Source organism: Lycium barbarum, chromosome 3 (genome assembly GCF_019175385.1).
Source record: "Lycium barbarum isolate Lr01 chromosome 3, ASM1917538v2, whole genome shotgun sequence".
NCBI classification, from domain to species: domain Eukaryota; kingdom Viridiplantae; phylum Streptophyta; class Magnoliopsida; order Solanales; family Solanaceae; genus Lycium; species Lycium barbarum.
In genome coordinates this window covers 123,700,424-123,772,512 of record NC_083339.1, presented here as the reverse complement: position 1 = coordinate 123,772,512, position 72,089 = coordinate 123,700,424, and the positions used below count along the sequence as shown (strand labels likewise).

General features: G+C 36.2%; 3 protein-coding genes across 3 annotated transcripts; all 3 read left to right on the top strand.

Annotated features, from left to right (window-relative positions):
- Positions 1–8,287: 8,287 nt before the first annotated feature.
- LOC132634103 (protein RESPONSE TO LOW SULFUR 2-like) lies at positions 8,288–8,889 on the top strand. The gene has a single exon (XM_060350405.1). The coding sequence runs from the start codon at positions 8,392–8,394 to the stop codon at positions 8,743–8,745; it is 354 nt and encodes a 117-aa protein (XP_060206388.1). The 5' UTR covers positions 8,288–8,391; the 3' UTR covers positions 8,746–8,889.
- A 46,028-nt stretch (positions 8,890–54,917) lies between these two features.
- Positions 54,918–55,709, top strand: LOC132634102 (protein RESPONSE TO LOW SULFUR 2-like). The gene has a single exon (XM_060350403.1). The coding sequence runs from the start codon at positions 55,037–55,039 to the stop codon at positions 55,388–55,390; it is 354 nt and encodes a 117-aa protein (XP_060206386.1). The 5' UTR covers positions 54,918–55,036; the 3' UTR covers positions 55,391–55,709.
- An 11,903-nt stretch (positions 55,710–67,612) lies between these two features.
- LOC132632215 (protein RESPONSE TO LOW SULFUR 3-like) lies at positions 67,613–68,291 on the top strand. Its single transcript, XM_060348060.1, has one exon. The coding sequence runs from the start codon at positions 67,716–67,718 to the stop codon at positions 68,067–68,069; it is 354 nt and encodes a 117-aa protein (XP_060204043.1). The 5' UTR covers positions 67,613–67,715; the 3' UTR covers positions 68,070–68,291.
- Positions 68,292–72,089: the final 3,798 nt, after the last annotated feature.

Genomic DNA, 72,089 nt, shown 5'->3' with positions numbered 1-72,089 from the left:
TAAACTGTTCTATACTACAAGAAAAAAGAAAGAATTACCTATAAATTGACACTAATTCGTTGTTAAATAGATTTTTAAAATAATTCATTACAAATTCATGCATATCCATCGATCAATCAAAAATAGCAATAATTTTTATTATTTGCAATGGAATGTGTCGGTTACTCATTTAATAGAAGTGGGTGAAACTGCAACATCAGGGACTAATTGGCCTATTATCTTCAATCGTGCTTATGATGTAATTGCCACTATTTTTTGGGATAAAGAATAAAACTTTTTTGTTGATGTCGAAATCAAACAACATTATCCCAAAACTTTGATGTGCCTTCTGCCACCCTAATGGTTCGACAGACCATGCATTATTAGGTTATTTATTTACCAGCTGAATACGTAAAAGAATAATGCTTTTTACAAAGTGACAAATATAACCAAAAGTTGGAAGTTTAAAGCAAGTGAAGTACAGTTCAAATATTTGACTTGGAGTTGGAGCTGCTTTAACTCTGTGTGTAGAAAATATCAAGCTAGTGTTAGAGTAAGATATTTATCACAAAGGTAGTTTTTAAAGCACCGAGAGAGTGGTCTAGCAATGAAATGAGTGAAAATCTTGGAAAATATGATTTAAATTTCAGCAGAGATTTATCTAAACCTTGATAGTTGATGGATAGAATTACCTTTCACTGAGGGGGGTTCGAAAAATAAAATATAGTGACTGAGATTTAAATTTGGAATCACAAAGTAAATTTTGGACACCCTAAACCACTAAAACAATCTTTATCTTGTGTTCAAGGCATTCAAAACCTATATCTATACATAAATAATAAAAAAATATCTTATATATACGTGTAATTTTTGTCGAGGGTGAACACCCTCAACGGGCCCTGATCCCCCCCTGTTGTGCTAGTGGGAACAGTAGTCATTAATGGAATAATTGAGGGATGCACCGTTATTTTAAACACAGAATTAATTTTGCAGAATAAGCGAAGCCTTCCAAGAACAGTGGTATCGCCATGGTATATTCTGGTATGTACTGAAACCATCATTACATATTCCAAAAAATATATAGGCCCACAACAAAATAAAATGATACACCTCCTTTAATTACCTAACTTTTGGTTAAAGACGTAATCTTCCGCCAACGCCTCTTCTTCATTTAATAATTAAAGAGTTTGCCAAATTTTTTGGGGAATATATTCTTTGGCTGCAGGCACGTCTAGTACCGTCAAATATTAATTAATTATTTAATCAACTAATTAAATAATGCGCATAGGACAAACAAATTACTGTTGACCCAATAATGTGCAAAAGGCCATTGTCGACTACTACTTATTTTAATTACTTTTTTCAACTAATCTTTGTTTGTCATGCTTTTCCTAAGTTTTCAATAGGTATCATAAAAATTGTCTAATCCACCAATAAGAGCAGATATTTATCGATTTACGTTTAGAGAAAGGTTGTGGTACTTTTTCTATGTTACTTTGATCGTAAATTTCAAACAATTCATAAATTATTTAAACTATGAAAACTAAGTTTTATAATACTTTTACATAACATTTTGCTGTAACTTTGTTTCAAAAACTAAAATATTAGAACTCAAGAGTGAATATAGTATATATGTTTTATCCCCTAAAACCTAAGAAATTATTAGATAATAGATCTTTCGATTATCAACTTGGGCACAATCTCTTTTTTTTTTTTCTTTTTTCTTTTTTTTTGTCATTTGAGTGAATTTTAGCTACTGCCTTTTTGCAAACTGCTTCATCATGGCTTAGTCGCTTTCATTATTTTCATTTCCATATCATTTTGAATTTATTGGCCTTATCTGACCTTTATACTTTTTATGCTTTCTATTGAGCCGAGGGTCTTTCGGAAACAGCCGTCCTACCTTGGTAGGAGTAAGGTCTGCGTACACTCTACCCTCCCCAGACCCCACGTTGTGGGATTTCACTGGGTTATTGTTGTTGTTGTTGTTGTCGTCGTCGTCATTTGAGTGAATTTGAACTATTTTAACCTTAAAAAAATTAATTGCCAAAAAATAAAAAAACAATTCCTAGTTTGACAGGCACACATCTCTCTACAATTTCAACTTCCGGTAAAGAAGAGATTCTTTTAGTTTGATTCAGCATTTTATTAAAAAAAATTACAAACAAATAAGGGAAAAAAATATTTAAGTTGGACTAATTGAAATAGCTCATTTATTTAGAACAAATCAACCCAATCGACCTTGAGTCGAACAATATTGGACGGTTAAGCATAACTTATTTATTGATTTAATTCGTTTTAATCAAATTCAACTTTGAAATTGGATTAATCCGTCAATTTGACATCTCTATTTTTTATTATTATGTTACGTCTATGTGGACAAGGATTAATTGGGCGAGGTATCTTTTCGAAGATAGGTGGAAACCACAGTTAGGCTAAGTGAATCTGCAAAATGGAAACAGATATCAAGCCCTAAAGAACTCGAACTCTGCTTAAATTAAATACCTTGTCATAATGCAAGTAGAGGCTATGGGGTGAAATTAGGTTTTGAGTTTATGAGTTCTTAATTCTAAAAATAAAATATAGTTTATTAGATTCTGAATAAACTATTTATGTATATTAAGTGAACTTTTAGATATCAATACAAAATTTAAGTGAAAACTACTTTGTTCTGCCGAACCTATAAGGAGAACTATAACTCCCCCTGATTACAAGCTCCAAATTAAGTTATTTGATGTATATATTCTCAAAGAAGCATAACAATTTGAACTCTCCAAGCTTATGAAAAGAATTCAGTAGTCAGATGCAGCATAATATTGCAGGAAATGCAATTACGTCTGAAATTCTTGCACATTGAAACAAGATCAGGTAAAAAATGTGTAACTTTTGGTTTTGATGACAGGACTTGGACAAAAAAGAAAGCATGAAGTTTTCAACCCCACATAAATGATGAAAGTCGGGAATTTATAGAAGGAGATTAAAAAATGTCACACTTAAATTTGAACTTATAACCTAAAGTAATTTTTTAACTTTCTTTGTCCCTTTACAGTGTTGAAAAATATTCACAAAACTGAAGAGATGTTAATGGCAAATCAGATAAATATTACTTTCAGAGCGTGAATAATGTTGTCCCAAAGCTATAATGACGCGCATTGCCTATTGCTGCTAACATTTTGATGACTTGATTTTGAAGAGATGTGAATGATAACAATGCCCATTATTATATGTAGTTTTGTTCCCATTGATGCCAACAAAAGAATGGAGAAGATAATGGGAGGAGCAATTCTTGGCCCTTCACTTTGCTAATTACTTTAAAAAAGAGACTCATCCATCGGAGAAGCAAACCTATTGACATGATTTATTTAAGAAAACAAACAATTTGGTTTTAATTAAAATAATGAAGATAAAAATAGAAGGTAGTAAAAAAAAAACTACAGAAACTCAGAAAGGGAGGATTTAAAAAGGAAATCCCATCTGCTAGAAATTGGTATTTTGGTTGTTCTTATTACTATCTAGGAGTATTTATTTCTTATTTTGTATTTAATAAGACAAATTAGGGAAATGGGAAAATAAATATGCAAGGACAGGTCTTGTCGTTTTCCCCAAGTGGAAGAGATAGTTGAACGCAAAGAAGCTGTGCCGTCACCATTCATATACAGCGACCGCTTCTTAGCATCACAAATCAAACTGACACAATAATGTGTAGTCCCCGAATTTAGAGTGAGGTGGGTCAGCAGCACTATCTTACAAAATGTAGGGATGTACAAACTAAATCGCATCAAACTGCTAAATCAAATTAAATTGTAAAAAAAAAAATTGATTATTGATTTGATTTGGTGTTAGAAAAAAAAAATCTGATCATTATAGGGTTAGTTTGGTTTTAACTAAAAAAATCAAACCGACCTGATTATATGAATACTATTTTTAAATTATTTTATACATAAAAATATTTAATAGAATGTAATTATTAATATTTTCTTAAATTTTTTCATAATTTCTATAGTGCTACATTTAGATTTGGACTTAATTTTGTGAAATTTGGTCCCATATTTGAAGCTCATACAAAAGAATACACAGAAAGCCCAATAAGAAACTAAATAAGAAGGAAATGAAAACATATGTAATGTAACAAAAGAAACCCTACGGCTACAATACATTTTCTCCTAAAATCAGAAACCCTCTTCCCTTTCTCATTTTACATTTTTTCCCCTCCTCTTTCCTCCCAAATCAGCAACCTGCAAGGCTCCAGTTATTGTTGTTCCTCTTGGTGTTTTAAAATTGAATCAGATCAAATTTGAATCCAGATTACCTGTATGGAAAGAGACTCCCATCAATGAACTAGGTGTAGAGATTGAGAACAAGATTATTCTACAATTTGAGAAGGTGTTTTGGCCAAATATTGAGTTATTGGGGATAGTTGCAGAGAGCTCATATGAATGTAGTTACTTTTTGAATCTACACAAGGTCACTGACCAAGTTTTTTGCTTCAAGTTTATTATATAGCATGCTATTATATTAATCCAAATGACTTGGATGATTTAAAAAATATTTTGATATGAATATTCTGAATCTAAAGAAAGTAATTTTGAGGGGAAAGTTTGCAAATTATCAAGCAGATGTTGTTGTATGATGGTTTTCATTAAATACAATGAAAAAACCGAGAAGCCCGAAACCCGATGAAAACCGATATTGAAAAAGCTGACTTTTATTGGTTTGATTTGATTTATAGATTTAAAAACCCGAAACAAATGGTTTTGTTTGATATTTGAAAAATCCGAACCATCCTGGTCCTTGTACACCCCTAATCTTACTAGTACTATTGTTTTGTATGATACATATAATTTGATTCAACACCATATTTCAGAAATATAATATTCCTAATAAATACTTTTAACACTTCTGAGGAGAAAAGGATAAAAATGGTCCCTTAACTATGATAGTAGGTTCAAAATAGTCTCTTAACTATGCACTTAACGGTTTTAGTCCTTTAAGTTTGTTCAAGTTAACAAAAATGGTCTCTTAACTATGAGAGTAGGTTCAAAATAATCCCTTAACTATGCACTTAACGGTTTTGGTCCTTTAAATTTGCCATAAGTTGACAAAATGGTCTCTTAACTATGAGGGTTGGTTAAAAATAATCTCTTAAGTATGCACTTAACGGTTTGATAATGTCAGAAAATGATGTCTCGAAACACAAAGACCGACGGACTCTATCGATTAAAACTGAGGGAATCCATCGACTAAATAAAATACACTAGACTTTAGAAATAAATTAGAAATAGCAGAAACTAAAAAAGTTGTCACTACAAAAAATAAGCGAAAAAAACAATGGACGGAAACCGATGGATAAAATCGAGGGACACTATTTTTTATTTTTTATTTATTTTTTATTGTTTTTTACGAAAACCAACGGAAGTCCATCGGTTATTTTTGAGGAAAAATGCGCGGAAGTCCATCCTATAACCGACTAACGTCCGTCGGTTTTGTCCCGAGTTATTTGACCGATCTAGAGTTCTCACTAATTTTTCCCTTTTTTTCATAGTTCTCGTCAAATCTAACAAATAGAGTTCGATGAATATTTTGTCGAGACTAAAACTGTCAACTTATGGCAAACTTAAAGGACCAAAACCGTTAAGTGCATAGTTAAGGGACTATTTTGAACCTACTCTCATAGTTAAGAGACCGTTTTTGTTAACTTGAACAAACTTAAAGGACTAAAACCGTTAAATGCATAGTTAAGAGACTATTTTGAACCTACTATCATAGTTAAGGGACCAATTTTATCCTTTTCTCCACTTCTGAGTATGATTGAAACATATTATAACATTTATACAGTTATTAATTTTTTGAATCTTGTAATCTATTTGTGCGAGGGGCGTGCAAGCTGACCACACACCACAATCATGAAAAAAGAAATATATCCATAATATTTTGGCCAAAGTCATAGATAGACCCCTGAACTTATCATAATTTTTCATTTAGACCCCTTAACTGAAACATTGACCATCTGGATCCTCGAACATAAGATAAACTGTGCCATTTGAACACCTCATGCCAGCTGGGCACACGCATGCAGTACACTGCTTTAAACAGAGTGTGAGAGATCAAAGTTTTTATTTTTTAAAATTTTTAATCATTAAAAATTAATTTTAACAAAAGTTCTATTTTAAAATCTATTTAAATAGTTAAAAAAATTGAAAAACCCAACCCATCCTCTCCGATAGCCCACTTCGCCGCCGCCGCTGCTACTGTCGTCGCTGCCTCCGCCGCCGCTGCTCCACTTCAAAATCTATTTAAACAAATCTCCGACGAAAAACGACACCATTTTTTTAATTATTTAAATAGATTTTGAAGCGGTGGCAGTGAAGTGGGTTATCGGAGAGGATGGGTTGGGTTTTTCAGATCTTTTAAAATTAATTTTTCTTAAAATTAATTATTTTTGTTGACATGACTTATTTTTATTGGTCTATTTTTCCATGTCACAGCAAGTGTACTACACGCATGTGCCAAGCTGGCACGAGGTGTTCAAATGACACAGTTTATCTTATATTCGAGAGTTCAGATGATCAACATTTCAGTTGGAGAGTCTAAATGAAAAATCAGGACAAGTTCAGGGTTCACAACTATATAGATGCTTATTATGTCGGCTATCTTTAGAAGTGGAGAGTAGAGACAAAATAAAATGTTCATAACAAAGGCATTTACCGTTTGTTATTGACTTGAACATACTTTTACATAATTAGTACTCCCTCCGGATAAAAAAAAAGTCCACTTAACCATTTGCACACCCCTTAAGAAAATAATAATTCTTAAATAAAAATATGTAATTTGACTAAACTATCTCTAATTAAATAGACATTGAGATTTGATCATATAACACTTAATAGAAACAAATATGAAAAAATAAGATTAATTCTTTCTTAATTTGCTAAATAGACTCTTTTTTTGATAAAAAAAAAGGCTAAGTGAATTTTTTTTTTTATCCGGATGGAGTATGTGTGAAGCTGTCCGTAATTTGTGTACAATATATGTCTATCGGCTATGACAATATTTTTTGGCCGAGCCGCCAACACTAACTTCTCCTTTAAAATAAATAAATGCTCAAAGTTAATTATTTTTTAAACTAGGCTTAATACCCAGATGGACTCTTAAACTTAGCATGTTTTATAAGATAGACATATAAACTTATAAGGTGACCAGATAGACACTTAAACTTACTCAAAGTGTATTTTTCAAGTTTTTCAGTTGTTTTGAAAACAAAAACTATATTTTTCAAACACTCACAATTTTCATGGCCAAACAAGCCCTAAATATATCACAAAATATTTTTTTTAAAATGCAAAAATAAGGCAAACGCATATACATGAGACTATAAATGTGCACTTAAACCAATAAATACTCGCTAATCGCAATTTTGCAGCTTTCAATTAACTCGGTTTTTTTTTACACTTGAATAATTAAAAAACAATAACTTTAACCAATAAAAATCCTTAAAAAAAGAAATTTCAAATTAAGAAATTTCTTTTTTTTAAGGATTTTCTTCTCGGCTTTACAGTTTTCTTAATTTAAAATTTCTTTTACACTTGAAATACTGAACTTAGAAATTTCTTTTTTTAAGGATTTTTATTGGTTAAAGTTATTTTTTTAAATTATTCAAGTGTAAAAAAAAATCCGAGTTAATTGAAAGCTGCAAAATTGCGATTAGCGAGTATTTATTGGTTTAAGTGCACATTTATAGTCTCATGTATATGCGTTTGCTTTATTTTTGCAATTTAAAAAAAATATTTTGTGATATATTTAGGGCTTGTTTGGCCATGAAAATTGTGAGTGTTTAAAAAATATAGTTTTTGTTTTCAAAACAATTGAAAAACTTGAAAAATACACTTTGAGTAAGTTTAAGTGTCTATCTGGTCACCTTATAAGTTTATATGCCTATCTTACAAAACATGTCAAGTTTAAGGGTCCATTTAGGTATTAAACCTTTAAACTAAGACTAAGGAATCTTTTTATAATAAATTAATAAAAAATAATGTCAAGCTTGGTATCTAATGACGCAATACGTTGAAAAAATCATGTGACGCTGGGGCCTGGGAGATGATGGCCAGCGTGCACTAGTGCTTTATTTATAAAAAAAAAAAAAAAGGACAAAAACTCTCCACTATCTAATTGGAAGTACATAAACCCCTAAATTAAAAAAATAAAAATAAATTTCCCGGAATTAATAATTGCAGTGTAAAATATCAACTCAAACGAAACTAGATACATTGAACCTGGACATGTCCATTATGGGCCTATAAGAACTCGTCCAACTAAACCGTTTTCGTAGCAGCGTAAAGTCACAAATCAATTAATCTCCTAGCTTCTCTTTCTTTCACTCAATTATCTATTTTGCTCCCTCTATTTCTCTTCAACATGTTTACTACCATTTCTCTGCCTTCCGCCCATAAAAAGCCCCATAACCGTGAGGTCTCCACCGTGCCGGAAAGTGAGGTGCTAAAAAGAAGAAATGAGGAATTGGAAAAGGAATTAAAGAAAAGCATTGAGAGAGAAGAGAAAATGAGACAGGAATTGAATAAGATATGGGAGAGGCTAAGGGTTGCTGAGGAAGCTGAGGAGCGGCTTTGTTCTCAGCTTGGTGAATTTGAAGCCGAAGCTGTCGATCAGGCTCGGGCATACAGGACACGTGTTCTCAATTTGATGGAGCAACTTTCTTGGGCTCAAAAACTTCTCGAATCAGCTTCCATTTCTGTCCCAAATTTTCAATGATTGTAAGGGAAATTGAGATTGACAGTTGACATATCATCTCCATTTTAGAACTAGGTTACGTAGAGCATGCTTGTAAAACTATGTGTAATGTATAGTTTAATCAATCCAGAAATTACCAAAAGTACAAAACAGTGCATGAGCTAATACGTATATGGTCCTTCACGTTTTTTTTTTTGTGGGGTGGGGGGCGGCGGTGGGGGTTATATCTGTGTCTCTATTATTTTTGAAGTTAATTGGGCAATGGACCTTTTCGATGACATTTACCGGTCCGAAAAGAGCTTTTAGTGCTAATGGAAAGCGGAAACTGTCAAACTGCCCTTAGTATTAATTGGATCAAAATAACAAGAAGTCATGGGTGGTTTGGTTAATTAACATATATATGAAACAGTTAATATAAAAGAAAATATAAGAACGAAAGAAAGAATAATCTCACCTAAAGAAATTCTTTTAGCGACTACATTAATTGAATAATTGTAGACGCTATTGTGCTGTTGTATGAAGGGAAGATACTCAATTTATAAAAGTTCAAAGCCTTTTCTATCAAGAGAAAGTTTATTTATTTTCTTTTAAAAGTAAAATATAATTATGATGAAGAAATCTTAATAAAATAAGATTGGAAAACTCACACAAATACAACTTTTTAAAATGGTAATTAAAGAGATTACAACTACTTTATAAAAATTACATAAATACAACTTATTCAAAAATTTAACTTTTTAATTATAAAAATACAATTTCTTACATTCTTAAAATATCAATAATACTTAATTTTAAGAGTTACTACCATTAATGCATATATTCACTTTTTACTTTCTCTTTTTTTTCAAACCGTTTTAAAAATATATTTTTTTCATTCGTCTCCTCCTCTTTATTCTTCTTTTTTTTTTTTTTCACTTGATGAATGCTATTATTTTTTTGTGACTTAAAGAAACTTATTTAAATATATTAATATTAAGAAAAGTACATGAAATGATATGGTATATGGTATATGGTATAAGAAAGTATATGAAAATATAACTGATATGGTATAAGAAAGGCACATGAAAATATACCTGGATATGGTATATGGTATATGGAGATATGGTATATAGTATATCGATGCACTCATGCACATATATGCATAAATATAGATGTAGTATATTATTTTTAATATATGTTATATTAACACTATCTATGTTTGAAGGCTATGTTCAATGGGAAAGTGAAAAAACCTTCAAAAGACGACTTAAATGTACATGTTTAGTATATATGGTATATGCATATTGTTTATGTCAAGTATACTTAATATTATTGCTTTCATCATATCATTAATTATATTATTAATGGTAGGTAGGAAAAGAGAATTTGTAGAAACAAATAAAGGAAAAAATATAACCTGTATAAATTGGTCACCATATTTATACTAAATTGACCATATCTAAATATTTATGTATATTATTTATATCTATATTATTTATATCAATTATACTTAATATTATTGCCTTCATCATATTATTAATTGTATTATTAATGATAGGTAGGAAAGGAGAATTTATAGGGACAAATAAAGTAAAAAATATAACCTGTATAAATTGGTTACCATATTTATACTAAATTGACCATATCTAAAAATTTATGCATATTATTTATGTCACTTATACTTAATATTACTGCCTTCATCATATTATTAATTCTATTATAATAATAGGTAGGAAAGGAGAATTTGTAGAGACAAATTAAGGAAAAAATATAACCTGTATAAATTTGTTACCATGTTTATTCTTAATTGACCATATCTAAATATTTTTTCCTTTTATCATTTATAGGGTATATTCTGTAGATTTTGTAAATTAAAAAATAGTTGTAGGTATTGTAAATAGTTATATATTTACTAGTATTTTTGTAAGTTCCCCAATAAGATTATCAGGGCAAACCCCCTAACAGTTACCTCAGTGAATTTGCAAACTATAAACTGTGATCAAGCAACAAAGAACTAGATCTCATCTCAAAACTATGATAAGGTCCAATATATATTTGACATGTTTACCCAAAAAGCAGAGCATAGCAAACTCGCCAAGTCATATTGGTGGGACTAATTGAGAGCTATCCCAAGATTAGAAAAGAATCCAATTATATTGGATATGAAATTTCTGCACCCTGCATCAAGAAAAACCTAAAGAGGAGAGGTCTACCTGGATAATTTACCAATGATTAAATGATAAATTAACATAAATATATATATACTCCGTATTAATTAATCACTCTGATTAGTGATAACAATGTACAAAATTACACATGTCATGCATTTATTAAATTAGTACAAATATCGAGTGTGTGGGCGAATTTTTACTCCATTTTAACTGGAGTGTCAATTGGAAGAGTGTAGCTTTGGTTTTCAAATGACAGGACTAGGAGAAACAGAAAGCATGGACTTTTCAGCAATTATCATACAACAAATGCAATAAATATCGTCTTGCATGACCAACTTCCGGAGCATCAATAATGCGAGTCCGCAACTTAATTGGTCCAAAAAGTGGGTTTAGGGACTAAAATAACCCATAAAAAAAAGTGACCAAAGAACTTTTTGCGCACTAGGTACTTATATAAACCCTTACCTGGCCATTTTTAAGTTACTCTTCACCTCCTCCATTTTCATTCTTTCAACATACTTCACCCCCCCCCTAAAATCATGTTCAAAGCTCCGAAATGTCAAATTTTGCTATAGAACCCGATGTTTGTAAATGCGGTTATTATTGTAATCTAAAAACATCAAAGACCCAAAATAATCCAGGTCGTCGTTTTGGCATTGTAAAGTGCCAGAAGTAAGTGTTTTTACAAGATTTTAGTTTTTATTTTTATTTTCACATCATCTACGTATTTTACTTTCAAAAACTGATTATCTTATAATGTTTATAGGATATGAATGGTTGCAAACATTTTCGATGGGAAAATAGCATTCATGTGGATAAAACGTTAGCGGTGAAGTTTAAAAAGCCTCCTGTTGATAGAGATACCGCGACCTCATGAATCACTAGAGATAACATGACGTTTGACTTACAGACCTTTTGGAGGTCTTTCTTAAAGAATCTAAAGAAAAACAAAGTTTTTTCAAGGCTAACCTTAGAGACATTCAACACGAGAAAAATGCTTTGAAAGAAAAACTGAAATTTTGGAAGCTTATTTGTGCTATCTTGTTGTTGTTTTTACTAGTTGTATGTTTTCACGTATTATGTAATCGCACCTTTTATGTACTAATTTATTTGTATTTTCTTTAAAGTTGTGAATTGTTGAACTTTTTATGTATTATTAATTCTAAGAAGCTCATACAAATTCATAATAGACTATAACAATCAAAGCAAATTAAAAACATACTAAATTTTTTCAAATTGATAACTTCATAATATATTAAAAATACAAATTAACCGATGCGTTCGAAATTTAAATGACCCACAACCTAAGATACTAAACCAAAATAACCCCTAATCATTATCAGAATAGAAATCCTCATTATCGTCCTCAGAACAATATTTTGGATTTCTTAAGACATATTTTCTTTCTGTAGATGTTAGTTCTCTACCTGTTGATGATGCTTATTCTTCGGCCAACTTTACCATGTAAAATCTACAACATATTGACTCTTTTAACGATATAAAGAATAATCTCACCTAAAGAAGACTCTTTTAGCAACTACATTAGTTGAATAATTGTAGACGCTATTGTATTGTTGTATGAAGGAAAGATACTCAATTTATAAAAGTTCAAAGCCTTTTCCATCAAGAGAAAAATTATTTATTTTCTTTTAAAAGTAAAATATAATTATGATAAAGAAATCGTAATGAAATAAGAATATCAAGACAAACCCCTAACAGTTACCTCAGTGACTTTGAAAAATATAAACTGTGATCAAGCAATAAAGAACTAGATCTCATCTCAAAACTATCACAAGGTCAAATACTTATTTGACATGTTTACCCAAAAAGCAGAGCCTAAAAAATTCGCCAAGTCATGTTGATGGGACTAATTGAGAGCTATCCTAAGATTAGAAAAGAATCCAATTATATTGGATATAAAATTGTTGCACCCTGCGTCAAGAAAAAACTAAAGAGGAGAGGTCTACTTGGATAATTTTCCAATGATTAAGTGATAAATTAACATAAAAATATATATACTCCATATTAAATCACTCTGATTTAGTGATAACAATGTACAAAATTACATATATCATGCATTTGTTAAATTTGTACAAATATCGAGTGTGTGGGCGAATTTTTTACTCCATTTAATTGGAGTGTCAATTGGAAGAGTGTAGCTTTGGTTTTCAAATGACAGGACTAGGAGAAACAGAAAGCATGGACTTTTCCGCAATTATCATTCAACAAATGCAGTAAATATCGTCTTGCATGACCAACTTCCGGAGCATCAATAATGCGAGTCCGCAGCTTAATTGACCCAAAAAGTGGGTTTATGCACCAAAATAACCCATAAAAAAGTGACCAAAATACTTTTTGCGCACTTGATACCTATATAAACCCCTAGCTGGTCATTTTCAAGTCACTCTTCACCTCCTCCGTTTTCACACTTTCAACATACTTCACCCTCCCCCACCCCCCTCCTCTCCTAAAATCATGTCTCAAAACTCCGAAACGTCAAACTTTGCTATAGAACCCGATGTTTGTGAATGCGGTTCTTATTGTAATATAAAAACATCAAAGACCCAAGATAATCCGGGTCATCGTTTTGGCGTTGTAAAGTGCCCGAAGTAAGTGTTTTTACAAGTTTTTAGGGTTTAATTTTATTTTCACATTATCTACATATTTTACTTTCAAAAACGGATTATCTTGTAATGTTTATAGGATATGAATGGTTGCAAACATTTTCTTTGGGAAGATAGCATTCCCGTGGATAAAACGTTGGCGGCGAAGTTTAAAAAGGCTCCTGTTGATAGAGATACCGCGACCTCATATATTACTAGAGATACCGTGAAGTTTGACTTGCAGTTTAAGCTTACGAAAGCTCAAGAAAAAATTGACCTTTTGGAGGTCTTGCTAAAGAATCCAAAGAAAAACAAATTTTTTTCAAGGCTAATCTTAGAGATATTCAACACGAGAAAAATGCTTTGAAAGAAAAACTGAAATTTTGGAAGATTATTTGTGCTATCTTGTTGTTGTTTATTATTTCTATGCATTTTGTTTATTAAGTTTATTAATTCTATGTTATCTTTATGTATTTTGTTTTTACTAGCTGTATGTTTTCACGTATTATGTAATCAGCACCTTTTATGTTCTAATTTATTTGTATTTTCTTTAAAATTGTGAATTGTTGAATTTTTTATGTATTATTAACTCCAAGAAGCTTATATAAATTAATAATAAACTATAAGAATCAAAGAAAATTAAAAACATACTAAATTTTTCAAATTCATGACTTCATAATATATTAAAAAAATACAAATTAACCGCATGAGTCCGAAACTTAAATGACCCAAAAACTAAGATACTAAACCAAAATAACCCCTAATCATCATCAGAATAGAAGTCCTCAATATCGTCCTCAGAATAATATTTTGGATTTTTTTAAGACATATCTTCTTTCTGTAGATGTTAGTTCTCTACCTGTTGATGAAGCTTGTTCTTCGATCAACTTTACCATGTAAAATCTACAACGTATTGACTCTTTTAACGATATAAAGAATAATCTCACCTAAAGAAGACTCTTTTAACGACTACATTAATTGAATAATTGTAGACGCTATTGTGTTGTTGTATGAAGGGAAGATACTCAGTTTATAAATGTTCAAAGCCTTTTCCATCAAGAGAAAGATTATTTATTTTCTTTTAAAAGTAATATATAATTATGATAAAGAAATCGTAATGAAATAAGAGTATCAGGACAAACCTCCTAACAGTTACCTCAGTGACTTTGTAAAATATAAATTGTGATCAAGCAACAAAGAACTAGACCTCATCTCAAAATATCACAAGGTCCAACACTTAAGATTAAAAAAGAATCCAATTATATTGGATATGAAATTCCTGCACCCTGCATCAAGAAAAAACTAAAGAGGGGAGGTCTACCTGGATAACTTTCCAATGATTAAGTGATAAATTAACATAAAAATATATATACTCCGTATTAATTAATCACTCTGATTTAGTGATATCAATGTACAAAATTACACATGTGATGCATTTATTAAATTAGGACAAATATCAAGTGTGTGGACGAATTTTTTACTCCATTTTAACCGGAGTGTCAATTGGAAGAGTGTAACTTTGGTTTTCAAATGACAGGACTAGGAGAAACAGAAAGCATGGACTTTTCAGCAATTATAATACAACAAATGCAATAAATATCGTCCTACATGACCAACTTTCGGAGCATCAATAATGCGATTCCGCAACTTAATTGATCCAAAAAGTGGGTTTAGGGATCAAAATAACCCATAAAAAAAAGTGACCAAAGAACTTTTTGCGCACTAATTTAGTGCGCAAAAGGTACTTATATAAACCCCTAGGTGGCCATTTTAAAGCCGCTTTTCACCTCCTCCATTTTCACTCTTTCAACATACACCACCCCCCCGGCGTGCGCGCGCGCCTAAAATCATGTCTCAAAGCTTCGAAACGTCAAACATTGCTATAGAACCCGATGTTTGTGAATGCGGTTATTATTGTAATCTAAAAATATCAAAGACCCAAGATAATCCAGGTCGTCGTTTTGGCGTTGTAAAGTGCCAAAAGTAAGTGTTTTTACAAGTTTTTAGGGTTTATTTTTATTTTCACATTATCTACATATTTTACTTTCAAAAACTGATTATCTTGTAATGTTCATAAGATATGAATGGTTGCAAACATTTTCGATGGGGAGATCGCATTCCCATGGATAAAACGTTAGCGGCGAAGTTTAAAAAGCCTCTTGTTGATAGAGATACCGCGACCTCATGTATTACTAGAGATACTGTGAAGTTTGACTTGCCGTTTAAGCTTACGGAAGCTCAAGAAAAAATTGACCTTTTGGAGGTCTTGCTTAAAGAATCCAAAGAAAAACAAAGGTTTTTCAAGGCTAACCTTAGAGATACTCAACACGAGAAAAATGCTTTGAAAGAAAAAACTGAAATTTTGGAAGATTATTTGTGCTATATTGTTGTTTTTACTAGTTGTACGTTTTCACGTATTATGTAATTGACACCTTTTATGTACTTATTTATTTGTATTTTCTTTAAAATTATGAATTATTGAACTTTTTAGGTATTATTAACTCTAAGAAACTTATATAAATTAATAATAGACTATACTAGTCAAAGCAAATTAAAAACATACTAAATTTTTTCAAATTGATGACTTCATAATATATTAAAAATACAAATTAACCGCATGCATGCGTCCGAAACTTAAATGACCCACAAACTAAGATACTAAACCAAAATAACCCCTAATTATCATTAGAATAGAAGTCCTCAATATCATCCTTAGAACAATATTTTAGATTTCTTAAGACATGTCTTTTTTCTATAGATGTTAGTTCTCTACCTGTTGATGATGGTTGTTCTTCGGCCAACTTTATCATGTAAAATCTACAACGTTTTGACTCTTTTAACGATATAAAGAATAATCTCAGCTAAAGAAGACTCTTTTAGCGACTACATTAGTTGAATAATTGTAGACGCTATTGTATTGTTGTATGAAGGAAAGTTTCTCAATTTACAAAAGTTCAAAGCCTTTTCCATCAAGAGAGAGATTATTTATTTTCTTTTAAAAGCAAAATATAACCATGATAAAGAAATCGTAATAAAATAAGAATATCAAGACAAACCCCCTAACAGTTACCTCAGTGACTTTGAAAAATATAAACTGTGATCAAGCAATAAAGAACTAGATCTCATCTCAAAACTATCACAAGGTCAAATACTTATTTGACATGTTTACCCAAAAAGCAGAGCCTAAAAAATTCGCCAAGTCATATTGATGGGACTAATTGAGAGCTATCCTAAGATTAGAAAAGAATCCAATTATATTGGATATAAAATTGTTGCACCCTGCGTCAAGAAAAAACTAAAGAGGAGAGGTCTACTTGGATAATTTTCCAATGATTAAGTGATAAATTAACATAAAAATATATATACTCCATATTAAATCACTCTGATTTAGTGATAACAATGTACAAAATTACATATATCATGCATTTGTTAAATTAGTACAAATATCGAGTGTGTGGGCGAATTTTTTACTCCATTTAATTGGAGTGTCAATTGGAAGAGTGTAGCTTTGGTTTTCAAATGACAGGACTAGGAGAAACAGAAAGCATGGACTTTTCCGCAATTATCATTCAACAAATGCAGTAAATATCGTCTTGCATGACCAACTTCCGGAGCATCAATAATGCGAGTCCGCAGCTTAATTGACCCAAAAAGTGGGTTTAGGGACCAAAATAACTCATAAAAAAAGTGATCAAAATACTTTTTGCGCACTAGGTACCTATATAAACCCCTAGCTGGCCATTTTCAAGTCACTCTTCACCTCCTCCGTTTTCACACTTTCAACATACTTCACCCTCCTCCCACCCCCCTCCTATCCCTAAAATCATGTCTCAAAACTCCGAAACGTCAAACTTTGCTATAGAACCCGATGTTTTTGAATGCGGTTATTATTGTAATATAAAAACATCAAAGACCCAAGATAATCCGGGTCGTCGTTTTGGCGTTGTAAAGTGCCCGAAGTAAGTGTTTTTACAAGTTTTTAGGGTTTAATTTTATTTTCACATTATCTACATATTTTACTTTCAAAAACGGATTATCTTGTAATGTTTATAGGATATGAATGGTTGCAAACATTTTCGATTGGAAGATAGCATTCCCGTGGATAAAACGTTGGCGGTGAAGTTTAAAAAGGCTCCTGTTGATAGAGATACCGCGACCTCATGTATTACTAGAGATACCGTGAAGTTTGACTTGCAGTTTAAGCTTACGGAAACTCAAGAAAAAATTGACCTTTTGGAGGTCTTGCTAAAAGAATCCAAAGAAAAACAAATTTTTTTCAAGGCTAACCTTAGAGACACTCAACACAAGAAAAATGCTTTGAAAGAAAAACTAAAATTTTGAAAGATTATTTGTGCTATCTTGTTGTTGTTTATTATTTCTATGCATTTTGTTTTTAAAGTTTATTACTTCTAAGTATTTGTTTGTTATTTATATGTATTTTGTTTTTACTAGTTGTACGTTTTCACGTACTATATAATCGACACCTTTTATGTACTAATTTATTTGTATTTTCTTTAAAATATTGAATTGTGGAACTTTCTATGTATCATTAACTCCAAGAAGCTTATATAAATTAATAATAGACTATAACAATCAAAGCAAATTAAAAATATACTTAATTTTTTCAAATTGATGACTTCATAACATATTAAAAATACAAATTAACAGCATGAATCCGAAAATTAAATCACCCACAAACTAAGATACTAAACCAAAATAACCCCTAATCATCATCAGAATAGAAGTCCTCAATATCATTCGAAAAATAATATTTTGGATTTCTTAAGACATATCTTCTTTGTGTAGATGTTAGTTCTCTACCTGTTGATGATGCTTGTTATTCGGCCAACTTTACCATGTAAAATCTATAATGTATACTCACCTAAAGAAGACTCTTTTAACGACTACATTAATTGAATAGTTGTAGATGCTATTGTGTTGTTGTATGAAGGGAAAATACTCAATTTATAAAAGTTCAAAACCTTTTCCATCAAGAGAAAGATTATTTATTTTCTTTTAAAAGTAAAATATAATTATGATAAAGAAATCGTAATGAAATAAGAATATCAGGACAAACCACCTAACAGTTACCTCAGTGACTTTGCAAAATATAAACTGTGATCAAGGAACAAAGAACTAGATCTCATCTCAAAACTATCACAAGATCCAATACTTATTTGACATGTTTACCCAAAAAGCAGAGCATAGCAAACTCGTCAAGTCATATTGATGGGACTAATTTAGAGCTATCCCAAGATTAGAAAAGAATCCAATTATATTGGATATGAAATTCCTGCACCCTGCATCAAGAAAAAACTAAAGAGTAGAGGTCTACCTGGATAATTTACCAATGATTAAGTGATAAATTAATCACTCTATTTAGTGATAACAATGTACAAAATTGCATATGTCATGCATTTATTAAATTAGTATAGATATCGAGTGTGTGGGCAAATTTTTACTCCATTTTAACTGGAGTGTCAATTGGAAGAGCGTAGCTTTGGTTTTCAAATGACATGATTAGGAGAAACAGAAACATGGACTTTCAGCAATTATCATGCAGCAAATGCAATAAATATCGTCATGCTTGACCAACTTCCGGAGCATCAATAATGCGAGTCCGCAACTTAATTGACCCAAAAAGTGGGTTTAGGGACTAAAATAACCCATTTAAAAAAAGTGACCAAAGTACTTTTTGCGCACTAATTAAAGGTACTTATACAAACCCTAGCTGGACTGTAAATTTGAAGAGTGTAGCTTTGGTTTTCAAATGACAGGACTAGGAGAAACAGAAAGCATGGACTTTCTAGCAATTATCATATAACAAATGCAATAAATATCCCCCTGCATGACCAACTTCCGGAGCATCAATAATGCTCTTTTGAAACTATCACTGCTAAAAAGTAAGAATTGATGATAGATAACTTCGTAGCTAGACAACAACTTTGTTGCTAATCCTATTTAAAAGAAGGACTAGAGACTGATTATCAAAAATTCTATTAATTACGAGCAATTTAGTGACAAAATAAAGTTCGTTTGTAAGTTTTACTCTTTTTTGTTGTATAAATTAATGATGCACGCTAGTGCCTATCGTTGCAAACATTATGATGAGTTGATGTCAAAAGGAGGCGTCTGGTAATAATGCTCATTAGGTAGAGTTGTTTTCATTGATTCCAACAAAAAAAATGAGAGGATAAAGGGATATGCAATTCCCGGCCCTTCACATTTTCACAGCAAATGCCGAAGATGTCAAATGCTCATTCATTCCCTCTTTTTGCCGCATGTTTCTTTACAAAAGAAATAAGAGATTCATCGTCATGAGCCAACTCGTGGGTCGAGCGGGCACTCACGCTAACCCCCTGGTGGGCGAACCCTTCCCTTAACTTATTTTATTTAAAGAAAATATGCGGAAAATTAGGCAAACATAAGCAACCTCAATCTACACACACACACATAAGTACTAAATAAGTGTGGAAATACATGACATAACGCCAACAGATCTGGTTTGAAACACAGTAGAAGAGCCACTATCATAAAGCAAGTCTAATGGATACTAAGTCTCAAAAATACATAAATGTAGTCTGTCTATGAAACCAAAGTAGACAGATAAAAAAGGAGGGGATTTCGGGTTGCGAATCTAGCAATGCTGAACCCAGAATCTCCTGGAGTAGGCCTCGGGGTCACTCAGGAGGTTGAGATGTGGATCCTGTAACAAACTTTGCACTCAAAGAAAGAGTACAACAAGAGAGGTATCTGTACTACACTGGTACTGGTAGATATCATAGCCCGACAAAAATTAGTTAACATATATGAAAGACAGAAACGAACAGGTAGATAGATAAGCAATCAACATATAGCAATAATAATCAAAATTTTCACCAAACAGTAGTCACAAAGAATCTCAAAAGTTCAAGTCATGAGCCTAGGTGGAGTCACTAAACCACAAATACTGCCAAGTCAATATTCAGATCTTCACCATAACAACAGTTCAACAATCAATACCAAGAATCAAAAATAAAATGTCATATAATGATATGGGATGAAATGTAATGATATGCAATGCAATGCAATGCACTGGCCAACCTTTCGTACCATATACACATGCTAAGGACAAAGTTTCATAGTCATGACCCATGGGGGACCCGCGCAATCCATGTACACCTCATCTCAGCAAGACACCTCAAATATCGAGCACTCTCTCGCTCCGATAAATGACTCGGATCAAGAGCACACATTTCCCTCCGGTAACAATCTCGAATCATGGACTCTTATCTTTTTTTTACGCTCTCCGACAAAGAACTCGGAGGCTACACTCTCTCACTTATCATCATTTCAAACCACGGTTCATATCATATCAACATATGGAATAAAAATGTATTCCATGCATGATATCAATCATCAACAGTAAATCACATCAAATCTCATCCGTACTAGTCATAAAGTACATATCAAATTTCAGCACAATTTCAGCCTTTTTCATTATCTCTTCTTTTTTCGATGATAAGTGAGAGAGAGATGAATGCAAACGCATATCACAAATATAACACATATGGCGACAAGTCCACATAACAACTGACGGAACCAACCTAATTAGCTTTCACCTCTACACCATGCCCGAAGGCTTATCATGCTTTTGTCACGATCCGATCGGAGGACTATGACGGGCACCTGGAGCTAACCTACCGAGCACCACTAGACATTCGTACATCACATAATAATACCTGAGTGGGCCATAATAATACCTGAGTGTGTCATCAAGATGATCTTAAGTACACAAGCCGACAAGGCTAACAAAATAATGATATAACAAAATGTAGACCGAGAAGTTCATGAAACATCTAACTGTGCATATCTGTCTATGAGCCTTTACTGAAATGCATACCATAATAAGGACGGGACAGGACGCCGCCATGCCCAAATGTACACAAAAGAATCATACCAAGCTGAACTGTAACTCCGGAACAAGTGGAGTGCTCCTGTTTAAACGCTGAGAAATAGCCTAAGGGTCTGATCCGTCTCTCTGTCTACCTGCGGGCATGAACGCAGTGACCACAAACAAAAGGACGTCAGTTACCACTAATGTACCGAGTATGTAAGGCATGGAAAATAACATAATAAGGATATGAAGGTAACATGAGATAAGAGAATAACCTGTACATCTGAATGCCTTTTAAGGCGGATGCCATGCATGCTTTCCTTTTAAAAAAATATTTTTCATACATATGCATATATCATAATACCGTGCCCGGCCATAATAGTCTCAGTGTTATCCGTACCCAATTGCAGTGGTGTGCACAATAGGTACCGTACCCGGCCGACTATAGCACAACTCGGTGTCAGAAAATAGCTTTCTCCATATATATATATATATATATATATATATATATATATATATATATGCATGAGAGCTCAAAGAAACGTTACGAATCTATCGGAGTGACGTAAGGTCGGTATACCTCCGATTACCATTATGGATCTAACAACGTCGACATATCTCACCTTGAAGAAATCAATGACCATAAGATGAGATCAACAACCATAAACAAGATCAATAATCATTAGACAAGGTAAATAAACATGAGACAATATCAATAACATCATAAGAGGATCAAGAACATAAGCTTCCAATATTTCCAAGTGTGGAGTCATTATGGATATCATTCGTTTAAGTAAATATCAATAAGATCATGCCATAAGAAACAACGGGACAACCTTAACATACCTCGTCATCTACTTAACCACTCAACGTCTACCTTCATGAGCTTGTAAATCTACATTCAAGATGATTTACACTAAGGTTAAGTCCTTGAAACGTTTATAAGGTCAAACGAAATTTGGGCAGCATTTCCCCTATATTACCTACTTCCACCAAGCTTCAAAACAACTCCCAAACATAAATACTAACATCATCAATACCATAGCCAAAATATTACATTCAAATTAGACTCAAATCAATCCAAAACTCCCTTTCAAAATCAATCCATAGCCATCAACTTCAACTTAATAACTTATGATTTCTCTACTATAATTCTCTTCACTTTAAGACTTGCTAAACCTTCAAGTCAACTCAACATAAGAAATAAGATGAAGAACATACCTTATACTTGAAGAAATTCAACTCACACAACTTTCTTTAAGACCAAATTCACCACATCTCCAAGAGTAAACAAGAACAATCACCTTCCATGAACTAGTTGGGGATTTTAGAGCTTTATCTTCTCTTGAATTGATTTTTGATGTTTATGGATGATGGAGAGAGCTTAGAGGATCACTAGGGTTCTATTTTGGTGAACAAATGAGCCCCAAGTCATGGGAAATCAATTTATAGACTAAGGAAAAATTTCCACCGACACAAAGTACACCAAAATGTACTGGCCGTACTTCAATGTACATCCCGTACATTCATCCCGTACCTAGAACTGGAAAATTCTGGAAAATGAGGTACGGGACATACAATTTTTACGGGCCGTACTTTATCCCGTACTTTTCAGAGTTGCGATATGCTAGTTGCATTGGAAAGACGACTCACTGAACTTGAATTTACATAGGTTATGCATTTCATAACTCCTTCTATTCTAGGATATATACCTCGGCAAAATACATCAAATCAACCCTAAACTATACCTTACATGTCGATGTCACACTTAAACTATACCGGTGACCTAACACACACTCGAACATCTTAAAAGTGAATTATTTTACTCCCTAAGCTGCTGATGTGGCACAAAATATCAAAATAAAAATAAAAAAGCGCGTTTTGATTAGAATTTTTTTTTTTTAATTTAAAGATTATTTTTTTTAACCCCACCCCACCCTTACCCACCCCTTTCTTCTTTATTTCCTCCCACCCCACACTTCTTCTTCTTCATCACGCCCCACCCCCGTCCCTTTCTTCTTCCCCCTCCCCCAGGCCTTTTCTTCTTCACGCCCTATTTTCCATGTCTTCTACTTAATTTTTTTCTCATTTCACTTCTCTACAACTTAATTTCTTCATCAATTCATTTTTTCTCATCAAACTCATTATAAATTTCACCACCCCTCTTCATCTTCAAACCCAATTTTTGTTCTCCATCTTGAACCACGCCCCCACCCACCTGCTTTCCTCTTCTTCTTCTTCTTCTTCTTCTTCTTCTTCTTCTTCTTCTTCTTCTTCTTCTTCTTCTTCTTCTTCTTCTGAAAACCCCCTCATTTTAACTACCCTATAGGTATTATATTTTCAAAGAGGCGAGCTACGATTTTGATAGCGGGTTTGGTGATGGGTGCAAAATTTACTGTGGTTCTTGCAATTTTGGATGGTTTCAATGGTAGTGATGTGATTCCAGTGGTGAATTTAGCTGCAGGTTTGAATTTATGGTGGTTGTTTGCAATTGTTTTATGATGGAAGTGGTGGTTATGGTGTGATTCCGATGGTCGATTTTTGGATCTATGGTGGTTTTGGTTACTGGGTGTTGGTCGGCAAGTTTGTTCACCGGCCACCATTTCTCCTAGCGAGGTTGGCTAGATTTTTTTTTTTTGGTGGAGAAGATAAGTATGATACATGGCATCGCGTGGAACGCAGTAGCAAAAAAATCATGAGAAATTTAGACTTTCAGAGAATGCTACGATTGATTAAGCTGTGAATCTAGCAGTGGTGGTGGGATGAATTTGGTGGTGGGTGATTATATCCATGGTGGTTGAGTGGTTGCATTTTTTATGAATGTGATGGAGAAGGAATTAAATGACATGGATTTTTTTTTAAAAACAAATTTGGCAGTTTATTGATGTGGCATTGACGTGGCGCTGACATGGCGGGCGAGTGTATTACACCTCCCCATGTGCAGCTGGTTATAAATGTATGAGGGGTAAAATAATTCACTTTTAAGATGTTCGAGTGTGTATTAGGTCACCGGTATAGTTTGAGTGTGATATCGACATTTTGGGTATAGTTTAGGGTTGATTTGATGTATTTTGCCTATATAACTCTCTCAATTTAGACAAAAAATCTTGTCCAAAATTCTGCCAAGTTTTTTCAAAGTTTCGACAAACTTAATTCGTTCGATTTGCTTGATCCTGAAACCTTTAGAAGCTTGCTTAGGACTTGCTAAAAGTCTTCCTTAACCTTATAAGGGTTCCATGATGTTGCACCTTGGAAATTTCGTGTCGCCTGCATTGTGAGTGAACTAACACAAGACTAAAGGGGACATGAAGCCCTTATAAGGATAAGAAGGATATTTGATAACTTTACGCACGTACTCCAAGGTTTCAGAATTAAACGAATCGGTGAAAGCGAGTTCGTTGAAGGAATTGGAGTTTGAGTTATGTTTTGGACAGATTTCATGGCATTGGAGTTATACATTTCTTAGCATCACTTTGATAAAGATATATAGAGCCCCTTGGGTGGTTAATAAAGTTTTATACAAGTTCCAAGAAGGTTCCATGAGGATTGGAGGTCAAACGAATCGAAAAGAACACGGTTTCGCGAAGCCAGGAAGTGCAGCGGTAGTGTGCGGCCGCACATTGAGTCTGTTGACCCGCACACTGGTTGCCAACTCATAATTTTGGGTGATTTCACTGCCCAACATCAGTTTTGGGCGGAGGAAGGAGTGTGCGGCCGCACACTGAGTGTGCAAGGCCGCATACGCATCACAAAGTAGGGTCGGGGGGTGATTTTGTCACCTTTTTATATCCCAAACGACCCAAACTTCATTTCCAACTTTCCACACTCATTTCCTTACATTTCTAGAGGCTTCCTAAGAGTTCTTGAAGGTTCCCAATCACCCCACACCTCTCCGTATAATCAAGAGAGAGAATCAAACATCAAAAGGAATCCACGGGAGGTAATTGTTCTTGCTTCTCTTCAAAGTTGAGGTAAGCTTGATCTTGAAAGGAGTTGGGGAAGGTGAATTTATTCCATAATAAGGTGTGATATTCCTATTACTCATATGTTTAAGTGATATAAAGGTATAATAACTCTTATGGGGGAGAAAATCTAAAGTAGAAAAGCCATACAGGTTGAGGTGAAGAAGATGACTATGAGTGAAATTGAAAAGAGGGTTTTGGATGAATAGGGGATTTTATTGAATATAATTTCTTGATTTTGATATTATGAATGTTGTTAATGGTATTTGGGAGTTCTTTTGCCATATGGCGGAAGTTGATGAAATAGGGGAAATGCTGTCCAAATTTCGTTAGTTCGTTATTAGCACTAGTTTGAACTTAGAAGTGTTTTCAAGACTTAACTCTAGTATGAATTATCTTGAATGTAGATTTGCGAACTTGGAAGGAGAACGTTAAGTGATTAAGAAGGCGTAAAGGTATGTTAAGGCTTTCCTTCTTTCTTTTGACATGACCTTATGATACGAACCAACAACGAGTAAGCGAGCTTCCATATTACTCTACTCTTAGAAGCATTAGGAGTACTTCAATCTTTGATGTTCATGTACCCCGTTTATGATTGTTCCTTCTGTTCATGGGTCCAGTTTTATGTATACAGTTTAATCACGCATTACATTCAATCATATATGCATATTGACCTGTGACCAGAAGACGTTATATACACAAGTATTATATATATATGGTGTACGGGGAAATGAACAGGCGCTATAGACGCATTACCACCTGATCAGCTGGTGCACCAGAATGTTGAGATATGGATAGGGTTGCACGCTCCCCAGCAACGTATATGATGATGATGGCCGCCGAGAGGGCGATATGATATGATGGGATGCCCATAGAGACGTAACAGACGTTATATACGCATATATACATATGACCCATATTGATGGGCATGAGCATGATTATCGTTGAGAGCATGCGCCCATAGAGGCATTTTCAGTTATACAAATTTATGCATACTTACAGATACTGGTTCATACAAATCTTTGTGGACAGTCAGTTATATTTGAGTTCTAGATTCAGTTCATGATTCTTATGCTTTTGCTACTCTTATGCTTTACATACTCAGTACATTATTCGTACTGACTCCCCGTTTCTCAAGGGGCTGCGTTCGTGCCTACAGGTTCAGGTAGATCGATATGTGGTCCATCTTAGTAGGAATTCTATCTAGCAATGGTCAGTGCGCTCCATCGATCCGGAGCTGCAGTCTATTTTGGTATGCTAGCCTTTTGAAATATACATGCATATGGGTATGACGGGGCCCTGTCCTGTCTTTTTTACAGCGTTTATTCCAGTAGAGGTCTGTAGACATTTGTATGTAGTAGTCAGATAATGTAGCCTTGTCGGCTTCTATTCTTTTGTGTTCAATATATGCAGCAGCCCAGCTAGCTTGCATTGTTCTTTCAGCATGTTTATGTACGTACAGGTTGTACAAAGTTCTTAATATTACCCCCTTTTTATGAGGCAATATGAGTTCAGTTTAAGATGTTTATGGGCCCCCTGATGTTCAGTAAGCTTCAGATATGAGTACAGGGGTGTTTGATCGCTAGAGGTCAGACACTCGTCATGACTCATCGGTTTGGGTCATGATAGAAGTGGTAATCAGAGTAGTTCCGTCCAAGGATTGTCTACAGACCGTGCTTGGTAGAGTCTTATTTATGGGTGTGTTGTGCGCCACACTTATAAATAGGAGGCTGCAGGACATTTAGGGTGGTTACTTTCTTTTCCTATCTAGATCGTGCGATAGAGCCAAGTTTTAGGATATGAGATTCTTAACCCTATCTCTAGTTGTTTTGTAGTTGAAAGATGGCTTCTGTAGGGAAGAAGGTTGATGGTTCAGGGGCTTTAAGGGGAGACAGACCCATAGAAGGCACGGGAAGGAATTACAGGTAAGGTGGGAAATTCAAATAACCCAAGCTTGTTGTTATCTGCGGAACAAGGTTCAAATGGAAACCAATATAGTTAGTATGGTTGTAGAAGGATAATAAGAGGGGGAAACTTTCTCAACTACAGTTGGATCGATTTGTCCCAGCTCAAAGTTCCAGAATAGAACCAAGGTTAGGATTTCGATCGTTGAAATTTCAGGATTTGGGTAATAAAATAAGAAAATGAAGCTCTCCGCTTAATTGAATGTTAAGAGTATTGAAGACCAGTATAAAATGGTTGCGTTGGCATCAGTGCCGAAATGCAGGATTTACTGTTAGTAATTTTAGCGAGGAAGTAAGGGAGTATGTGCATAAGAGGTAGTTGCTAGCATATAAGCCCCTGTGTAACATGATTGGTTGAAGTTTTGTGAAGTGATGTTCAGAAGTGCTATACGAGGCGAGAATTGTTACTTCAGACTTTTTTCATATTAATCAACCTTGTGTGATTGTGTTGCATATTATATATGCTTCTATATTTGGCCCTGTGAGGCACGAGATGCATTTTCTGGGCTGTGTGCAGGTTTAGGATTGTAGTAATTACAGAAGAAACTCTGTTGAAATTTTTCGGGACATAAAGGAAACTATTGAGTACGCACACAACCTTCGGGTAAGACTGCTACAAGGGATGAGGTTTAGTAATGAATAACTAGAGATGAGACTGGAAAAAAATTGTGGAATAGATTTAATAACCCTAGGCCTGAAAGAGTGAATAGCGGGATAGTGTGATGAGTAGATGAAAATAGGATATAAGGGTACAAAGAAGAAGTGAAATAGTTCTTTAAACTAGAAAGTCGAGAAGGAGTTGAATGCTTATATAACGAGGAAGCCAAGGAGACGAGTCGTTCCAAAGGGAATTATACGTTGAAGAATAGTTGACCGACCTTTATGTAATTTACATAAGATTGAGATATGAGACAGACTTGATACATATGCGCATATATGCAGACTGGATACGAGTTAGCCAGCCAAAGCTTGACCTATGGTTGTAAGTGAAAACATATAGGTTGCAACAGAACAGCCCGACAGATCCTTAACAGCGTTACGGGACAAGAGATGGAAAAAACAGAGGCTTCATGGGATTTGAGATTTAGCAAGGATAACTACGCAACATGGGTCCATTGATATTTTAATAAAAAGAGAATGATAACCAAGGAAAGGAAAAAGGTAGAATAATAAGATCGTTGGAAGCAAGAAAAGAGCGTCAATTATAAGGATGATGATGCTTAATGTCTAAAAGGGATAGGATACGGAATGCAAGAATTTCCAAGGGTTGTTAATTTTCTGAGTGTTAAAGAAAAGTTACGATCAGTTAGAAAAGATAAAAGAACGATGCATGTCACAGAGTAAGCTAGATAGTGATGAAGGCCTCCTTATCTCATAGAGTATATAGGCAAGGACGTGATATAGGATATAAAGATATATAAAATAGGAGTTGATTCGCAGGGTTGTATAAGACAAAGGGAGGACCAAGGTACAGAACATTTCCCTCCACAAGTTTTACTATTGAGCTAGTAATGTGAGGCTAAATAACCAATGAAGGAAGCAAGCTATATTTTTGGAAGAAATAACTGTGTAATGGAAAAAGAATGGGCGTTACTGTAGCAAGAAAAGAAGAGCAATACTAATAACCAGAGCAGATCTTTGAGAATGGAATTTCGTGCTAAGATATCATTACGGTAATGGAAGAGGGGATTAGGTAATTGAAGGAAGATAATTTCAGGAGGGATGATAAGGAAAATCATGAAGATCTTTTCAACAGAGAATTAGACCTATCCAGGGTTAATACGTCTATGGGAATATGTGACCTTTAATATATGTATTAAACTGATCAGGTGGGTTTAGAAAATGAACAGTTATGGTTAAGATCAGTCGTGGAAATCACTGGGAGTAAGTACCTGTAAGGAAAAGAAGAGCTAAGCGGGACGTCAAATATAGAGTGGGGAGGGGGGGGGGGGGTAACACCATATGGTGGGGAGATGAGACGAGTATGAGATCAGCAATATGCCTTGTTAGAAGATGGAAAGGCAATAACAGAGAATTGGACACTACCTCAAAGGGAATATTTCACTAGCAGATCGATGAAGTGTAAGGATAATTTGAGGATAAATATAACCACTCGGTCATATGAATGACTAAACAAAGATCGGGGGATAGCACTTTAAGGAGAGAATTATTCGGAGTTTCGAAATAAGGATGTAATAAGAAGCTCACTAATGGAAAGGCAAAAGGGGCAAAGAATGATTGAGTAAAATGACACCCGAGGTAGATAATGGACTAAGACGAGAAGTTAAGGGAAATAATCACTGTGAGCTGATTGTATGGGTGCAAAGTTTTATTATCGCAATACGGTTGGGAAAGTATTGTTCAGGGATAGTTTCAAAAGCAAGCATTGAAGTTAGAATCTAGTAACGTCGTTGTTGAGGGAAGGATGTGGAGTTCCAATATAAGAAAGCTGAAATGATAATGAACGAGTCGATACTTGATGGTAACAACCTGCGATGAGAAAATAATAAAAAGTGCATGATTATATAGAAGTGAAAGTTTATGATGATGCGAGAATTCCAGGCGTAGAATATTCAAGATGTGAGAGAACTAAAGCCATTTTCCAGCAAGTAGAATGGACCTAATGAGGAGTTAAAGACTAGTAGCAGCAGTACTGAGGATAATAAGGAATAAGTTCTTATAAGATAGCTTTATGGCATTAATATGAATTAGTATGGACCTAGAACTGAAATGGATACGCCTATTCTGGAAGTTAACGGAAGAGTATAGAATCATATATTATAGAGATGATACAAGTATATGTGAGGTTTGTTAAGATCACTAGAGCTTCAACTGATGGAGCGTAGCAAAGTCGAGAATATTAATTGCAAAGTATGGTATATGTTTGGAAATTTGAGTAAAGATATAGTATTCGAGAAGTGGTATATCTCTTAAACTAAAGCTCGAAAGAGGATTCGGGGATGGAGTATCTCAGCAAGATGGATTCCTAAGGTATCGAATAGACTTTATGTTATGTACAACAAGGGTAGAAGTCCTATTCAAAGACGACAAGGATGTATTATGACCTTGGTGGATCAATAGGAAGAACATGTTATAACAGTTCGTGGTCCTTTAATCAGTGAACAGAAGTCTGAGAGGCTGAAGTATCATATGGCTATGTCATTGAGGAGCGAGAGAATGATCAATATGAATTTCAAAATCGTAAGAGATCATTCGAGATATACATATGGTATTAACTAGTTAAGATGCCCAGTTTTCAACTAACGCTTGAAGAATAGTACCTTTAGCGAGACCTGAAGAATATAGATTACCTCAGTATTGTTTTCTACCTTGAGATAAGTGTGCAGTTAGAGAACACTTCTCCGACATCCAAGGATGTTCCACCAGTATATAGATATTAGAACTTTAAGGAGAATTGGGACTATTAGTATGGATTGAATTGCACATGGTATTAGTCGTCATTCTCATATCCAGATGGCTACTATGAAGTTCTATAAGAAAGAGGGAGTGTCAGACCGTTCGGAACCTGGAAACGCGCCCTGAAGAGAATTGTGAGAGGTGATAAGGGAAATAAGTTGACCCTTAGATACCTTAGATTCCGCAGAATGATAGTCACAGGACTTATGAGATTTCCCTTCAGAATTGGACTATGTACATTCAGTCTTTTACATGCATATGCTTTGCTAGTGTAATGAGAAGTCCCCCACAGATGTAATAATTGATGATATTCAGACTACAAAATAGTTATCGTGTGAGAAATTTCCTACTACCCTCCCAGATCGCCAAAGTCCTACGGTTATGGATTAAGAACCAGAGGTGTAGCCTCAGTGATAGCATTATGAAAGAATATGGAGATAGAAAATATGACTTGAAAACTAAGAAAGATATAAGATCCAGGTATTCACATTTGTTCCCACTCCCAAAGGAGACTCAGGCAGAGGCACCATTGTCCTCAGGTATGTAATGCTCTCTTTTAATGATTTCGTGGTCATGTGTGGCCATTGTTAATGTTATTTTTGTAGCCCTGTGAGGCGTTGTATAGCTTGGGTTTTTGTGGAAGGATGGTCGCAGCATATTTACAGGGCAAACTCTGCCGAAATTTTTATAAAATCCCTAAGAGTCTAACATTCGAGGACGAATGTTCTTAAGGGGGGAGGAATGTTACACCTTGGAAATTTCATGTCGCCTGCATTATGAGTGAACTAACACAAGACTAAAGGGGAAATGAAGACCTTATAAGTTTAAGAAGGATATTTTATAACTTTACGCATGTACTCCAAGGTTTTGGAATTAAACGAATCGGTGAAAGCGAGTTCGTTGAAGGAATTAGAGTTTGAGTTATGTTTTGGGAAGATTTCATGGAATTGGGGTTATAAATTTCTTAGAATCACTTTGATGAAGTGATATATAGCCCCTTGGATGGTTAATGATGTTTTATACAAGTGCCAAGAAGCTTCCATGAGGATTGGAGGTCAAACGAGTCGAAAAGAACGCGATTTCGCGAAACCAGAAGGTGCAGGGGCAGTGTGCGGCCACACATTGAGTGTGCTGACCCGCACACTGGTCGCCAACTCACCATTTTGGGTGAGTTCACTGCCCAAAATCAGTTTTGGGCGGAGGAAGGAGTGTGCGGCCGCACACTGGGTGTGGAAGGCCACATACTCATCGCAAAATGGGGTTGAGGGAGTGATTTTGTCACCTTTTTATATCCCAAACGAACCAAACTTCATTTCCAACTTTCCACACTTATTTCCCTACATTTATAGAGGCTTCCTAAGAGTTCTTGAAGGTTCCCAATCACCCCACACCTCTCCGTATAATCAAGAGAGAGAATCAAACATCAAAAGGAATCCATGAGAGGTAATTGTTCTTGCTTCTTTTAAAAGTTGTGGTAAGCTTGATCTTGAAAGGAGTTGGGGAAGGTGAAGTTTTTCCATAATAAGGTATGATATTCCTATTACTCATATGTTTAAGTGATATAAAGGTTTAGTAACTCTTATGGGGGAGAAAATCTAAAGTAGAGAAGCCATATAGGTTGAGGTGAAGAAGATGACTATGGGTGAAATTGAAAAGAGGATTTTGGATGAATTGGGGATGTTATTGAATATAATATCTTGATTTTGATATTATGAATGTTGTCAATGGTATTTGGGAGTTTTTTTTCCATATGGCGGAAGTCGATAAAATAGGGGAAATGCTGCCCAAATTTCGTTAGTTCGTTATTAGCACTAGTTTGAACTTAGAAGTGTTTTCAAGACTTAACTCTAGTATGAATTATCTTGAATGTAGATTTGCGAACTTGGAAGGAGAAAGTTAAGTGAGTGAGAAGGCGTAAAGTTATGTTAAGGCTTTCTTTCTTTCTTTATTTCTTTCTTTTGGCATGACCTTATGATACGGACCAACAACGAGTAAGCGAGCTTCCATATTACTCTACTCTTAGAAGCATTAGGACTCATCACGACTCATCGGTTTGGGTCGTGACACATGACCTCTCCGGCTTACGTTAGTTTACTTCCGACGCAAACGACGCAATATTTTTTTAGGTGTAACAGCTTTCCCCATCTATAACTACTTCTACAGATGCTTCACTAATCGAAGTCTAACCATAAGGTAAGCCGTAACTTACCTAAATGCTGAGCAGGCGCCACGAACTATCCAACACGAGCCTTCCCTTTGCGAAGAGCTTTCGGACAGTCAAAGTCTAATCATCAATATAATCTCCGATAGAAATCGAGTCTAACGATACCCATGTTACTGTAATACGATAAGAATCGAAAATAACCATTTAAAAGGAGACTCGGGCCCATAAAGGCAAAAACAGAAATTTCAGGTTTGAAAAGGTCAACCCCAAGCTTAAGGAGACCAAACATTAATTAATCACACAACTAGTCCCAAATTAGGATCATTAATTGGAAACCTCAAAATTAAATAAATCCCCCAATTTTTCATAATCAAACCCTAGAATTAAAGAGAGATTCAACTTCGCAACTAGTTTCCCCAATGATTAGAAGCTTAGAAATCAAGAAATCTTCCCAAAAAACTCATTAGCATTGAAAAGGGATTCACAAAAACATTTAGGGTTTATAACCCATCTTCCTCGACTTAAAAGATAAAAACTACCATGGATTACATCCTTTAACCATAAATAAATCACAAGGAGAGTACAAGGAACTTACCCCAAGAGAAATCACCAAAAAGCTCTACAAAATCGCTTGCAATCACTCTCTAGGTTTAGATTTTGTGAATGAAAGGAATGGGTTCAGAGTTGGGAATTTAAGAATCTGGAAAAAGCGATTCGCGCTTCTGCGGAAACCACTTCCGCATACACGATCTCGCATCTACGAAGAAAAGTCTGCAGATGCGGATTCATTAAACATGTCAGCACTCTACGCTTAAGCGGTCCCGCACTTGCGGAAAAGACCTTGCAGGTGCGAAACCGCTTTGACAAAGCGATTCTTCGCACCTGCGGACCAAGCCTCACGGAGGCAGACCCTCAGAAGCAGCCAAACCACCACAGAAGTGGTACACCTGAAACCAGTAAAATTTGGTTTTCACCAAGTACAACTCCAAACCCGATATTCATCCTAGACCTCCCGAATATAAACCAAATATGCATGCCAATGTAAAAACACACTATGAACTCACCCGTACCAAAAGAATTCCCAATGGAGGTCATCTTGACCCGGTCAACCACCAAAACCTCAAAAACAAGTTTCCAATCAAGTGGCCAAAATGCTTCCGAGTGCTTCCGGAACCGAACCAATCACCCTACCAAGTTATCGACTCTCCGAACCTCATGGAATCGCCGAAATTCTCAAAACGTTTCGTCTATCCAAAAGTCAACTATTGGTCAAAGGTTTTCACTTAAAGCGTCTAATTTCCTCAATTTTTAACCAAGACTCACTCGACTACCTCGGGGACAGTTCCACCCATTCCCACAAGCCAAACACGTTCTAACGAAGCTAGGGGAAGGGTCAACAGGGGTAAGATGGTCAAAAAGCCTAAACGACCAAACAGATTGTTACATCAGATACCAATTAAATAACTATTCGTCCTCGAATAGAGAAGAATGAAAAGTACAAAAACCGACGAGAATTCAAAGAATCTCTATTATAACTTCATGAAAATCTCCACCGGCAAAAAAACATACGCCGATCGAACTGCTTATTCCCTTTATCAATTAAAACTCTCTATAACTTAGCTCATGACCCAAAATTCTGTTTCTTCACAAATGATGTTCCTTTCACAGCTAATCCTCGAATATAAGAACTGACTCTGCTTGAGTTTCCTGATTTGATTATAATCACAGCTATGAACGTGATCGATTGGTCCCACACATATCACCCTGAACAACACAATATTTTAGATGTAGTCACAAACCATTGCCCACTCTGTACCGGTAAAATATTTTAATTCTATCAATCTTTCTCTCACACCTTCCAAGGCCGTCCTTCGCCCCAATATTCCTTTGGAACAAATAGACGCACACCTATCTCCTAGAAATTGGTATTTTGGTTGTTCTTATTATCTGGGAGTATTTATTTCTTATTTTTATTTCATAAGACAAATTAGGGAAAAGGGAAAATAAATATGCGAGGACAGGTTTTTTAGTTTTCCCCAAGTGGACGGGATAGTTGAATACAAAGAAGCTGTGGCATCACCATTCATATACAGCGACCGCTTCTTAGCATTATGCCTGTTAACCGGTTCGAACTGGACCGGTAACCGGTTAACAAACCGGCCGGTTTAAAAATCAGAACCGGCCACTGGTTCCAGTTTAACTGGTTCCGGTTTACCCGCTAAATAACTGAAACCGGACCGGTCCAGTTCAAAAGTGTCCAAAACCTCTTTTTGTTTTTTGTTTTTTGTATAGTATATATATATATATATATATATATATATATATATATATATATATATATTATAGTATTTATTAGTATATTGTAGGTATATTTACATATGTTATATAAGTTTATAAGTAAAGTTTATATATTTACTGACTAACAGCAATACAACATATATATATATATATATATATATATATATATATATATAAAGTTATATGCTTATGTTATACTACATATACCTAAAATATACTAAGAATATACTTATATATATCAATATACTTAGGTTATAAAACTTATATATATATATCTATATATATATATGTTTAAGTTATATGTATACTATATATACTTATATATTATAACTTAAGGTATTTATAGCTTAATTTTTTCTAAGTTTATAAATTCGTATTTTATCAATTAAGTATATTTATATTATAAGTATATTCTTAGTATATTTTAGTTATTTTTCAAGTATATAACTTTCTAGTTTTTAATTTAAGTAGATGTATATTATAAGTATATTCTTAGTATATTTTAGGCATATTCCTAACTTAATATAAGTAAAAATATGAACACAAGTAAATAGAAGAAAGCTCAATGAACCATATATTTTATTCATTCTTGGATAACATTTATTTGCAAGTTGCAGTTTTTTTTAACTTGCAAATAATACATGAGTTGCAAAGAAATAGTAGAATAATAAAATCACCAATTCTCAATCATTTGGTTAATTTCCCCCATATCATATTCGGCCATGGAGATATCTTCAAAGTCTTCCATTTGATCCGCTCCACTTGCTATCAAATCTTCAATCTCTTCCTCTTCGCCTTCCACCACTTCCAAGTTTTAGTTGCGTCGCTCCGATCTAATCCAATCGCGAATGCATACTAGTACTTGCAAAGCTAAATCCTGATAATGAGTGTCTATGGTCTCCAATTTGTTGTCTTCCTTGGCTAAATGCACTCTCCGAAGCCACGGTTGATACTTGAACCGTAAGGATATCTCGAGCCATTCTTGAGAGTATCAGATGACTTGCCTTGTATTTCTTCCACCATGCTAAGACGTCCAAATCATCCAGTTCCTTGATATCCACATTTGGCTGCATCAAATAAAAGTGATATTCATCAAAGTTTGCATTACAAGAAGGAGTTGGATGTGAATGTAAAACTTTTAAATGCGACAAACCCGACAAACCCTTTTTGCTACTTTGAGAAGTAGTAGGGCGTGGAGCAATGGGTGTAGCATTTCCTTCCAAATTAGAATAATGACTAAAAAATTTTCTAAACTCGGCATCAATAGCGAGGTCGACTTCAGCTAAAGATGGTTCAACTCCCACTCCAATTTCTAAAAATGTATAAATTTGATTAACCAATGCTTCAGTGTAAGACACTTTTAAACAAGGATTTAAAAGAGAACCCAATATAAATAAAGTTAGGATGGAAAAAAAATACTTCTTAAATTTTGTTGTCATATAAAAATAGCCGCTTGATAACCGGGTTTATGTTTATACTCTTGCAAAACTCTAGCTATTTCCGCTAAGTAGACTACAATTCCGATTACCGTGGGATAGAATTATTTAGAAAAAGAAAGAGTTGCATTATAAAAAATTTCTAAGAGTTCAACACATTCCTTAACATCTTCCCAATGCATAAAATTTAACCAATCATTATTGTTAATATTATATTTGTTGTGAACTTGTTGTATGGGAATCCTATACTCATATGCTTGTTGTAGCATAAAGTAAGTGTAGTTCCACCTAGTCTCAATTTCTACTTAAATTTTCCTAGGTCTAAGGTTATTTTCCACACAATAATTCTTAAAATCTATCAGTATACCCCTATTAGCATTACAAAAAAGAAACGCAACCGCCTCTCTAACTTTTTGAATAGAATCGTCAAAACACACAAGACCATCTTTAACAAGTAAGTTTAAAATGTGACAACTACATCTCACATGAAAAATATTTTTTAGCGGAGGGTTTAATTCTGTTTTTAAAATACCAATCGCCTTTGTATTATTAGAAGCATTATCTAAAGCAATACAAAGTGTTTTTCTATAAATGTTAAAAAATCTCATAATAGTAGACATTGAATCCGCTAAAATTTTTCCATCGTGACGACCTTTCCCTTCATCATATAAAAAAGCTATAATTGTTTTTTGCATAACCCAATTATTATCAACCCAATGACATGTAATAGCAAAAAAATCTAACTTGTTAAGACTAAGACTCAAATCAGCGGTAAGAGAAACATTACAATTTAAAGAATTAAATACATGGCGCAAATAAAATCTATATTTTTTATGCAAAGCTATAACATCCTCTTTACAAGTACTTATAGGAATACCCTCAAATAACGGATTATAACAACATTGAATGTAAGTAACAAACCCCAAACCCGAAGGAAAGGAAAATGGTAAATAATCATAAGCTACCATTTTAGCAATTTCTACACGCTCTTTTTTCTTGTCATACTTAAAATTTTTACAGGTTCGTGGGTCTATCGTCATTTGAATATCCCCCCCCCCCCCATTTGAACCCGTTTGCTCTCCCCAAACATCCATATGTTTCTTTCTCATATGACCATTTAGTGTACCCGTTCCACCATCCTTACTAGTTCCTTGCCTAAAAGCAAATACTTGTTTACATATGTTACATTTAGCTGTTTGGCTTTCCTTATCCTTAGTCATAAAATTTTAAATTTTAGCGGCTGGCTTACGAGTTCTAGGTGGTTTATCTTGTGTATGTGATTGTGCAGGACCTGTATCTCCTATGGGATTTTCGAGGGCTTGTGTTTCATCATCATCATCATCATCAATTTCATTAAAAGTTTCGGTATAATGTTGATGCATTGCCTCATGATCTAAAAGTGGATTATTTCCACCAACATCAATACCTAAATAAGGGTTTGTTTTCACAAATGTTTACTCATTAAACCCACTCCTAACAATACCACTACTTCCGGCACCCCGTCTAAATCTCTTCGCCATTATTAAATAGAATTAATTTAAATCACAAGAAAATAAATTGCAACAAATTAAATTGCGTAAATTAAATTGCAAAAAATAAAGATAGGGTTGGAACGAAGGTACTACAATTGAGAGATTGAGAGAAAGAGAAGAGTGAATTGGTGTGGATTAAAATGGAAATGGAGAGAGGTTTATATAGGGGTGGGGGATGGGTTAAAGTGTTAAAAAAAAGTTTGGGGAGTTGGGGGGGGGGGGGGGGGCGAAAATGTGGGTTTGGGACTGTTTGGAAGCGATCATTTTTGCAAATGGACCGTTGGCCAACGGTCCAACTAAGTAGCCCAACGACTACAATTAAAAAAAAAAAAAAATTCGACCGGTTTAACCGGTCCAGTTCCAAAAAAATCAAAACCGGACCGAAATTTAATAAACGGTTAACCGGAACCGATTAACCGATTTCGATTTTACTGGTCCGGTTATCGGTTTAAACCGGTTGATGGGCTTACTTAGCATCACAAATCAAACTGACACAATAATGTGTAGTCCCCGAATTTAGGGTGAGGTGGGTCAGCAGCACTATCTTACTAGTTCTATTGTTCCGTACTAGTAATTTGTATGGTACATATAATTTTATTCAACACCATATTTCAGAAATATAATATTCCAAATAAATACTTTAAACACTTCGGAGTATGATTGAAATATATTATAACATTGAAGCATTTTTCTTCATCGACTATCGGTTTTTTACTAGGTGGCCAATGTCCAAATCGATTTTAAACGAGACAAACAAAAAAGGAGGAAAGACCGCTCAATAAATGAAATTGCCGAAAGATTTTTCTTTGCACTGTTTGAAAGTTATCCAACTTGAGTTATGAGAGTATGAATGGTTTCTTTTTCATTTTCAGGAAGAAAGAAGAAAAATGAATGGTTTCTTTTTCATTTTTAGGAAGAAAGAAGAAAAAAAAAAGACTAACATCTTTAATTGATTTGAACATTTTGTGGACCCAGTTGTCATTTCTTAGAGGGTGACCATATTTCTTTTCTCTTGTGTTGGCTTTGCAAGTTCCTGCTGTGCATCCCAGCCCGATCATTTTCTTTCTTGACTTAGCCTGCGTGCATTATACCTAACCTTTTCCCAAGATTTCAATATAATTTTTGAATCTTGTAATCTTAAATAAGTCATGATATTTGAGCGAGGGGCGTGCAATCTGACTGCACACCACAATCCTGAAAAAAGAAATATATCCATAAGATTTGTTGTGGCTATTAAAACAACTCATAGGAATTTTTACATAGGATATTTGCCCACCCAAAAAAATTGTCGACAACTATATAGATTGTATACGGGTAAAACCGAGGACATGAAATCGCTCGGTTACCCGATGTCATGGTAACGCTTGGGCATGACCCGACCTGGTCATCGAGAAGAAGGTATCGAGTTCGGTCGGGGACGAGGCACTATAAGAAGGGCGGTTAGCTTCATTAAAAGGAAGGCCGAAATATCCGCCCTCAACCGGATATCTCGGCGATGATCTCGGAAACAGTTGTCACAGATTTCTTTCCTTTTGCTTTAGAACTGTATTATAGTTTGGACTCCTCTACTATATAAAGAGGAGGTTCTCATTCATTAAAGGGGGTTGGCAAGAGGAAGAAAGCAAGAATATTTATTCAAAAGCTAAAGAATTACTTGCACCTGTCTCTATTTTGTTCTTGAGTTTATTTCCTTTATCCATCGTATACGTAATCGGCACAGGTATTGACCTCGGTTTCCATACTCAAGGCCGGACCTAATTCACGCTCGGTCAGATCTTCTTCTTTATTTACTTATTGGTTCCTCTTGTAGTTTAACATCTAATTGAATTTAGCCACACATCTTTGGCATCACGCATAAATTTAATTGTTCTCCATTTTAAGGTTAAACAGTTTGGCGCCCATCGTGGGGCCGTAGGTAATAGTGGCGGTTCGATACAGCGTTCTGGTTACACTCGATATTTTTCACTTGTTCTTTGAGATTTGATTTCAGGTATACCAGAATGTCGGTTTCCCATTCTGTCAACTTCCAAGTGGAAATAAGTCATCACGAGCACGATGACGGGGGCGTACCAAACAATAACGCGCCCCCCGTTAATCTTGTTCAGGTCGGATCGTCAGTGGGCAACATACCGGCCGGCGAGAATAATGGAGTCATGCTGCAACAGCTCCAAAACAAGTTGGACATGGCTATGGCCCAGTTGCAGGCCCAGCAAGAGATCACAGCGCAATTGCAAAACTGAGGTCAGGCACCCGATCTTGCCCTATTAGAACAGATCCAGGATACAGAGGAGAGACACGTCCCACGGGGTATTGAGAATCACCCCAGGCAAAGCAGCGAATTGATAAGGATGCTCGAAGAATTGACTAAACGGGTCGATTCCGGTGAAAAGAAGATAGAGGCAAACGACAAGAAGGTGGAGAACTACAACTCTTGGGTCGACCAGATTTTGGGGGCTCCACCAGTGTTAAAGGGACCGAATTTGAAAAAATTTGTTCAAAGGCCATTTTCGCCAAGTGCGGCACCGATGAAAATTCCCAAGAGATTTCGTATGCCCAATATCCCGAAGCATAATGGAACAACGGACCCAAACGAACACGTGAGTGCGTATACGTGCGCTATTAAGGGCAATGATCTCGCCGATGATGAAAGGGAATCAGTGCTACTTAAGAAATTTGGGGAGACTCTGTCAAAGGGGGCCATGATTTGGTATCATAATTTTCCCGAGCACTCGACTGATTCATTTGCCATGCTCGTAGATGATTTCGTTAAGGCCCATGCCGGGGCGATCAAGGTCGAAACTCGAAAATCGAACTTGTTCAACGTTAAGCAACGAGATGACGAGACCCTCTGTGAGTTTGTGGCTCGATTTCAAATGGAGCGCATGGACTTACCCCCGGTTACTAACGATTGAGCTGTTCAGGCTTTCACCCAGGGGCTCAATTCAAGGAGCTCGATCACATCTATGGAACTAAAACAAAACCTGATAGAATACCCGGCGATCGCCTGGGATGATGTACACAACAAGTATCAGTCGAAGATCGGGGTCGAAAATGATAAGATTCTGAGGGCTGCTTCAGTGTAATGGCATTCCGGTAAAGGGAGTGATCGCTCGAGGAGAATGGTAGATCGGGATTCCAGATCATCGTATGACAGGTACCAGCCTTACCCACTCGATCGAAGGGGGAACGGGCGCAATGGCAAATCGGGCAAGAGTGATAGGAGGAACGATCGAGTCCAAAATAGTCGTTGATTAATAAACAGAAATGCTGCTGATAGAGCCCCGGGAAACAAAGAAACTCCAAGGTTATCCGAATACAACTTCTGCGTCGATGTAGCCACCGTAGCGGCGACCGTTATCCGAAACAAAGAGACTAGACATCCAAGGCCAATTCAATCTGATCCAGAGAAGCGGGATAAAAGTCTTATTTGCAAGTATCATCGTACTCACGGCCATCGAACCGAGGATTGTCGGCAGCTGAGAGAGGAGGTCGCACGTCTGTTCAATTTGGGACATCTTCGAGAATTATAAGCGAACGAGCAAAAACCCATTTCAAAAATCTAGACTCCAACAAGCAGGATAGGCCGAAAGAGACTCAGCAGGTGATAAACATGATCATGGGAGGGACTGATGTTCCTATTTGACCGGTTGTAAAACGCACAAAAATCTCCATAACAAGGGAAAAACGTATCCATAACGATGACCCCGATGGTCCCATCACATTCAATGATGAAGACATGGAAGGCATCACCCAGCCACATAATGACGCACTGGTAATATCTGTCCTTGTCAATAATTCTAGAATTAAACGTGTGCTAATTAATCCAGGTAGCTCGGCTAATATCATCCGATGGAGAGCCATCGAACAGATTCAACATGGCATGCGAAACGACGAAGGGTGAGCTCACTTTACCGATCAGTATGGCAGGAACTACGCAGCAGACAAAATTTTATGTGATAAAGGGGGACATGGGATACAATGCATTGCTGGGAAGACCATGGATTCACCACGTTAGAGCGGTTCCTTCGACCATGCATCAGGTATTGAAATTCCTGACTCCAGAAGGCATCAAAACCGTCTGTGGTGAACAGCAGGCCGAAAAAGAAATGTTCGCGATTGAAGAATTGGTTAAGGCTATAAAGGCTCCAGATCGGAATGAAGGAAAGAATGCCAAATAGCAATCATAGAACCCAATCTCGGAATCTTCGAAAGATCAGAACGGAGACACACTAGACGAGGATTTAAAATTCGAAGTACCTAGAACATTCATGGTGCCTGACGATTCTGATGCCACTAAGTCCACAGTCGAAGAACTCGAGCAAGTCATACTGTTCGTCCATTTACCAAAGAGGAAGGTATACTTGGGCACGGGGTTAACGCCCGAGCTCAGGAAATTTTTTATTGAGTTCCTTAAAAATAACTCAAATTGATTTTCTTGGTCCCATTTAGACATGACAAGTATTCCACCAGACGTGTGGACACACAAGTTGAGTCTGGATCCAAGTTTCCCTCCGGTTAAACAAAAGCGGTGGCCACAACCCGAGGTAAAGCATGCGTTCATCAAGGACGAGGTAACCAAGCTCCTTAATATAGGGTCCATTCATGAGGTAAAGTACCCAGATTGGTTAGCTAATGTTGTGGTAGTGTCACGACCCAACCGGAGGGCCATGACGAGTACCCGGTGCTAGCCCACCTGGGCACCTCTTATGATGCATTCACATTTACATCTAGGTGGGCCACATAGGTAAATCATACTTTCTATCCATCATTCATACTATTTTCATTGGGAAAAAATACGTCTATATCACCATAAATAACTATGCCCACATCAATGTACATAAGCCGACGAGGCTAACAAAATGATATACAAAAGATAAGCCGACAAGGATAAATACATCTAACCATATACACATGTCTACGAGCCTCTAAGGAGAGTATATCATATCATATAGGCAGGACAGGACCCCGCCATGCCCATAAGTATGTACACAAAAGAATAAATACCAAAAGTTGTAGCTCCGAATGAAATGGAGCTCCGCAATGTAGTCCATGAGTAATAAAGCTATGGATCAAGCCTATCTCCCTGGCCACCTGCGGGCATGACGTAACGAAGAATGTACTGAGTATGTAAAGCATGAGCAATATCATTATGAAAGCATAATAGACAACATAAGAAATAGCATAAGATGGGAGATGGTAGTATCATTGTCATAAACACTTACTTGATTGTCATAGGGACCTTCCATTTCTAATGTGTAACCATGTACATACATCCATATTTTCTTTCCGTATTCGTATCCATTTTCATATTCATAGCATATTCATATACATAGCATACCCGACCATGAAGGTTCGGTGTTTCACATACCCGGCCATGGCAAGGCTCGGTGAGTATACATACCTGGCCCTACCAAGGCTCACGGTTGTCCATACCTGGCCCTACCAAGGCTCAGGGTTATCCATACCCAACTGCAGTGGTGCGCGCAATATATATATATTCTACCCGGCCATATAAGCTCGGGGTTTCATAATAGTCATACATAGACACATATACATAAAAGCTCATAAGCATCTTTAGCATCATTACTATCGTCGTTCATTACATCTATCCTTAGAGGATTAATCATCATATAAGGAATTTAGTACAATCGTAACATATCGAGAATCATGAGCTTAGTAGCTTTTAGAGATAGAACCATTCGGAGGACATCATAGGCTCATAGAAGAATAGATAGTTGGCTAAGGAACCATGCCTTATGAAAGAAGGGTTAGCCTTACATACCTTTTCGTTCAACTATTCTCTCACTTGAGTGTTCTCCTTCAATGCTCACGTTTCTACCTTCATTAGAGTATACACTAACATTAGAAAATCGATAGCTTAGCATACTTGACTAAAGCTAAAGAAAAATTGGGCAACATCTCCTTTATTTACACGACTTTTTCCATATCATATATCAACTCACAAACATCAATAATAACATTCACAACATCATAACAATAGTCTTTATTCACCTACATCATTCATATTTCTCAATTCACTTCAAAACATCCATATCCATGGTCATAGCACACTGTTACGTTCACTCATATACAATGTCTATCCCATGTTCTTAATGTCATTTATAACATAATCATAATCACAACATATCAAGAATCCTGACTCAACCCAAGTCACTACTCACAAATATTACTATTCTCACATTCAAGACCCATTTTCTATTTTCTTCTACAATCCAAGTTTTTCAACCTCTCAATACCTTAAACAACATAGAAATACCATAAAACTTACCTTAGATGGTGTAGGAATGAACCTTGACTGGAAATACTTCACTTGAACCAAAACCCTAGTTCACCTCTAATGGAATTTCTTGTAGTCCTCTAACCCTTGGAAGCTTTCTAACACATGAACACTTGATTCTAGTCTTTGATCTTTGTGTTCTCTTGGACTTGAATGGAATATGCTTAGAGAAGGTTTTTGAGCCCTCAATACTTGTAGAAGATGAAAAATGAAGTAAAACAACCCAAGGCATCTATTTATACAAAAACTAAAAATTAGCCCGTCGGGACTTCCACGGACACTTATACTGTCCATATAACATTGTACGGCCCGTATAAATAGCCGTGGTTCACCATCAGGCAGACACCATCTCTGCTGGGTGTTATAGGTAGTACTTAAAAAGTGGAATAAGTTCAGAATGTGCGTAGACTATAAAGATTTAAATAAAGCCTGCCCGAAGGATTCATTTCCTTTGCCAAGCATCAATCGCATGATCGACGCAACTGCGGGTCACGACACGCTGAGTTTCCTCGATGCATATTCCAAGTACAACCAAATACAAATGGACTCGGGAGATCGAGAAAAAACCTCCTTCATAACTAGGTCTAGCACATATTGTTATAATGTAATGCCCTTTGGCTTAAAAAATGCCGATGCCACCTATCAGCGTTTAGTCAACCGCATGTTTGAACACCAAATAGGAAAGTCCACGGAAGTTTATATAAATGACATGTTCGTTAAGTCCCTGCGAGCAGAGGACCACTAGAAATATTTACAGGAAACTTTCAGCATATTAAGGAAATACAACACGAAGCTGAACCCGGAAAAATGCGCCTTTGGAGTCGGATCGAGCAAGTTTCTCGGATTCATGGTATCAAATCGGGGGTTCGAGATCAACCCGGATAAGATAAAGGCAATTGGAGATATCACTGTGATCAACGACATCAAAGGGGTACAAAGGTTGACAGGACGGATAGCAGCCCTAAGCCGATTCATATCCAGATCCTCGGACAAAAGTCATCGGTTTTTCTCGTTGCTAAAGAAAAAGATTGACTTTGCATGGACCCTCGAATGTCAGATGGCCTTAGCGGAACACAAAAGGTACTTATCAAACCCGCCAATGCTCCACACGCCAAAAGCGAACGAGCAGCTGTACCTATATTTGGCGGATTCCGAGATAGCGGTAAGCGGCGTCCTAGTTCGAGAGGAGAAAGGTACGCAATACCCCATTTACTATGTAAGTAGAACTCTCGGTGACGCCGAAACCAAGTACTCACATTTGGAAAAACTTGCTTTGGCTTTATTGAGTGCATCCAGAAAATTAAAACCTCACTTTCAGTGTCATCCCATATGCGTCGTAACATCATACTCCCTTAGGAATGTCATGCATAAACCCGAACTCTCAGGCCGTCTAGCAAAGTGGGCTGTGGAGATTAGCGGGTATGATATTGAATACAAACCCCGAACTGCGATCAAATCCCAAATATTGGTAGACTTCGTGGCCGATTTTGCAATGGCCATGATTCCTGAGGTCGATAAGGAAATGCTTCTTACCTCGGGGACTAGTACGGGAGTCTGGACCCTTTACACGGATGGTGCGTCCAATGTAAAAGGGTCCGGGTTAGGGATCGTTATCAACCCTCCCTCGGGTGACGTAATAAGACAATCTATTAGATCAGCTAATTTAACTAACAACGAAGCCGAGTATGAGGCTATGATTGCAGGTTTAGAACTGGCTAAAGGCTTGGGAGCAGAGGTCGTAGAGGCCAAATGTGATTTTCTCCTGGTGGTCAACTAAGCGAACGGAACCTTCGAGGTCAAGGATGATCGAATGCGAAGATAACAAGAGAAACTTCAGGTCGTCCTTCGCTGATTCAAGGAATGGACGTTGGAACACGTCCCGCGAGATCAAAATAACGAGGCGGACGCCTTGGCAAATCTGGGGTCCTCGATCGAGTCGGATGGGTTCAACTCCAGAGCTGTAGTGCAATTGCCAAAATCGGTCATAGAGACCGGCCATGCCGAAATAAATACGACCAGCCTCACCTTGGACGGGAGGAACAAATACATAGATTATCTTCAAACAGGAAAATTGCCATCCGATGCTAAGGAATCAAGAGCCCTCCGAACCAAGGCAGCCAGATTTTGTTTGGTTGATGGCCAGTTATACCGACGATCGTTTCACGGCCCTTTGTCAAGATGCTTAGGACCAGGAGAAACCGACTATGTTCTAAGGGAAATTCACGAGGGGACTTGCGACAATCATTCGGGAGCCGATTCATTGGTTTGCAAGCTGATCCGAGCAGGATACTACTGGAATGAGATGGGAGAAGACGCCAAAACATTCGTTCGAAAATGCAACGAATGCCAAAAACACGCCCCATCAATACATCAACCCGGGGAAGAACTCCATCCAGTCCTTTCCCCCTGGCCCTTCATAAAATGGGGTATGGATATAGTGCACCCTCAGCCATGGGCCCCAGGTAAGGCGTAGTTTATTTTGATCATGATTGACTATTTCTCTAAACGGGTTGAAGCACAGGCACTCGAAAAAGTCAGAGAAAAGGACGTCATCGATTTCATTTATGATTATATAATCTGTCGGTTCGGGGTACCCGCGGAGATCGCGCGTGATAACAGGAAGCATTTTATTGGAAACAAGGTCAGCAAGTTTTTCGAAGAATACAAGATCGAGAAGATCTTATCCACCCCGTATCACCCAAGCACGAACGGCCAGGCTAAATCTACCAATAAAACTATACTACAGAACTTAAAGAAAAGACTGGACGACTCCAAGCACCGATGAAAGGAAGTTCTGCCTGAGGTTTTATGGGCTTATCGCACAACGGTAAGATCAAGCACCGGGGACACTCCGTTTTCCCTCGTATACGGAGCCGAGGCCCTAATACCCGTCGAAGTTGATGAACCAAGCTTGAGATTCCGATATTCTACTGAGGACTCGAACCATGAAGCAATGTCTGTTAATCTGAATTTCGTGGATGAAAGGAGGGAAGCTGCTCACATCCGAATAGCTGCACAAAAACAAATGATGCAAAGATATTACAACCGGAGGACCAACCTTAGGTACTTTCAGATTGGGGACTTGGTACTGAGGAAGACCACACTTCATACAAAGAACCCTCACGAAGGGAAGCTAGCCCCAAATTGGGAAGGACCATATCGATTCACTAGAATAACCGGGAAAGGCTCTTATCAGCTCGAGAACGAAGATGGATAGCAGTTGAAACACAACTGGAATATAGCACACTTAAAGCGATATTACTCCTGAAGGTACGAATAATTTATCTTTTGTTTATCTTCTTTCTCGATCTAACCACGCAGGGATATAGTTCGAGGGACACCGGAGCATCGCAATGGAAACTTGGAAGATACAAACTTAGGACTAAAAGCACGTGCTGCACTCTTTTTCCCTTCGACCGTTTTGTCCCAAGTGGGTTTTTGGAAAGGTTTTTAACGAGGCAGCATTGAACAGCGTGCTACAATAATAGAGGATACCGACCAGAGACTAGAGGCTGGGGACTGCTTATATCGGGCTAATAGCACCTGAACCCTCATACTTCGGACTCGAGTACTAGGGGACTATTATACCATTAGTTAAGTGATAGCCATGTAAAAGCCAAGGCTTGACTGATAGGATCAGATGTCAGGACTAAACGATCGATTGAATCGTGTCCACTTACTCTGTTCTTGCCGCGGCAGCAATTGCGACTACATTTTTGGCCGATTTTTCAATAAAAATCGTAATTCGATCAAAGGATCTAATGTTGCCTAATACTGAAAGGCTATGGCCTAAACGGTCAAAGAGTACGGTCTAGAAAACATACACAAGTGCTAAAAATCTACGGCATAAACGGTTAAAGACTACGGTCTAAAAAACATAAGCGAGCTCAGAAGCTACGACCCAAACGGTTAATGACGGTCTAAAGCACAAAATTTCGTGATCGGGTCTATCTTGCAAATTATAAATAAAGCAACAACTAAAATCAGCACGGACTAAAACCCGATAACGAGCCTTTACCACTTGAATTTTGTCATAGCCGAAAGGATATGGCAAATTAAAATGATGGCATAAATTGAACGAGCATTGAACCAAGGAATACTTTGCAAACGGAAACAAAGGCGATGAATGGGATCGAATACAAATTTTTCTTGTCATTCATACATACATATAAGTGGATTTACAAAGGCTCGGACTAGCAGCCTCGAAACAAAAAGCAAAAATAAAAGAAGGGATGCAAGGCCCCCGAGCCTAATCTTCATCCGACCCCTCGGCCTCTTTATCGACTGACTCGATATTCGAATCCTCGGGGTCGAAGGCAGCCTTTGCCTCCGCCTCAAGCTTCTTGGCTTTCTCGATCAGACCTAGTAAGTCCACTCCAGTGGCCTGTATTTCTTCGAGGGTTTTTCTTCAGGATAAGCACTGCTCATCGGCCTTATACTGCCCTAACATATCATCATAACCCGAGATCTGGTCAAGAGCCTTTCCAAGTTCAGCTTGTAGATTGGTGATGACCCGGTTCAATTGATCCCTTTCAGCTTCGGCCGCGGCAAGTGATGAGCTAAGATCGTTCATTTGTTCCGTCGCTGCCTGAAGCTGCTCTCTGAGAACGTCACGCTCGGCCACAACGCTGATGGTCATTTCTTGAAGGACATCAAGGTCGGGCTTGATCCCATCCAGCTCTGCCCGAAGTTGGTCGATCTGGCTAACATAATCCTGGGCCTGAGAAGGAAGGGAATTAGCATCGGTTGTTAAAGATTTATTGTAAACTTCGAAAGCCCTTACCTTCTCTGCCAACTGATCACGCTCTTGTTTAGCCTCGGCAGCTTCGTTTCAAGCTGTTGTTAAGTCAGACTTCAGAATTGAAAGGTCAGGGAGAGACGAGATGTATCGCAATTTCTGCTCGTACAGATCCATGAGCCCGTCCACCTCCTAATTTTTGCTTTTAAGCTCCTCCTTGAGCCGACCCACTTCATGCCTAAGCCGGTGAAAACTGGCATGATGAAGCACGGAGACCTATAAGAACAAAAGAGACGATTGTTAAAATGAGACCTGAAGTTAAAACTAAATGAAAAGAGCATAAGAGCGAAGCTTTCCCGGTTCAATTTCTGTTGAGCCTCGTTGAAAAGACACGAGTCGCTGACTTCGGCCATTTTCTTACGATCTTCATGGGACACCAAAGGGTACGAATAACTGGCCACCCCGACCGGCCCCGATAGCATGTTCATGTCGGTCAGCACCTTGAAAGTTATCAGCCACTTCCGGTTCGGGTCGGTACTAGGGGCAGAAAATAATTTCTCCAACCTAGGACCGGAATTAACCTCGAAACGGGGATGGGAAAATGTTCAAAACCCAACATACCCGGAGTGGGTATTTCATAACCCTCATGATGGGCTGCCCTTTCCCCGGTCATCTTGCCTATGGCTTTTTCAACATCGGCGGGAATATCCACCAATGGCGGTGGAGAATCTTGTATGCAAATTATCATTTCAGATGAGGCCACAACTTGTATCGGAAGGACGGAACCAATACCATACAAAGGCGGAATGTTAGGTACCTTTGGGCCTGATACCGAGGAAGCCGTCTTCGATCCAGCAGCTGCGGCTGGCAATGTTTCAGTACTTCGAAAAGGAGCATGCTCGGATGCCCCGGCCTTTGACCCGATGCTCCTCGCGTCTGTCGGCCTCGAGATGTCATTCAAGCCAGCTGGAATTTCACTTAAGCTTTCCACAAATGGTGGAGTGATTGCTACAGAACCGGTCAGATCATGCTTGAAGAGCTCATCAATAAGATGATGCCCAACCAACACCTGGTCGTCATCATCAGAATGGTCCAATAGTCGACCGATAACCTTGGCGTCCAAAGCACGTGCCGAGGTATCTTCCGGTGAGGCCTCTCGTGTAACGGTCCTCGATCTTTTCCTGGCCTGGGAAGGACTTCGGGAAGGCTTGGAAGATCTTCTTTTCTTCCTTCCAGCTTAGCCTCCCTGATCAGGAGCTTCAATATCTTGCTCGTCAGCTGAGGCCTCGGCAGTTTCCTGGCCTCGAATTCTGGTGGCCTTTGATAAGCCTGCAAGGCAAAAAGAAGAACAATCCTCGCCTATCTAACATGGCGTGTTGCGCAGAGAAGAAGGGTCGACGCTCTAAGGGAAGAACTTACGGTAGGTTCCGGCCTCCCAGCGGGACCGGGACAAAAGTCTCAAGTTACGATCGGCGTAGGTAAGTTGGGAATAGATTTTCTCGATCCACTGGTCAAGATTAGGAACCGCACCGAGGGTTCGGGTAAGTGCTGTACAAACACGAGCAGATAAAAGGATCAGTATAGGAGCAAGTACATGATCAAATCGCGCCAACATAAAGTTACTTACGGTTTGGGTTCCATTTCTTGGGAAACAACAACTTGTCAGCGGGACTCAGATCCGATGTCCTGATTCGGACAAACCTGCCCTACCAGCCCCTGTCTCTATCTTCGTTAATACCGGAGAAGGGCGTTTTTCCAGCTCGTTTTGAGAGTTTAATCATTCCCCCTCTGAAGACACGGGGACTATATCGCCGAAGTAGATGGTGCACCGTGAAGAGAATGTTTGCGTTTGAGGAAAAATAGCGGAGGAGTACCATGATCCTCCAAAATGATGGGTGAATTTGGCCAAGGGGGATCTCGTACCGTTTGCAGAAATCGCCCACCACAGGGTCGAGTGTGCTGAATGTGAAAGGGTAAGTATAAACACTTAGATACCCTTCCACGTAGGTCGTTATGGACTCATCCCGGTCAGGGATAACGACCTACTTACCTTTCCACCCGCAATCCTCTTTGACTTGTTCGAGTTTATTCAGGGGTATCATGCAAAAATAGGCCGATATTTCGACACCTCGATCCCCCTGTTGAGAAGGTCTCTCTACCTTGAAATCCCGGATGGTCGAACAGTCTTGAGGAATAAAGTCAGTCAGCAGTGGTTCTGGTTTAGGAGCCGAAGAGGTCTCCCCAGCTTTAGTCTTAGAAGATTTGCTCATCATTTCGAAATTATGAAGATAAGAAGGTTTGGAATGAAGGTTTGAAGATTGAGTAGAAGACTGATAAGGATATATGAAGATATGAAGATATGAAGGTATGAAGGTTTGAAGATATGAAGATCAACGTATCCAGAGCACACGAAGGTAAAATTTCCTTTGGTAAATGTCGGAAAGTTAAAAGTAAAGGGGAAAACTCACTTTTATAGAGTGGGACCGAGACGGTTTTCCTTCCGCAACCGTCTTCAAAGCCAATAGGGCCTCGACACGTGTCGACGTCAGACGGACGTGATGGATGTGACCTTGATCCTGTCTAATCATGGGAAGCGTATGCGAGAAGGAACCGGGATGTCTACCCGACTAACGAACCGTGCTAAAGCGAATCGGTCTTCCACAGAAACCTAGATCAGGGCCTCGTACGAACACCGCTATGATCGAGTAAAGTTTCTGAATAGGTCGCAAAAGATGTGGTTTCGCACCAGTCCTAGCCGAGCCTAATAAAAAATGTTCGACTATGATGGCTGGTAGCAAAGCACTTCGGATTTTTACGAATTATGGAGTTAGCCATTATTGATCGAATACAGCAAGGACGTATACAAAACAATACATGTGGAATGTTCAAATGAAATCCAATAACAATCAATTTACGAAACCTCATTAAAGATTTTTTCCATTCCACAAAATTTCGACTATGTCGGATACATCAATACCTCACGAAAAGCAGAAGAAACCCTACTCTACTACCAGTAATTTGAAAACAAAACTAAGACGACCACAATCTTAGTCGACCCAACAAGTTGGAGGACAAAATCTTTGAGCCTATTCACGGGATGCGGTAATGATGGGTGATACCAATTAGATATCCCCGGGACTTACACCGGAGGCAGATGACCCGGGGATATGCAATCCCGATAAATCTCCCTCATCGAGCACAATTGTTGGCGGAGTTTTACCCAAAGGAATTTCCCGACGAGTTCCCATGATATGGCGAGTTTGAACTCGAGATTCTATCCCCAAATGCATAACGGGAAGAATCGCAGCCTCCCTGCGTCTAGGTAGTCTTGATGGATCAGGTGTTCTTCTTCCCCGAACTATGTCCTCGGCTGCTGACTTTCCCTTGGGAGCCCTCCTCATCTGAAGTCCTGGAAACCAAAGATATTGAGTTAATGATATAACACAGAGAAATGAGGGTCGAAACAATCAGGTTAAGAAATTACCGTGATCTTTGCCTTTCCACCCTTCAGGTGCCATTCTTCTCCAAGAATAGCCTAAGCGACGGGAAACACGGAGAAGGGCAATTACCCATTCAAAGATAGCAGTTTCAAGCTGTTGTTCAACCGGATCCGGTGAAGGGTTCCATGCTTCGTGAAAATCGACAGACGATGGGCGATGAAGCTGAACCGTGCATATCATCACGAACCGGCAAAGCCATCCTCGATCGTAATCGTCCTCGGGATCGATTAAACTTCGGCTCCCCCTGGGAAGCATCTGAACAATTCCCCCTCGAATCACCCGAGGTACATATACATGAAACAAATGGTCGAGGGTGAAAGCGACCCCGGCCGCATAGGCCAACTTCTCTATGCAGTATATGAGCCTCCAAATTTACGGGGCGACTTGCCCAATACATACTTGGTACCGACGACAGAAGTCCTCAATCACTCGATGAACAGGGAGAGTGAACCCTATGGCAAAGGGATAAGTATATGAAAACGAATAACCAGCAACATGGTGATTTATTTTTACACCTTCCCCAACGGAACGGATGTCGACATCTGCATCTAAGTGACAATCTTCCCTGACTGTGGCAATGGTGTCATCATCGATATAGGATTCAAAATTTTCCACTAGATTGAGATGGTGGAGAACTTTACAGTCGTTCGTGTAGACGAAACCCGACGGAACAAAGCTAGCAGCGATAGAATCTAACCCCCTATTAGAACCAGCGGCTCCAGTTGTCGGCATGAACGAATGTTGATCTTCACCTTGAGTCAATAATGGGACGTGAGCCATATTCGTGAAAGGAAAAAGATTGAAGATCCGAGGAGTATTATGATCTCAACACGGGAATTGCAGTAGGTTGTTGAAGAGGAGCAAGGTGAGATTTGAAGAAGTGTGGGCACATGAAGGATGAATGCGCTTTATATAAGAAGAGAGTCCAGAGGTATTTAGCGTATCAAGGACTCTGCCACGGTGAGGTCTCCCAAAATGATTAGGCTGCTGGGTAATGATGGCTTTGCATCGGGCAAAGTGTACTGTTGGATGAAAGGTCTTATCCTAGGTAATAGGGGGCAGGCTACTGCTCAGCTTTATTGGGTCCATTTCCCGCCGTCAATAACTTTACCACGGGAAATGGGGGGACTATCTGTATACGGGTAAAACCGAAGACATGAAATCACTCGGTTTCCCGATGTCATGGTAACGCTCGGGCATGACCCAACCGGGTCATCGAAAAGAGGGTGTCGAGTTCGGTCGGGGACGAGGTGCTATAAGAAGGGCGGTTAGCTACATTAAAAGGAAGGCCGAAATATCCGCCCTCAACCGGATATCTCGGCGATGATCTCGGAAACTGCTATCACATATTTCTTTCCTTTTGCTTTAGAACTGTATTAGAGTTAGGACTCCTCTACTATATAAAGAGGAGGTTCTCATTCATTAAAGGGGGTTGGCAAGAGGAAGAAAGCAAGAATATTTATTCAAAAGCTAAAGAATTACTTGTACCTGTCTCTATTTTGTTCTTGAGTTTATTTCCTTTATCCATTGTATACGTAATCGGCACAGGTATTGACCTCGGTTTCCATACTCGAGGCCGGACCTAATTCACGCTTGGTCAGACCTTCTTCTTTATTTACTTATTGGTTCCTCTTGTAGTTTAACATCTAATTGAATTTAGCCACATATCTTTGGCATCACGCATAAATTTAATTGTTCTCCATTTTAAGGTTAAACATAGATGCTTATTGTTGTGGCTTTATCTTTCATAAGTGGAGACAGAATAAAATGTTCGTAACAAAGGCATTTACTGTGTGTTCTTGACTTAGCACACTTCTACATAATTAGTATGTGTGAAGCCCTCTATAATTTGTGTACAATATATGCCTATCGGCTATGGCTGTTATATAGCGGCCAACACTCTTAACTTCTCCTTTAAAATACAATAAATGCTTTTAAACTAAAAATATATAAATGTTTTTATATGATAATTTAATAAAAAATATTGTCAAGCAAATTTGAACCGAGGTGAGAATATATTTTCGTATCTAGTGACGCAATACGTTGAAACATTCATGTGACGCTGGGGCCTTGGAGATGGCCAGCGTGCACTGATGCTTAAAAAAAAGAAGACAAAAAACTCTCCACTGTCTAATTGGAAGTACATAATAAACCCCTAAATTAAAAAAAAATCCCGGAATTGTGTAAAAATATCAACTCAAACGAAACCAGATACATTGAACCTGGACATGTCCATTTTGGGCCTATAAAAACTCGTCCAACTAAACCGTTTTCGTAGCAGCGTAAAATCACAAATCAATTAATCTTCTGTCTTCTCTTTCTTTCACTCAATTATTATAATTACTCTATATTTTCACCCACTATTTCCTTCAACATGTTTACCACCGTTTCTCTACCTTCCGCTCATAAATATCCCCATCACCGTGATACTTCCGCCGTATCGGAGAGTGAGGTGTTAAGAAGAAGAAATGAGGAATTAGAGAAGGAAATAAATAAGAGCATTGAGAGAGAAAAGAAAATGAGAGAGGAATTGAATAAGACATGGGAGAGGCTGAGGGTTGCTGAGGAGGCTGAGGAGCGGCTTTGCTCTCAGCTTGGTGAACTTGAAGCCGAGGCGGTCGATCAGGCTCGGGCATACAGGACACGTGTTCTCAATTTGATGGAGCAACTTTCTTTGGCTCAAAAACTTCTCGAATCAGCTTCCATTTCTGTCCCCAGTTTTCAGTGATTGTAGGGAAAATTGGGGTTGATCGTTGACAGTTGACACATCATCTCCATTTTAAAACTAGGTCATATAGATTGTAGAGCATGCTTGTCAAAATTAAGTGTAATATATTGTTGAGAGAAATTTTGTTTCTCGTGATCTTCTTTTTCTTTTGCTCTGTAGAACGGTAAAGCTTTCTCTGGTGCTTAGTTGACGGAATTTTATGTGTATTTGTGGGAATCTTAAACAAGTAGTAACACGAAGTTGTCAGATGATTTGAAGTTTATAAGTTCCTAAAATCATCTATTAAGTTAATATAAATGAAAATTAGGTTCACAATCTACTCCCCCCGTCTCATTTATGTGATACATTTTGAACGTTGAGAGTTCAATTTTTTTTAATTTTAATAGTGAAGTAGATTCGGATATACAATCTTTAAGTTTTTGAAAAATAATTTACATATTTAGAAACTAAATAAAAAGTAATAGCCCCTCGGTCTCAATATATATGATACTCTTTTCTTTTTAGTCGGTCCTAAAAAAATGACACGTTGTTATATTTAGTAATAATTTAACTTTAAGAATATCAATTCTACCTTTAATGAAATGATTTAGAGCCACACAAGTAACTATGGCTCATTTTAGATCACGTACAAGTTTCAAAAGCCTTCTTTTCTTTCTTAAACTCCCTGTCACGTACAACTTGTAGAGGACAGTGCAACAAGCAATAGGTCTATATTCTCTTATAGTGGTTGGGTGATCAGTTTTAGGTACCAAAGTAACAGAGGTGCAATTAATAGATTTGTAAATTATTTATAAATATAAAAAGGTACGATCCATTTTAAGGTCTAACAATTAAACAACATCACATAAATGGAACATGCAGAGATAAAAGGAGTTCGGGGCCTAAAGGGCATAAAAATACACGGTATAAATTAAAAGGGGGCTGCCTTTTAATTATATACCAAAACGGGTATAACATGGAGGAGTCCACGTTATACCCCAAATTGTTTTTTTGCATTGTCAGAAAATCACGGCAAAAAAATAATAATTAATGGTATAGCGTGGATCAGTCCACGTTATACCATTAATATATATTTTTCTCCCCAACGTTTTACAAAATAGTTTGTAAGACGCTGCCTCTATTTAAATCATATTCGGCTGTGTTTTTAATAAAAAAAAATATTAATTTTTTTAATTTTTAAAGCATATAGTTAATTTCAGTGATTAACTGAAATAAATATTTTAACACATGCAATAATTAAATATGTGTTATATATGCGAACATAAATAAAAAATAAGTTAAATAAACGTCACACATTAACTGAGTAGTAAATGTTAAATTACATACTAACTATTAAACGGCACAAGACATGTTATATATTCTTGGAAGATTACATAAGGAAACAACGATCGTACAACTTAAGAAAAAACATAAAAACCAACAAGCAACAACAACTACTGATTTCTGTCGGGGCATCGATTCTTGTTATGACCTGTTTGCTTGCACGTACTACACTTTCTAGCCATGCGAGCAGGAGCTATATCCATTTCATACCAAAATACTTAGTGTGTTTTTTCATACTTTGACCAATGATTAGTCGTGTGTGAAGACTCCGAAACGTCAATATTTTATATAGAACCTGATATTTTTTTCTGCGTACAATAATGTAGGCTCAATAGATCAAGGATACGTAGACGTTCGGATCGTCATTTTAGGGGTTGAAAAGGTGTCCAAAGTAAATTTTGTTTGAAAAAACTTAGTGTTTGACTGTAAGGTTATTTTAGTCAGCTTTATATGTCGAGAAAATTAGTCAGCTTTATTTTCAAAAATTGAAACCACATAAGTGAAATTGACATTCACAGCTACATTACCCTGACATTTTTAAGTTGAAATCTATTGCGTATCATTATATTATAAGTAAATAAAACTGAAAATTTCACGCCAATTTGGGGGAAAATTGAAATTGAATGGGATAAAAGGTGTTTTTTTTAAAAAAAATCGGCTCGACCAGCGGCAGTTTGTCCGCATAGATCTCGGAAAAATACCCAAAATAAAAATAAATCACGTAAATCAGACGTCCGAGCTTAAAGTTATGACCATCTAAAGTTTGACCACTTTACAACTAATTTTTCTCCCTATATTTTTTAGAATTATATTTATATTCAAAATAAAGTTATGTCTTGATTAAAAAATAACACGCTTAAATCAAAATCTTAGAAAATAAAACACCCTAAAGTTTCCGAACAAAACTTACTTCGGGTACCTTTTCAACCCCTAAAATGACTATTCGAACGTCTACGTATCCTTGATGTATTGAGCCTACATTATTGTACGCAAAAAAAATATCAGGTTCTATATAAAATATTGACGTTTCAGATTCTTGACACACGACTAATCGTTGATCAAAGTATGGAAAAAACACTAAGTTTTTTCAAACAAAACTTACTTCGGGCACCTTTTCAACCCCTAAAATGACTATCCGAACGTCTACGTATCCTTGATGTATTGGGTCTACATTATTGTACGCAGAAAAAAATATCAGATTCTATATAAAATGTTGACATTTCGGAGTCTTGACACACGACTAATCATTGGTCAAAGTATGAAAAAAACACTAAGTTTTTTCAAACAAAACTTACTTCGGACACCTTTTCAACCCCTAAAATGACGATCCGAACGTCTATGTATCCTTGATGTATTGAGCCTACATTATTGTACGCAGAAAAAAATATCAGGTTCTATATAAAATATTGAGGTTTCGGAGTCTTGATACACGACTAATCATTGGTCAAAGTATGAAAAAACACACTAAGTGTTGCAAAAAAAAAAAAGTTTACCAATTTTTTTTTATAGCGCAGTATTTTACTGCGCTATGCAAAAAAAAAAAAAAACTACTTTAGCGCTGTAAAATACTGCGCTAAAGCAATTAACGGCTCCGTCTCCATGAACTGTTTTAGCGCAGTATTTTATTGCGCTAAAGATATTTTTGTAACATTTTTTTTGTTGGGGTATTTTGGTTCAAAATGATTTTTTTGGGGGCATTTTGTTTCCGGACTCCTATTTTGTAAAACGTTGGGGAGAAAAATATATATTAAACAAATAATTTTGTATAACGCGGATCGGTCCACGTTTTACAACATATATTTGTAAAACGTGGATTGATCCACATTATACAATTTTTTTTTTTTTTTGCTGTGATTTTCTGACAATGCAAAAAAATAAAAAAATTGGGGTATAACGTGAACTCCTCCACGTTATACCCGTTTTGATATATAATTAAAATATAATCTCCTTTTAATTTATACCGTGTATTTTTATGTCCTTTAGGCTCCGGACTCGAGATAAAAGTATCAATAACTAGCTTACCAACGAGCGTTAAGAAGTGGGAATTAAAACTATATACTACAAGGGAAAGTAGAAATTATCTATGGATTTGTCAATAATTTGTCTTTAAATAGATTTTTAAAATAATTCATCACAAATTAAAATAATTCATCACTAATTTGTGCTAATCCATAGCTAAATAAAATTAGCAATAATTTTTATTGTTTGCAATGGAATATGTACAGAAGTAACTAGTAAGGTGGGGTGAAACTGCAGACATCAGGAACTAATTGGCCTATTATCTCCAATCGTGCTTTTGATGTGATTGCCACTATTTTTTGGGATAAAAAATCAAGCTTTTATGTCGATGTCGAAATCAAACAACATTATCCCAAAACTTTGATGTGCCTTCTGCCACTCTAATGGTTCGACAGACCATGTTATTATTAGGTTATTTATTTACCAGTTGAATACGTAAAAGAATAATGCTTTCCAGAAAGTGACAAATATAACCAAGAGTTGGAATTTTAAAGCAAGTGAAGTACAGTTCAAATATTTGAATTGGAGTTGGAGCTGCTTTAACTGTGTGTGTAGAAAATATCAAGAGCTAGTATTAGAGTAAGATATTTGCCACAAAGGTTAGTTTTTAAAGCACCAAAAGAGTGATCTAGCAATGAAATGAGTGAAAATCTTGGAAAATACTTCTTCTGCATAAAAAATAAAAAAAAGTGTGCACTTAGCTATTTGCACACCTTGAAAATACTAATTCCTAAAGGAAAATAGGCGATTTGACAAAAATGCCCCCAATTAAATAAGTATTGAAATTTGATTACATAGCACTTAATAGGGGTAAATCTAAAAAAATAAAGTTAATTCTTTCTTAATTTGATATGTGGATACTCTTTTGACTCAAGAAAAAAAGGTTAGGTAGGCACCCTTTTTTATTTAGAGGAAGTATGATTTAAATTTCAGCAGAGACAAAAGTCTTGATACATATAATTACCCGATACTTATATTTGTAGAAGTAACAACTATCCAATGAAATTATCTCAATTATTGAGATGTGCACAAACGGACTCAGGCACCACCGTTATTTTGAAACACAAAGGATTAGTTTGCAAAGAAAGCGAAGTCCTCCAAGAGCAGTGCACGGTATTGCCATGTTATATTCTGGTATACACTGCAACCATAATTACATATTCCAAACAATATATAGGTAGGTCCACAAAATAATACTCCCTCCGTTCACGTTACTTGTCTACTTTTGACTTTGCACACCTCTTAAGAAATAATAAATGAAGTGCATAATTTATTAATCTATCCATATTAATTGATGCATATTTTTATTGAATTTGAAAAATGATTTGAAGTGAGTAATTAATACTATGGGTAAAATGAGAATAAAAAATGTCTTGTTTTGATATGCTAAAAGTGAAAATATATTTTTAAAAAACTGGACAAATAAAAGTAAACGGAGGAAGTAAAATAATTACCTATTTTGGTTAAGACGTAATCTTCCGGCAATGCCTCTTCTTCATTTAAATTAAAGATTTTGCCAAATTTTTTGGGGAATATGCTATTTTGCTGTAGGCATGTCTAGTGCCGTCAAATATTAATTAATTATTTAATTAACTAATTAAATAATGCGCATAGGACAAACAAATTACTTCTTATTTTAATTACTTCTTTTAACCAATCTTGTTTGTCATGCTTTTTCTAAGTTTCAATATTATCATAAAAATTGTTTTATCCACCAACAAGAGCAGATATTTATCGATTTATGTTTAAAGAAAGGTTGTGCTACTTTTTCTATGTTACTTTTATCATGATTTCGAACAACTTGGTCACAATCTCAACTTTTCTTTTTCAATTTGAGTCAATTTTGACTATTTTAACCTTAAAAAAATTATTGCCAGAAAATAAGAAAACAATTCCTAGTTTCATAGGTACACTATCTCTCTACAATTTCAACTTCCCGTAAAGAAGAAATTGTTTTAGTTTGATTCAGCATTTTTTTCTTAAAATATTACAAAACAGATAAGGGAAAAAATATTTAAGTTGGACTAATTGAAATAATAAAATCAACCCAATCGATTTGAGTCAAACAATTTGGACGGTTAATCATAACTTCTTTATTGATTTAACTCGTTTTAATCAAATTCAACTTTGAAATTTGATTAATCCGTCAGTTTGACATCTCTATTTTTATTATGTTACGTTATGTGTTCATTCATTGTGGACAAGAATTAATTGGGCGACGTATCTGTTTGAAGACAGGTGGAAACCACAGTTAGGCTAAGTGAAATAGTGAATCTGCAAAATTGAAATAGTGATCAAGCTATAAAGAACTCGAACTCTCCTTAAATTAAATATCTTGCCATAATGCAAGTAGAGGCTAGGGGGCGAAATTAGATTAAGTTTATGGATTCTTAATTCTGTAAATAAAAAGTAATTTATTATGTTCTGAATGAATTATTTATATATATTAAGTGAACTTTAGATATGAATACAAACTTAAAGCGAAAACTATTGGATTATGTCAAACTTGTAAGGAGAACAATTCTTTTCTGATTACAAGTTCCAAAGCTATTTGACGATTTCTCAAAGAAGCGTAACATTATGAACTCACCAAGCTTATGATAAGAATTCAGTAGTCAAGAATTCAGAGTTGATCAAATTGATTTGAAGAGTTTGGATGAACAATTGGAGAGGCACCTTAAAAGAGCATGGACTATGGGAAAGAGCAGCAATAAGAAGAATCCGTTGGATGATTCATGCATTAACTACTCGACCGCTACAACAGTAGCAGCCATCGTCACCGCCGTTGCCGTTGCCGCCTCCCTCTCTCTATCTAATTCCTCCGTCGTCAAACGCAGACACGACTGGGAAATTGACCCTTACAAACTCATTAACAGAGTTTGGAAACGGAGTATTGACCCTTCCAAGCTCATTAATAGATGTTTACACCGCGGAGTACAGTCAAACCTCTCTATAACAGCATCGTTGGGTTCGAAGCTTTTTGGCCGTTATAGAGAATTGTTGTTATATACCTATAACAACATTGACATTTAAAATAATATTTTGTTATTATAGGCAAAACAAATGCATAAAAACTAATTTTTCATTTGTAATTGTCAAACTCTAAGCTTAATCACACTTTTTATAACGAAGGAAAATCTTTTAATGATGACAACATATATATTCATATGATATTTTTGTGTCATAAATAGTGTATTAAAGGATCAAATATTTGATCAAAATCTCTACACTTATTATTGGTAATCATAGATATTCTATTCTTATAAAGATGGTTAATCATTATATTACCAAAAAAAGAAGATAGTTGGAGGGGAGGGGGGGGGGGGGGGGGGTAATTTTACAAAGAGCGTACTATTATAAAGTTGGTTGTTGATGTTATAGGTGAAATGTTGTTATAGAGAAGTAAAATATAACATAAATAATTGGTTCCGAAAAAACTTGGCTATTATAAAGAAGTGTTGTTATATTCGGATGCCGTTGTTGATGTGTCGTGAAATTACGGCACATTTGATGTCTTTTTACTAGGAGTTTTACTTGTTTTTAAGTGTTTTATCGTTTACTAGGTTATTTTGTTGTTTTGTAGGGTTGGTTGACTAAGGAACGAAAATGAAGAAAATCGCTGAAAATGAATAACTTTGGAGCTAAAGGATGGTCCGTAACATGTGTTACGAACCGTAACGTGGATCCGGAACATGAGAGGAAATTCCAGTAAAATGCTTATGGATGTCCAACACTACGACTCATAAGGACGGTCTGTAACGCATCGTTATGGGTCGTAACGTGGAGCGTAATGCATGGCAAGAAGATATTCATTGAAGACTTGAGGCTGAGATCCGCTGGGTGATACGGACCGTAACCTGTGTTACGGTCCGTCGAAGGAAGCCGTAACGTGTGACCTAATATCTAGCTAACAAAGGACGGACCGTAACACGTGTTACGATCCGTAACGCTGCCGCGAAGGGTATTTTTGTCCAGGACTGTGACACATTTTTTAGGTCCTATAAATAGTTTCTTCTAGGTTTTCTAGAAAGCTATCACTCATTAGAGAGCATTAAATCTTAGCATTGAATTGTTGTGAAGTTGTTGGAGCATTAAAGGCCAAAACTTCATCCTTAGTTCACATTTATTCCCATTGTAAGCTACATTATGTCCTCTTTTAAGCTTTCTTTGTTGAACAAAAGTATGAGTTGCTAATTCTAATTCTAAGGTTGTGAACCCTATGATGGGTATTATGTGAATGGGTTTCTAATATTGATATACGCATAATGGTTGTTAGTGTTTATTCAATCTTTGTGTTTTAGTGTTAGGTAATATTGCAAGCATTAACTTAAGCCATTATTCTAACTTTTCTTGGGAAAGTGAGTTGAATTGATAAGATTGAATAACAATAACTCGGGACATTAACCCTCATTTAATAGACTAACTTAGGGATAAGAACAAGTCTAATTGGCATTATTGATCGTTCTTCGATATCAACTCTTTTATATTTGGGAAAATCATAAAGAGGAAATACGACCTAACTATTGGGAAACATTAGGAAGTCTTTAAGAGATCAAGTGCAAATCCTTAGAACAACCAATAGAAGTATATCACATTGAAACCTGAAGCATAATATCTAATCAAAATGGGGAACACAACCTTAGTCTCTCTCTCGTGTTAATTACAATTCAAGTACTAGTGCTAGTTTATATTACAAAACAATTATTCCAAACTACTCGGAATAGAATTAAAGCCTTTAAAGACCAGTATCACATATAATTAGTAACCTTTTCTATCCATATTCCCTGTGGGATTCGACCCCAACCTTGTTTGGGTTACTATATTTGACAATGTCTGTTTTACGCCACTAGTAGGTGTAATTTGAGCGTATCAGTTATAGAGAGGTCTAACTGTAGTCGCCGAAAACGGAAAACTGATATTCCGACGAAAATGTGGCCGTAGATTTGTCAATATTGGAAATGTGGCCGGAGATTCCACTTTGGAGAGAGGCATATTTTAACCGGTAATGGTGGTGAAGGGGAATGAAATTTTATTTTAGGGGTGATGAGGTGACATCCCATCTCATTAAATGTTAATGCCGCGTAGGATTATATATCCATCTTGGACAACTTTAACGGATGAGGGTATATTTGATCCAATAGTATAACGGTAGAGGTATATTTGGACCCAAAGTATAACGAGGGGCATATTTGGCCCTTTTTCGATAGTACAGGGGTATATTCAACCCTTTTTCGTTTAATAAAACAAACATTATATGGCATGCCACCTCATTAACAAAATCAACTTTACTTCCATCTTCTTCCACCACACCTCCCCCTCTATTACTACCGTCCTTGTGCCCATCACCATTTTCACAAACTCAAACTTAAAGCCAGTGCACTTGAGTTACTTTTAGAAGTATGTTGCACTTGAGTTACTTTTAGAACTATACTACTATCAATTATCAAATAAGGTGTAACGCACAATATAAATTTAACATAACACATAGATAATTAAGTGGTGGAATGACTAATAATTATAGTAAATTTATGAATATTCACAAGTAAAGAGATCAAAATTACATATTTCAATTAGTTGAATGTTGCATGCGTTATTTAATCAACCATTATAAGGACTATAACTAAAATTTACCGATAATTGATGGGGTAAAAGTACTACTAACCCAACTATAAATTAATGACGCGCATGCACTAGCGTTCATCATGTTTAGTTGTTCTCATTGATGCCAACAAAAATAAAATAGAGGATAACTGGATAAGCATTCCTGGCCCTATTTATTCCAAACAGAATGCGGAAGATGTCAAAACGCTCATTCATTCCCTCTTTTTGCCGCGAAGTTACTTTACAAAAGTGGTAAGAGATTCATCCGTTGGAGATAAAACTATTGAAGTAAAGACATAAATTGACCTTTAAACTATACCTAAATATCGATATCACACTTAAACTTTACTAGTAACTGATTACACACCTAATATATGAAAAGGTGATATTAATTACTCCCTGAGAGCTGATGTGACACAATATATAAAAAGAATAAAAAAGGAGGCGCGTTTTGGTTATATATTTTTTTTTCTTTTTTTTTAATTGTAAAATTCATTTTTTTTGTAACCCCCACCCCACCCCTCATTTTCTTCTTCACTTCCACCTACGCCTGAGCTCCGACGAGCTCGTTTCCGGCATTTTCTGTTTCTGTTTTTTTTTTTTTTTCACCATGAACATTGACAATTGGTATTACTTGACAAGCAATTGTTGATCTTCAAAACATTGAGGAAGGAACATTATCATTACAGAGAGAAGTTAGAAAAATACGCAAAAAAAACAATCCGATGAGCTTCTTCAAGCTTTCACACAGCAGTTCCATTTTTTCCGGTCAATCTTCTACCTTATTCCAATCTCTCATTCTAATCTTCTCTCTCAGAATTATTACACAAAAAATCATTGCCGATAAATTACAAATTATTTCCACAAGTCGAAACCATTTCAAATTCTTAAATCTGAAATGGGTAGTCGAAAATGTTGTTGGGTTACAAATTTTGAATCTGAAATTTTTGTTTGTTGGTGATTTGTTAGTCAAAATTGGTTTGCAAGTAAAAAGATAATGGCTAGGATGAAAAAACGAAGAAGAAGAAGAAGAAGAAGAAGAATAAGAAGAAGAAGGGGGTCCTGGGGGCGGCATGACGGTGGTGCTGAAATGAAGAAGAAGGGTTTGGGGGGGGGGGGGGGGGGGGGCGTGAAGGTGGAGGAGAAAGGGGGGGGGGGGTTAAATGAAGAAGAAGATGGAAAATTAGTTTTTTATTAAAATTTAAAAATTATTTTTTACTTTAATTTTGTGAATAAAGTAAAAAAAAAAAAGCAAAATTGTGAAAGAATAAATAAAATAAATTAAAAAAAGAAAAATTGTGAAAGAATAAATAACGTGTCGCTGACGTATCGCGCACGTGTGGAACACTTCCACACCTGAGACTGGTTATATGTGCGTCAGAGGGCAAATAATATCACTTTTTCATATATTAGGTGTGTAATAAGTCTAGTAAAGTTTAAGCGTGATATCGACATTTGGGTATAGTTTAAGGGTCAATTTATGTCTTTTGCCTTATTATTATTAATAATCCAAAACATGGCATGATGGCTGCCAGCCTGCCAATGAAGGCACTCTTATTGAAAGCACATGTATGTATGTATGTATGTATATACAAAGGCGAATTTAAGATTTCAAGAGGATGGGTTCACCATTAGCTATGATTTTTTTTTTTTATAATTTTTTTTGCCTTTGGTTCGTTGCAGCTTAGCGCCTATGTGGTTTTTTTATTTCTTTTGCCTTTTGGGACTTGGGTAATTAGATATAAAGATTTTTTTTTATTAGAGATAATATAAAATAGAAACACGGTTTTTACTTTTGGGTACTTAGAATTATAGGAGAAAAAGGATTTTGAATAATATAAAAAGGAAAGCTAAAAGGCTGCTTTAATAAATGGAAACACGATTTTTACTTTTGGGTAATTAGAATTATAGAAGAAAAATGATTTAGAATAATATAAAAAGAAAGTTAAAAGGCTGCTTTAATAAAAGCATAGAAATGTGCAGGACCTCGGGTTCAATCCTGAGACCTTGAGGTAATAAACATAACCCCTAACCAGTGCTCCACTCGTCCGGGTTTGATCATGTGTTCCTTCAGGTAATATTAGATACATTTTCAGAATTATATACATAATATATCAAGTTTAGTCGAGTGATCATGTGTTCACGTGACCCAAAATTAATGCATAAATTCGCCACTGTGTGTGTATATATATATATATATGGAGTTCGTGGCTAACTTTTTAATTTCTGTTGTTAGAGAGTGTCGATTCATACTACTTGCAAAACTAAAAACAAGAAAAGGATAAAGAGGAGAGGGTACAAAAACTTAATTCAGTTTTATTTACAAAGGTAAATTGAATTATAAACCCCAAATTTAATCTTGTTTAATCTGATTTTTGAAAAACTTCCTAAATACGCCTTTAACGTCGTATAAATTTACCCAACCAAACTCAAATCCTTCCTTACAATAACACAAGGAGGCCACAAATAAATATAATGAACATATATTGCAACTTCTTCTCTATTGAATAGTTAAACAAATTACAGAAAAGGGGGAGCTAAATCTGCAAGGACACATTTTTTCATTAATATACAGCGGGCAGTGTCTCAACATCACAAATCTAAACTGACACAATAATGTAGTCCACCAATTCAAATTCAGGCGGTCCCCTGCAGGCTGCTACAATTCTCTTTTACTTGTCTTTGTTCCAGCGTTATTTCGTCCTTCCATTTTGTTTTATTTAACGTAGCATTATTTAACTTTTGAGATGTGTGATCTCCAATATGTCGTTATTTTAACCAAAACAAAATGGCTAAAAAAATAAATTTACAAAAAATTGTAATTATAAGGAGATAAGTGGAGTATTATTTTTTGAGGTATACTAAAAAGAGAAGCCGTAACGAATTACTAATAAGTACTACTACTATTTTCGTATAATAATGCAAAGCCATGTGGATAAGTAAAAAGGGAATATTTCCCTTTAAAACGAGCCTTACGCAATAATGCAGCACAAATTTGAGTTAATCTGTTAGTAAATTTTTTAACCTCAAAAAAAAAAAAAACAAACAAACAAAACCATGTGAACCGGGGGCCTGGGAATTACAAGAAAACGACAAAAACTCTTTGCTGTCTGATTACGTAAAATGTCCCAAGTACAAAAATAATTTCCGGGCTTTGAATGTAATTAGTCATAATATAAAAATTTCAGCTCAAAGGATTCTAGATACATTGAACCTGGACATATGTAATTTTGGGTCCATAACAACTCCTCCAAGTATATAAATAGACCCCGTCTTTAGCAGGTAAACCACAAATTAATCTCCAGCCTTTTCTTTCTTTCTCTCAATTAAACTAATACAGCTTTTTTAACTTCCAATATTTTCTCAACTAATTCCGTTTATTATGGCTTCAACTATAACAGTGCCTTCCATCCAAACAAAACCCCATCACTGTCGCATCTCCGCCGTGCCGGAGAGTGAGGTGCTAAGAAGAAGAAATGAGGAATTAGAGAAGGAATTAAAGAAAAGCATTGAAAGAGAAGAGAAAATGAGAGAGGAATTGAATAAGATATGGGAGAGGCTAAGGGTTGCTGAGGAGGCTGAGGAGCGGCTTTGTTCTCAGCTTGGGGAATTTGAAGCCGAAGCTATCGATCAGGCTCGGGCATACAGGACACGTGTTCTTCATTTGATGGATCAACTCTCTTTGGCACAAAAACTTCTCCAATCAGCTGCCGTTAGCGTTCCCAATTCCCAATAATAGTAGGGGAAATTGGGCTTGACGTTTTTTTTTTCTTCTTTTTGTATAATTATCTAGTATTCAGAATTACTAGTCCAAATTAATTCAGATCGAAACATACAGGGATGTTTGGTGGCGGATTAGGAGTAAATTATTCATGCAAAATCTTGTAATACTGTGTTTGATAGCTAATTATGAGGTGAGTTATTCATGTATAAAATTAATACAGTATTTGGTTTGTAATTCTGAAACCTGCGTAACTGATGCATGTAAAAATTATGAGAGAATCTATGTAGTATTTTATGCAGGACAAAAGGTGAAATAGATAATATATGAGTAACAATAACTAATATACGAATAACTAAATCCTGAATAACTAATATTTGTATAAAATAATACATAAATTTCCTCATAACTGATTTATGTACTACTAATAGCTGCATAATTCTAATTAGCTAATTAAGCCTAGCTCTTTCCATTTTTCTGGAGGTGTATATTGACTTCTCTCTCTTTTCTTAATTTTCTTTTTTTGTCTTCGAGGTGCAATGGGTGTGTCTCTATTACATCTTCTTATTCCCCTGTTCCGAGGAAGGGTAATTAGTTAAGCTTTATCCGGTGTATGGTTTGGTAATTAGTTTACGGGTTCTATGTGAATTTGATCATGGTAATTTTAAGAGAACATGAACGGAAGGATGTATAACTTGCATACACATTTGGAATTTCTCTAGAGCAGTAAGTTTGGCGAAGTAAATTTTTTTATGTAAATTAAGGTTCAAACATTTGAACTCCTGTTATTTTCCTTACTCCGTTTAAAGGACTTAACTTAATTGCCGCATGCAGTAGTAATAATATGAAGGACATCATACATGGAACTTTAATCAAGATTCTTTTTAAAAAATTTAACTACTCTTTATTTCAACTTCAACTTTAATATTGTCCAAACACATATTCAAATGGCGTTTGGACTGCTTCTTGTTATAATATATTGTGCAAGATTATGGAACTTGGCATTAACTTGAAGAAAATATAGACTTTGTTAGGGGGCTATTTTTTGTTCTGAAAATAAAAAATTTAAACACGTAGACCTTATTCTGTGGTGGATTCAATTTTTTTGTTGCAGATTCAACTGAATTCGATATTTTTACACAATTTCCAATCTTGACGTTGAAGCTTGACCGCTTATTGCAGCGAGCTAGCTTCGATCTCCTAAGGAATATGAGTTTTTATTTTTGTAAACAAACTTGCGGAATATAGAGGGAGGAATTAAACTTTTTGGCAACTTCCAAAAATATTCATGATTGCCATGATGAAGGGCCAGGAATTGCTCATCTCCGTTATCCATATCATTTTATTTAATTTGTTGTTATATGGAATCATATACATTCCATTTACAACATATAATTAATGATCAGTATTGTCACAATTGATCACATCATTTCAACATCGACTACATATAGATATAGGCGGCAATAAGTACTGTACTATTTAAGTACTCAGCATTAGAACTTGAGGATTGATTAGGAACGTTATATTTTCACGCTGTGAACGGTGGTTTTGTGACTGTATACTTATGGGAGTCATTGTATTATTGGTGCTAAAGAAGAAAGAATTAATGCTTTCTTTTCCTCTCCTAGTCCTGTCAGCTGATTGGCTAGCTCTCAAGTCCCATCAATATTGCGTGGAGCATTTTTCTGCTTAATTTGTAAACTATCAACAAATAGCACTTTGTAGAGATTTTTTGATGTTGTCTGCCTCTATATTTTGTTCATCGTCTTGATAAAAAGTAACCTCGTGGTGGTTTGTTTTATAAATTTGAAGAGGTTACTTAGAATTGCTAGAGTTGAGCAAGGCTTTATTAGTTGACTTGAATATATCTGAAGTGAGAATGCTCGTATGAGTAAGGAAAATATCTAGATAGCCTCTTAAACTTGACATGTTTTGTAAGATAGACATTCAAACTTAGCTAGTGACCAGATAGACACTTAAACTTGACAAAAATGTATCTTTTAAACACCTTTGTATATAAGATCAAGTGTGTGAAACACACTTACTTCTAATGTGTTTGATAGACCAATTATAAAATGACACGTGTAATTTATTTTTTCTATTAGTATAACTAAAACATAAACTAAAATACAATATGAAAAAACAAATACAACCCCACCCCACCTACCTACGCCAAGATCATCCTCTCCATTTTCCCATCCCCTAGACCGTTAATCCATTTCTCAAACCAGAGGCCTCCTTCACTTCATAATTATGGTGTCTTTTTCATCTCTTAATTTTTAGCTCTATTCTTGATTAATTTTATTTTTCTGAATTTGAATTTTTGCTTTAAACAAGTCATTCCCGGCAGAGCAACTTTTCAGATGCAAACCCAATTGCAAAAAATCGGATAAAATTTTAGTGATGGTGGAGACGGGATGAGTGGGTTTGAAGATTTTTTGTGCAGAGGAGAGGACAGAAACAAAGAAATTCAATGGTAATGGCATTTTTCTACTAATTTAGATGGGTATGACCATTTCTTTCGGTTATATGCTCACCGGAGATGTGAAGAAGATAGATGACAATTTTATCTTCATTTTGTCCGGCTTCGTTTTCGGGAGACGAGTTCCTGTGGAGTATCCATTTTTGGAGTTTGTTGAATTTTTAAGGCTTTTTTTAGATAAAACAAAAACAAAAAAGTCAAGAAAAGCATACTCACGCGCGTAAAGCTGTTTGTGAAGCACGTGATTTGCCACATGTGACTCTTGCGTTTAAAAGGCATACTTTTGTCAAGTTTAAGTGTGTATCTGCTCACTAGCTAAGTTTGAGTGTTTATCTTACAAAACATGTCAAGTTTAAGGGGCTATCTAGGTATTAAGCCTACTTATAATGTTATTGAACTTAATAAGTGTTAATTGTGTCCACCGTACCATGTCTCCTTTCTATCCATCCTAATGACTTCCTGTGATATCTTTTACATTGTTACGTGGCACGAAGCTATGTAATATGTCCTTAATGGTTTAGAAAATTATGAGTGAACTAGAAAACACTATTTAAATATTTTTCTAGCTAGAGAGGTTGCGCAGTTCTAAAAGCAGTTCGGAAATTGTGGGAATGGATACAACTCCTCTATGTATTGTGTGTCATATTTGGAAGGAACGAAACTGGAGATGTGTCGGAGTAACTATCCTGAGCTTAGTTGAAATTTTACTCGTCTTAATTTTTATTCTTAGGTTATAACATTTGGAAAAGTGTGCTACATTATTTCCCGGCTGTTATTTTTCTAATATTCTATCACTCGCATTGGGTCCATCACCAAGGGAACTTATGAACAAAATTCTAGACCTCGAACTTGAACCCAAAAATCGCTATTATTCCAAATGTATTATTAACGCTATTTCTTCCCGAAGTTTCTGCCAATAATTTATAGCAACTAAAGCCCTATATTATGGAACTAATATGAAAGCTACTTAAAGGAGAAATTAAAGTGCCTACAAGCTCTAAATTCATGGAAAGTGGAAACACAAATATTAAACATATAATGATTGTCATATGGAGGATCCTATCCTAAAGGAGAAGGAGGAGGAGCATGAGCTCGCTTTAGGGGCAGAATCTAACGATTATGAGATAAGCAATGAGACAAAGGAGAGCACTTAGACAATTCACTTTAAGTACAGGGAAGTCTGCTGGTAGGAGTTCCTCAGGGTGTATTACGGCTTTTCACCGAGGGGGTGGATCAAAGCTATTGCAGCGAAGAATTGATCTGAAACGAAGCACTTTTATATATATATATATATGCAATCATAACAAATTTACAACAAAAAGATACCAAGAGTGTGTTTGTATTATATATATATATAAATTATACTAAACATAGAATAAAGTTATGTTTACAATTACCATGAATATGCAAAGTTATTCTAAAATTATAGGCCAAATACCTAGACAACCACTGAACTTGTCACAATTTTCCATTTAGACACTTCAACTAGGGGCATGACCTATTAGGCACTTGCAGTATATTCAGAATGTGCCAATTGAACACCTTATTGCAGT

Excerpts from the sequence above, each read along its gene's own strand:
- LOC132632215 (XM_060348060.1), top strand. The coding sequence starts at position 67,716 with ATGGCTTCAACTATAACAGTGCCTTCCATCCAAACAAAACCCCATCAC.
- LOC132634102 (XM_060350403.1), top strand. The coding sequence starts at position 55,037 with ATGTTTACCACCGTTTCTCTACCTTCCGCTCATAAATATCCCCATCAC.
- LOC132634103 (XM_060350405.1), top strand. The coding sequence starts at position 8,392 with ATGTTTACTACCATTTCTCTGCCTTCCGCCCATAAAAAGCCCCATAAC.